Here is a 72,089-nt window from a genome sequence, read left to right on the forward strand (position 1 = left end):
AATCGTTCAATCCAAGTTATACAAAATCCAAAGATCTCAAAATCATAAATCCCGCGCGTGTGTACTGATCAAGCCGGCGCCTTCCCGCGGTCGTCACTAGTACTTGAAACAATTAACATCAAACACTGTAAGCACAAAGCTTAGTGAGTTCCCCAAAATACCACATAAAACACATATTAGCCACTCGAGGCTATAACTCTGTGGGTCCGTGCACCCAAACTCTGTGAACCCTCAGGTTCTAACTCTGTGAACCTTCCGGTTCTAACTCTGTAAACATGCACAACATAAATCACATAGAAATAATGCAGTACAACACATAACATACATAGCATACAAATACTCTGTCACATAACTCTGGTTACCTACTCAAGGTAAAGTATAGTGAGAAGACTCACCTCGCCGGAATCACTAGCGCTCGATCTCCCGAGCTATCGTCCTCCTACAACACAAGCATATCTATACTTAATACCACCTTGATCCTAGCTGACTAACACTACAAAGTCAAACTAGACAACTCTGGACAACGGTCAAAGTCAACCCCTGACTGACTCTACTCGCCGAGTCAACCCGATGACTCGCCGAGTCCCCAAGCTCAGAACTTCCCTCAATCTGCGACCTGACTCGCCGAGTCACCCCGAGACTCACCGAGTCCAACAACTCTGAGTCCACTCGCATCCAACTCACCGAGTCATCCCTTGACTCACCGATTCTCGACTCAACCAGAAAATATTGGGACTCTTCGACAAGACTCGCCGAGTCCAAGAACCGACTCGCCGAGTCTAAGGCTATCTTCAACCTACTCGCCGAGTTGTTCATCCAACTCGTCGAGTTCTAGCTCATCTTCAAGCAACTCGTCGAGTCCACCCTTGTGACTCGTCGAGTACCACCGGTCTGAATCCATACAGAAGCGTTCCAGGCCATGCAATTGATCCAAAACATAGATCTAGCCTCCTACAACCCATCCATCACGTAAAGTGGCAAACTTTACGTGAATCCAAAGAGATCTAGGCCTTATACACTTTAGAGCTAGGGTTTGGGACATGATGGATTCACTAAGCACTCAAACACAGGGACTTTAATGCACTCTAGACCTTCCCCCTTCCAGATCTGAGGTAGCAACCTCAGATCTAACCTCCAAACTCCAAAACATACCAAGATAAGCTCCCATAAACCCCAAAATGATGAATCCATATGAGTAACAGCCCAAGAACAAGATATTACCTCAAAAGGACGCCCCAACTGCAATGAAACTCGAATCCAAGCAAAGCCCCTTGCTCCAAGCCTCCAAACTCCTAAGATTTCTTCAACAAATACCCTTCAAGCTCCCAAATGCACTTTGATCCACACACACACAAATGCTAAGGGTTTCTGGACTTGAGGATGATTAAAGAGGCTAGGGAAATGGATGTTAAGTTCTTTATATAGGGCTCAACACCGATAATTAGGGTTTTCTCCACTCAGGACCTACTTGCCGAGTCCATCTTTGGACTCGCCGAGTAGGCTACTTGACACGCGACCAAAGTCGCGACCCTACTTGTCGAGTCCATCTATGGACTCGCCGAGTTGCCCTTCAAGATTTACACTTTTAGCCCTTCAAGTCTACTCTTGATATTTCGGGGTGTTACAATTCTCCCCCACTTAAATTAGGCTTCATCCTCGAAGCCTACGACAACTCATCTCCAAAAATACTCCCACCACACGCCACCTGGCCTTAACCAGACCGGATCCCTCAAGGCATACCCAACGAACTCGAACTCACTTTCTCTTTCCTTGCGGTGTCCTGACCACCGTCTCAACCCGGGCACCGGCTTTACCCTCTGATAACCACACACAACAACTGAGTACTTCCCATGATGCATCACTGCTCCAAATCTCAACAATCACTCGACCCATATGAGCTAGAAAACCATGAACCATCGGATCCCTGATCCGAATCCCACTCTATCCATTCCATGCTGACCGAAAGACCCATTCTTCAATCTCAGAGTAACTCCCACGAGTCCTCTTCTTGCATTCACACGCACATGCTGCACCAGTCCTCGCACTCTCGAGTTAGGAAGACCCGCCACACTGACGACATCTCCAACATCCCCAGGGGAGCCACCACTACACACATGACTCCCTGATCAGAATCAAGTTGGGAGTCCCAGACTCCATCCCTGCATCCATCCTGAGACTCTTGGCTCTACACCCGCGGAATCCCTTCTGCGTCCTCAGCAGTCACCCCAACATGATGTCATTCCATACCACCACCGTAATCACGCTGCTCAATGATTAGCGATCTAACGACACCTCCTCCCATAAAACAGCTCAAAGGGTGGCACACTGGTGCTCAACTGATGGTTGTTGTTGCAGGAAAGCTCTGCCAAGGGAAAATACGTGTCACAACCCTCTCCAAAATCTATTAAATATATACCCGAAGTATGTCCTCGAGTGTCTGAATCGTTCGCTTGCTCTGTAGTGTCCTTAGACATCACCAAGGTAAACTCTACCTCATTTCTCATATCCCTCTTCGATACTGAACGCCAGATCAGCTTTTGGCCCCACAACTGAACCTCCAAAGTTCACACATATCATGACCCAAGATATCACACCAACTTCCTCCCTTTGACCAATATTTCGGCCCAGTGACACGCAAGTCACTAAATTCCCTTCTCCTCATATGAAAAATACAATCCGATCGAAGATCGAATCAACTCTGACATCTGGAGCCTGTTACGCATATCTCCTGCACACTTTGCTGAATCTCTCGACAGAGGCGGAGGCCCCAACCTCGCCTCGGTTTAACCACTAGGCTCCGAAACTCAATATTAGGGCTACTCAAGCTTAAAACTCCCCTGCATTGTACACTGATCAGAGAACACTCCATCATCACACTCTCATGCTGTCTAGCGAGTTCTATGGTTTCTTGCAATATCACGACAACCTCTGACTAGTGAGTACTACGATTCCTCGTAGCACCACAATGCCAACCGACTAGTGAGTACTACGGCTCCCTGCCATACCACGACTCCCACTCTCTGACTTGTGAGTACTACAGCTCCCTGTAGCATCACAACACCCTCTAACTGGAAAATACTACAGCTCCCCATAGCATCACGACTCTCACTCTCTGACTTGTGAGTACTACAACTCCCTGTAGCATCACAACACCCCCCTGACTGGCGAATACTACAGCTCCCTGTAGTATCACGACTCTTTCTCTCTCTCTCTGGCTTGCGAGTACTACGACTCCGCGTAGCATCACAACACCCTCATTCTCATTACAACGCCATACTATGCTCACTAACTCATGCACCGGAGACTATCGTAGGTAGTTACACACTTACCCCAATATGCATTACAGACTCTAGCGGCAACCGCTATACGTAGAACCCATCTCTGCGGAGATCCACTTCCTTAAATAACTCCCTCTTGATGACAATACGCGAAGGGCTCCCACTGGAACCCTGGATACATGATACATCACTAGTCGCTTCAAACTCCAGACTCTAAATAACTCCGAAATCAAGACGCTATACGCGGAAACCACGGAACACCATCATCGAACATCACAATGTTCTGCCTCTACCACTGATTCTCCTACTCCCGGCACCATACATATACAACAATACATTCCTCTGAGCCTCATAATAATTCTTCATTGTACCCAATGCGCAACTTCAGTGTATCCAGACACTCACTTGGAATACAAATAAAGCGCTGATGCTTCATAACGCACTGATGATCCTCCGGAATCCTTTCCTCTACTGCTCAAAATCCACGCAAGAATACACATACCGACCCGGAAGTTGGCTGCTCGATGATCTTCTAACCATCCCAAAAAGGCATAAACAATCCATACTTCGACCCAGAAGTTCTCGACTGCCCATACTGTCATCACGAGCCTTCCACTTGAAACGACCCTGACCACCGCCAAATTCTTGTCCATTCACCACCTGTATTTTCTCGCCCTGCAACTTTCCCTGATCACATGAATTCAAGCCGCAGGTTCCTGTATTCAACCCCTAACCGCTCTTGCACATATCTCTGGTTCCGTCAATAAATACCCGGTTCTCCCCCACTAGGGTTCGAACCGTCCCTAATTGGCATAAAACCATCCTGCCAATTATTTTTACCAGCAGAATCGCACCTGCCCCTGGCAAGTGCTGTGCAACACCCGAAAATCCCTTTAAGGAAATCAATCGATCTCATGGACTCTAAACCTCAGATGAAATCCTCAAATACTTCTTGTCACAATGGCCTCTAGTCGTTCCAGGTCTCGTACCAATCCAATAGCAAACGACTCAACTGCCCAATAACATCACTGACTCATAGACTGAACCACGAATCATCATACTCCCCCACCTCGACTCATCAACCACTGTTTCAACACATGGATCGTCCCAAGAACAGGGACCTACTCCCATATTCAATACCCAACATAGATCGAAAACCACTGCACTGATAAAATCTACTGGACTCCCCACCGATACCACTACAATATGCCCTACTATACTCAAATAGGTGTAACGTGGTCCTCGACTATCTCAGTACTAACTGACTATCTGCTCATGATACTCACTACCTCGCGGCACACATGCTACCTGATACTCTGGAGGAAAAATCATCATCAATGACAACCTGCAGGGTTTACCCCCAAACCCAAAACTTAAACATCATGTCTCTCATGTTTCGCACACGAACATAAATAACACCACTCAGGTCATAGAAGGTGACATCTCCTCTATCGATTGATAGCTCAACTCAGACCGAAATTCTCCCATCCCTCTGACTCTTTACCAAAATACTCTGAAAGGCTCTCAACCTCCCTCTCAAAGGACACCTCTTCGAACTCAATCATGGCCCACAGGCCTAAAACCCATAGCATCCAATCACTACCTAATCAATTGAGACCGGATAACCGGAGAACCATAAGCATCATTCGCTTCGAACCATAGTACCCATCCCATGACATATCTTCTCAATATTCTCTGGTGTATGGTACCCGAACCATAGCATCAATCCTTCATCTGCTCCGATGTATGGTACTCGAACCATAACATCACTCCTCAATTTGCTTCGATGTATGGTACTCGAACCATAGCATCAATCCTTCATCTGCTCTGATGTATGGTACTCGAACCATAACATTACTCCTCCATCTGCTTCGATGTATGGTACTCGAACCATAGCATCAATCCTTCATCTGCTCCGATGTATGGTACTCGAACCATAACATTACTCCTCCATCTGTTCCGATGTATGGTACTCGAACCATAACATCAATCCTCCACCTGCTCCGATGCATGGTACTTGAACCATAACATCACTCCTCAATACGCTCATTAGAAACTTCAGAATACCCCCTGTATCAAGTATGGGTCCTCTGCTTTCAGTAGTACGGGCCCATACTACCTGCCACATCCACCCATACTTTCCACACGGACTATCCCAAAGCTCCTAAGTAGCTTGCTCGACCTTCTCGATCCCCAATTCTGTCGCATGCTTGCTCTCCAGTGAAATTCTCTACTCTGCCAACGCACTCATCTGGCTACAGATACTCCCTAGGCTCTTTCTAGATTCTCACACTTCTCTGCCATTAGCTGCTGAAGCGTTTCTAATGATGCCAGCCATCTACCTCCTGAATATCGTCATATTCGCTTGGTAGCTGACTCCCATCATCGAGAGTTCCACAAAGCACGAAGCAAGCAGCATTCGAGCATCGAAAGATATATATATCTTACTCTGGGTGATAACTCCGCTTGCTCAGCTCATCCCCGAAAGTACCACCGAACTCTACAACTCTTCCCCTCGCGGGTTTTAACTACTCCTTTGCTAAGTACCACGGTACTTATCTAGGTATCTCCCCTAGATTACTCTTCTACTCGAATCCCCTCAGGGATTCCAACTAAATATTCTCACTCATCACATACTCAAAAGCACATCGCATAAAACAACAATCCCTAGGCTAAGGCATCACAAATCAGGCCACTCTAGTCCTAAGATATGGAATACCTAGCCTGTCTCTAGCATGCAATAATATCTCATAAAGTGCATCATAAATATCTCATAACACAAAAGTAAGGGTATTTTGGGGATTCACCGTTCGGGCGCTGGCTGACCGTACACACCTTCCACGCTGCTTGTCTCCAAAACTTTTTTTTTCTTTTTAGAAAATCTGTAGTTTTGGTTGTAAAATTTCTCAAATCCTCGGTTTGAGTTCAAATACGCCTAAAGGTGCATCCGAATCCCTCAAACCAAGGCTCTGATACCAAATTGTAACACCGTAACTTTCAAAACAAAATTTTCAAATTTTTATCAAACATAATTTATTTAATATTCAGAAAACAACCATTTTCAATCGTTCAATCCAAGTAATACAAAATCCCAAGATCTCAAAATCATAAATCCCGCGCGTGTGTACTGATCAAGCCGACGCCTTCCCGCGGTCGTCACTAGTACCTGAAACAATTAACATCAAACACTGTAAGCACAAAGCTTAGTGAGTTCCCCAAAATACCACATAAAACACATATTAGCCACTCGAGGCTATCACTCTGTGGGTCCGTGCAACCAGACTCTGTGAACCCTCAGGTTCTAACTCTATGAACCTTCCGGTTCTAACTATGTAAACATGCACAACATAAATCACATAGAAATAATGCAGTACAACACATAACATACATAACATACAAATACTCTGTCACATAACTCTGGTTACCTACTCAAGGTAAAGTATAGTGAGAAGACTCACCTCGCGTATCTCGGAATCACTAGCGCTCGATCTCCCGAGCTATCATCCTCCTACAACACAAGCATATCTCTACTTAATACCACCTTAATCCTGGCTGACTAACACTACAAAGTCAAACTAGACAACTCTGGACAACGGTCAAAGTCAACCCCTGACTGACTCTACTCGCCGAGTCCCCAAGCTCAAAACTTCCCTTAATCCGCGACCTGACTCGCCGAGTCACCCCGAGACTCACCGAGTCCAACAACTCTGAGTCCACTCGCATCCAACTCACCGAGTCATCCCTTGACTCACCGATTCTCGACTCAACCAGAAAATATTGGGACTCTTCGACAAGACTCGTCGAGTCCAAGAACCGACTCGCCGAGTCTAAGGCTATCTTCAACCTACTCGCCGAGTTGTTCATCCAACTCGTCGAGTTCCAGCTCATCTTCAAGCAACTCGTCGAGTCCACCCTTGTGACTCGCCGAGTACCACCGGTCTGAATCCATACAGAAGCGTTCCAGTCCATGCAATTGATCCAAAACATAGATCTAGCCTCCTACAACCCATCCATCACGTAAAGTGGCAAACTTTACGTGAATCCAAAGAGATCTAGGCCTTATACACTTTAGAGCTAGGGTTTGGGACATGATGGATTCACTAAGCACTCAAACACAGGGACTTTAATGCACTCTAGACCTTCCCCCTTCCAGATCTGAGGTAGCAACCTCAGATCTAACCTCCAAACTCCAAAACATACCAAGATAAGCTCCCATAAACCCCAAAATGATGAATCCATATGAGTAACAGCCCAAGAACAAGATATTACCTCAAAAGGACGCCTCAACTGCAATGAAACTCGAATCCAAGCAAATCCCCTTGCTCCAAGCCTCCAAACTCCTAAGATTTCTTCAACAAATACCCTTTAAGCTCCCAAATGCACTTTGATCCACACACACACGAATGCTAAGGGTTTCTGGACTTGTGGATGAGTAAAGAGGCTAGGGAAATGGATGTTAAGTTCTTTATATAGGGCTCAACCCCGAGAATTAGGGTTTTCTCCACTCAGCACCTACTCGCCGAGTCCATCTTTGGACTCGCTGAGTAGGCCACTTGACACGCAACCAAAGTCGCGACCCTACTCGCTGAGTTGCCCTTCAAGATTTACACTTTTAGCCCTTCAACTCTACTCTTGATATTTCGGGGTGTTACATATTGAATAGAGAATTCGAATACAATACTGATTACAAAAATAAGCAGAAAAGACTCTCTCCTCTACTTTTATCCTCAGCTCCTATTTATAGGAAACATGAGTGTACAAAAAATACTATGTCTAGACATTAGGCTTCGATATAAAATGACTTAATAAATAAACATGTGAAATAGAATAGACAAAGCTTCGACTTTTACAACAAAATGACTCAACACTCCTCCTGCAGCAGTAGCTGCCGCGGCAGCCGTCTCCGTAAGAGCTGTATAGCGCTCATCAAAGTACTCAACCATGGCGGTCTTGATCGACCCAAAAAGTTCCGGCAACTCAGCCCGGAACATAGCAGCAACCTCATCATGCAGGATCTCAAGAATCTTGGTATCCAACTCGTCCGTACTCATCTGGCCAACGATCTCACTCTCTCCCGCTCCTGATCCCGAATCGGATCCTGCCCTGAAACGTCTCGTAATCTCCATTCTGCAATACACCATGAGATCCTCAGAAACCTCGCATAACCACCCAGAATGACTTTCTAATCAACCACCCAGGGGTTGTGACTTCCTTGATACGCGTATGAGTCCTGTGCTTTCAGTAGTACGGGCCCATACTACCTTCAACAGCTACCCATATTTGTCTCAAGTATCATCACAACGCCTCAAGCACTGATGAACATAGCAAGCACTCTATCCTCACTCCTAGAGCAACACTGAAACTCTCATAAAAGGAGACCCTAGTCTAGTAGGCATCACAATCAAGCAACTCTATCATGCACTTCCTGAAGATCCTTAGCCTAACATTAGCATGTTGTTCTAACATATCACATAAACAAATAACTTGTATGGTAATTTTGGGGTAACTTACTGGCTCCGGCTAATCGTACCCTCTGCGTCATCTTTTACTTATTTTTTTGAAAATCATCTTTAATTTCGCTTTGAAAACTCTCCTTGATTTGAGACTGGATTCACACAAATGTTCCTCCAATTCACTCAAACCAAGGCTCTGATACCAACTTTTAACATCCAAAAATTTTCAACCAATTTAAACTTTTCAAAAACAACCCATATTCATTAATTCATTACAAAAAGGTTTTCAATTCATTTATTATCAAAGTATTTCCCAGAACCACATCATAAATACATAAAACATGAGGAATGGTACGATCATGCATTCGCCTTGCCACGATCTCATGAAGTACCTGAAACAATACACTAAAAAATGTAAGCCCGAAAGCTTAGTGAGTCACCACCAAAATACCAACCACATATACCATACTCATAAAATATCATATCATAAACTAAACAACCATGCACTTCGGGTCTACTGCGTGACTGGTCCGTCACACCGGGCCTTCAGTCCACCTGGTCCACCCTCCGAGTCTAGCCATATACATCGAGTCTGCAGTATGGTTGGTTCGCCCGCACTGGGCCTTAAACCCACCTGGTCCACTCTCTGAGTCTATAGTATGACTAGTCTGCCGACACTGAGCCTTCAGTTGGCCTGGTCCACTCTCTGAGCCTCGACACCTCTGGTCCTCCCTCGTGGGGCCTACATCCTATCCGGACCGCTCGATGGGCCTTCGGGGTATCCGGTCCGCACTGGGTATATTGGCCTACAACACCAAGTAGGACCCGCCTCAACCCAACCCCAGTCAACCAACCATGTGCACATCAACATATAATCATATAGCAATTCATCACTAATCAACCGATCTAGCAGATCACATATATAACACACTCTAACTAGGATACCAACCTAACTGGTCACTAACATAGCATCATCCTATATACTAGGATTCCGACCTTAACCAGGTCTCTAACATATACCATCCTAACTACCAGGATGCAAACATATAGCAAAACAATAACATAACAACTACCCGGATTTCCATCCGATAAAGGGTCGATCTTGGTGCCTTAGACCCTGTCGATATAGTGAGGATAACTCACCTCGCAACTGCTGACTGAAGAGGTAAGATCACGCTGCTCCAACCTCCGACACGAACTTCACCACTGATCAGTACCAAAAGACTGAACTCAATAAATACCAATAATTACCAAAGTACCCTTGGAAGTCAACTGGTCAACTATTGGTCAAATTCAAAGTCCTCAGTCAAAGTCAGCCTTCCTGAGTGACCCTACTCGTCGAGTCCCTATACTCAGAACTCCCATGTCGTGACTCAACTCTCCGAGTCGCCCCAAGACTCGCCGAGTCCAACAATTCTGAGTCCCTTCTCGCTCAACTCACCAAGTCATCCCTCGACTCGCCGATTCACCGTTCAACCAAAAAAGTTTAGGACTCCACGACCAGACTCGCCGAGTCCAAGAATATGCTCACCGAGTCCAAAGCAATATTCAACAGACTCGCCGAGTTGTTCTTCCAACTCGTTGAGTCCATGCCCACCTTCATCCAACTCGCCGAGTTCACCCATGGAACTCACCGAGTCTCTTCAGTTCTCATTCCATACGGAGGCTTTCCAAGCCATGCAGGGGCTCCAATCCCTAGATCTACCCTTAGACAAGCCATTCCTCACGTAAAGTGGCAAACTTTACGTGAACTCCAGGAGCTATGAGCCCAAAATGCTATAGGGCTAGACTTTTAGGACAAAGGGCTTCACTAACAACTCAAGGACTGAAGCTTTATGACATTCTAGGCCATTATGAGTCTGGATATGGAGTAGCAACCCCATATACAACTTCGAATCCGAGATAGGTCTCAAAACTCCCAAAACAACCATCAAGGATGAACCACAAGGGAAATAGCTTAAGGTAAGAGCTCATTACCTCAGAGATGTGCACAATTCTGATGTAGATCCTAGATCTTTACAAGCCTCTTGATGCTAACTCCCAATTCTCAAGCTCCTTTCACAATTTCCTCTTCTAATCCCCAATCTTTCCAATAATGAAGCCTCACACGAAATTAGGATTTTCTGGAACTAAAAGGGAAGGTAAAGAGGCTGAGGGTGGCTATAATGTGCTTTATATATGGCACAACCCCCGGATTAGGGTTTTTCTCCCTTCAGCACCAACTCGCCTAGTCCAGCTGCCGACTCGCCGAGTTGGTCACTTAACATGCGTCCAAAATCGCAACCCGACTCGCCGAGTCTATCCATCGACTCGCCGAGTCGACCTTCCTTATTTACACTTAGAACCCTGAACTTGCACTTCTGAACTCGGGGTGTTACACCTGCATTATGTCTTTGTGATTTGTGATGTTTATTATGCTGAGCTACTAAGTTAGGACCGGAGGGTCCACCCGAGTTGTGGGACCAGAGGGTCCCACTGAGACACATTGACCGGATGGTCTTATTGAGTATAGCCTCGAGTGGCTAATGAGTTGTGTGTGGTATTTTGGAGAACTCACTGAGCTTCGTGCTTACTGTGTTATGTGTTATGTGTTTCAGGTACCTCTCAGAATCACAGGAAGGCACCGGCTTGATTGTACACACACCTGAGTTGGAGCTATGCTTTTGGAGGATCCTGGATTTGTGTCATAAACAATTTTGGAATATGTGTTGATACTTGTGGGAATTTGTTATTTTGAAAATCAGATAATTGTGTTTTTAAATGAAAAAAAGCTTGTTTGAAAATTTAACAGTGTTACACCTTACAACCAACAACGTTGTTGGTCAATTTTAAGGTTAATTATGGTGAAAGATTGTCATGACCTTTTACTTTTTTATTGATGTTAGACTTAGGTGGTGTCAGAAAGTAAGATTGAACACATAAAATTCCATGTTCAGTGTATATTTCTATAAGTGTGTTGTAATCAATATACTTAGACAAGTACATGATATAATCCTTACTATATAATGCCATTATGCCATAATCCAAATATTTTCATGGTATTAAGAAGAGACAATATAGATTATAGAAGGATATTATCATTGGTTCCTAACTTTTCCATTATGAGATCTAAATCATTTACTAAGAAGGCACCAATATCAACAAAATCTACAAAGTCAACGTATCCGCATCTATAGCTTTTTGTTAGAGATTTGGAGAAACTTACCCGATGATGCATGTTAATTGTGAACATGCTTGGTTTATCATCTGTTTAGTAGATCAACTCAAACAAACAATCTCAACTCAAGAAATAATACAAAACTAAAAACACTCATTATCAGAACCCATATTCGATTTACCATCATCGGTTGCAAGTTTAATTCATTAGCTTATGCTTTGATAATATTTTTCTATGTTTTGTTTTGATTACATACTATGATCATAGTATGTTTACCTTGTTTTTGAAATTGATGATGTTTTGGGATATGAGATTAGTAACTTTAAAAATGAAAATTTTGGATTGTATTTTTGGGATGTTACAAGTTTGTATCAGAGCTTTGCTTTGAAGGATTCAGATATATTTCCGGGTGTGTCTGAACTCAAATCGAGGGTTTGGTAGATTTTTATAAGAAAAATATTTCTTTTAAAACTAAGGATTTTTATAAAAGACAATGGGTGTGATGCATGAAATCGGCCGAACTCAAATAAGTTTTCTTCAAGATATCCATACATGTTATGTACTCTGATGTAAGTTTAATTCATTACCACCAACTCTAATGTTCCACATTGGCAACGCCTTTGACAAAATCACACATTTTGAAGTTCAAATAACATGATCTCAAGTAACCATTGTATTTTTTTTCAAGAATATCTATAATGTTTAATCCCAAACCTTGGGGATGATACTTGAAATTAACCCTTTCTTTTGGGTGAATAAGTAAATAATGTTAAGACGTATTTAAGGAAAAATAACGTCAATACCCTCATGCGACTTGAACAGACATATGGCAAATGGAGTAAATAAAGGATCAACCATTGATAATATAACTTCGATTAAGGACCATCTTTGCAACAAACAAAACCTTTGGACTAAAGGTATTATATTAGGTACAAATTCGGAAACCAAACATGCATGTAATTTACTCTAAATCTAATATCCGATATTTTTGGTACATAAAATTTATAATATGAGGTTTGAACACTACTAATATCTACAAGCAATTAACTAAAGAAAATTGAAATGAGTTGGTATTACAATTACATAAGTATTTGTTTATTATTATTATTATATACTGTGATTATCTCTCCATGATTCGTGTATCTAAAATTTAATTAGATAATATTTAATATTTAACAATACGTAAAAGTTTGAATTCAATTTAAATACAGATTGCAATTAGTTATTATATGGAAATCTTCCGTACATGTATATGTATATCTCCATAGGGCATTTTCGTCCAATGGGAAAAAAATATTTGTTATTAAATAACCGATATACATGGTATGTATTTAAATTTAACTTAAAATATAACATTCAATGAGATATATGTTAAGAAAGTTTAAATTAATTACTTATTTATTTCAAAATTGAGAATATTTTGCATGCATGAGGCTATATATACCCTTAACCCACACCACAATCTTTTCGCTTTAATGATATCTCGTTTAATTTTCTTCCCTTTCATAAACCCTTTCCTTTGATTCTCTTCCGTTTTCAGTTACAAATGGAGAACGGCTCAAGATCAAAAAGAGACGAAGAGTTTGACTGGTTGTTCATCAGTCAAAACCCTACAAATTCCTTTCAGCCGTCACCCGCCACCGTGAACGGCGGATCCGGATCATCCGCTATGGGCTCTACTTCTTCCATGCGGCCTGTAAACCACAACGATGGGTTTCTTGTTGATCACGGCGTTCTCTCTTTCCAAAACAAACAACAACAACATCAACAGCTGCCGGCGGCGATGGGAGTCAATCCAGTCCGTTCGATTTTGAACCATCGTGATCGGTATCCGCCGTTGTTGCCCGATTTTATTGAGTACAATCCCTACGAATACGATCACTCCTGCAACAGTTGCGATCAGTTGTACTGCGCCGGTGATATCATTCCCGGATTTCAAAGCTATGGCTACCGATCACCGCTCAGTGGTTTCCCCGAAACCCAATACGACCGGAATCTTGAAATCGATTTCAGCCGATTTAATATATCGTCACCAAACCACCACCAGATACCGCCGTACTTGCCGTCTCCTTCAACCCTTCCGGCCTCTGATCATATCAGAAACAACTCCTTCGTCTATACGCAACTGCGAGCTCCAGTAACCCGGAACAACACCGGCTGCAACGATATCTGCTGTAATCCCCACCGGAGAGATCAGAATCATAGCTTGGTGGTTGAAAACACTAATCGCACTAGAGATTGGATTAGCGCTTACGAGTTACAAAACCCTAATAACAACAACCCTTTTTCCCGGCAACAAGAAAGTCGGCGACCTAGGTTTCCGGCGAGTTTGAAGGATATGAGAGGGTTGATATATTTGGTGGCTAAAGATCAAGAAGGGTGTCAGTTCTTGCAGAATAAATGTGAAGAAGGAAAGCCCGAAGAAATTGAGATGATTTTTAATGAAATTAAAGATCATATTCGTGAATTAATGGTGGATGCTTCCATGAATTATCTTGCTCAGAAGCTTTTCAAAGCGATCAACGAGAGACAATTGACTCACATTGTTGTTACTCTTATCAGTGATAATGGAAATCTCACTTCTATCTGCCTCAATTCTCATGGGTATATATTAATGTATTAATTTGATTAATTATCAGTTTTTTTTAATAAAATTTATTATATTAATTGGTTTTCATTAATTTCAGGACTCGAGCTATGCAGAAATTGATTGAACTTCTAACCACTTCAGAACAGCGATCTTTAATAGTTTCAGCACTTAAAAGGATCACTGTCACTTTGTCTAAGAACACCAATGGTCATCATGTCATTCAAAATTGCTTGAAATTGTTCCATGTTAATGAATGTCAGGTATATATATCACATATATGCTTAATTATTTACTTTTTGCAATTATTTTTATGTCAAATTTCAGGGAATATAGCAATGTACTTTACCATGTACACTATATATTTAATCATAATAGCAACTGTTTGACATAATTTAGTAAAAAAAGAAAAAGAAAATTGAAGTTGCTATTATAAAAAAAAAGTACTCAATTTGCCATTATGGTTTATATTTTATGGGTAAAATACACGAGTATATATATTGTTATCAAGTGTAGATGTTGCTATTATGGCATTGTACCTTATACTTTTCTTTATAGATAATAGCAAGGTACATTATTTTTATCTACATGCATTCTATAGTAAAAAATGTTACTACCTTGGTATTATGAGTAAGGAATTGTAAGTACATATATATTGTTGTTATCTTTAAAAAAATGTAAAAAAAAAATGTAAGTATATAGGTTGCCATTATGGTTACTTATTGGTAGTATGAGTAAATAGTACAATTACCATTTCAATTATAAGTAAATATATGTAAAATATTCGTATATTGTATATACCTGTAAAAATAGTAAACCTAATTATTTCATTGCATGTAGCCAATTCTGGATGTGGTAGCTGATAACTGTATCGACATTGCCACCGATAAAAGTGGATGTTGCGTGTTACAACAATGTGTATCACTCGCGGTTGGGGTAACTAAAGATCGTCTGATTTCTCCAATTATAGAGAATTCACTTCATCTATCCGAACATCCTTATGGGTAATTTGTTTTACTCTTTATTTTTATTTTTTTTGGTATATTTTTGTTAATACTTTATTGTAATTGTTTATATATAAATATTATATATTGCTATAAATTTTCAGGAATTATGTAGTGCAACATATACTAGGCATGCAAATACCAGAAGCAACGGGTGAAATTTTAAGGAGGCTTTCTGGTAACTTTGTGTCATTGGGAATGAACAAGTTTGCGAGTAATGTTGTTGAGAAGTTTTTGAAGGATGCTTCTGATGATGTGGTGATTGCTATCAATAGGGAGTTTATAAACAGTCATAACTTTTTGTCGTTGATTACACATCCATTTGGGAACTATGTTGCACAATCGGCTTTACACACTGCCAAGGTGAGTTTTGTCTTTAAAGATTTAATTTCGAAACTTTATACTTCATATAATCCTATTGTCCCAATGTTGCTCCTTAAGTTTATATTTTGATGTGGATATGATCCCTAATGACTATGATATGCTATACTTGAACTTGTGATTTTGAATAAATGATAAATCACATGAACCATGTCATTGAAATACAAATATAAGAACTAACGTTGAAACAATTTTAAATGTTGAAGTGAAGTTGTGATTTTGAGTAAAGCACACAAAATTTTGAGTAAAGAACACACAAAATTACTAATATACTATTGATTTTTATATATATAATGAAGGATGGCATTTTGGAGACGATGATTAATAAAATTCAGAAAGAGTATGCGTCTTTACACAGTCATCCACATGGAAAGAGGGTTCTTGCATTGGCTAGGAGCAGTAGGCCGAAAGTGCCAGGTCATCAATGATGAAGATGTTTGTTGTGCCACGTCACCACTTGTTCATGGATGTTGTGGAGTACGTACTAGGAAGTGTTGAAGGGATTGAAGCTAGGGTTTATGGAGTTTGTTATATGATATATGTTGGTATTATAGGTATTATTATGATCTAGGTTGTTTTGTCGTATTATTATCTAGGTTGTTTTATCGTATTCTGCTCTTTGAACGTATATAGGGCAAATATGGATATATTAAGTATTAACGTACACAATAAGTGGTGCATGTTGGTGTTATGTGGTTTAGTATAATATATATAATATTCGTATTCATGGAGGTGTTATTATATATATAGTGTGCTATTATAGATTTTTATGCATGCTGTTTGATTCTGAGATCATGAAATATCATGAATGTTTACGTATGTGAACGTATAATTTTCAATTTCAAGTTTCATATAATTGTGATTAGTTATCTAGGAAAAGTTTGTTAAACCAAATATATCTAATAATCACATTATTGATTTGTTCGCAACCTTCGTTGAAATGGATAACATAAATTGTTAATTCAAATTTATAATATAATCACCAAAAACTATTAAATTTGACTACATTAATTCGTCATTCTAGTACTCTAATATAATAAAAATGTCAAAATTTCTCATTAGTCGTTTTTCATGTTTTTATCATTAAAAGTGTCAAATTTTATCATTATATATATATATATATATATATATATATATATATATATATATATATATATATATATATATATATAAAAGATGCGGATGACTAATTATTGTGTGGATGCGGGACACTAATCATATCTAAAAAAATTAATTAATATATAAAATTATATAAGGAATATTTTGTAACATTATGTGTAATCCTTTTTATATACAGAAAATGAATTAGAATATATATGGAGAATCCCTTAAATAATGGATCAGTTACCATTAAATATCTGCTACATCTCAAGAACCCTATGCCACCTAATCTTATATGCACCGATTCACACTTACCTCCATTTTTTCCGGCGTCGGCGACCTTCACCAAAAATGATGTAGATGATAGATCACCACACGATTCTAAAGGAAGATGAGATATTTTTGATTATATGCCTGCAAATAGAAGAGGCAGAAATGGGATCTTCGACTCTGGTGCGTGCCTCTCCATTGTATATACATATTCAGAATGAAATCAATTGAAGCGTATATACATATTCAGAATGAAATCAATACATTCCATCAGCATGAAATCAATACATTTTTATTTTGTGTTGTTTGACTTCTCATCTTGCTGTCACTGTGTTGTTTGATTTCTGGAAAAGCTACGGAATTTTCAAAGATAAGTCAACTTCTGCAGTTGAAGAACGCCATTGTTGACCATCATAATATGATCTCAACCTGGAAATCTACAAACCCAAATCACTGTTCTTGGTTTGGAATCACGTGCAATTCACATGGTAGGGTTTCTGAGTTGAGGATACCACGAGGTAATTGTGTTTATTCTGGTTCATGTTTGGGTAGTAAATATTCTGATCTTGCATTGCATGGTTCTGGGATTGTTAGGGATTGTTCTTCGTTAAAGAAAGGGAGATTTTTAGGTGGGAAATGTTGAATGTAATTGGGAAATTTTCAGAGCTTAGTGTTCTATCGTGTCACACCCCCGAACCAGACGGCAGAAACGTTCGGGGGCTTGCGTGTGACTTCATCCTTATAGTATCATCACATAGTATATAATTGAAACATAACATCATTATCATCACACATGTAATATAACAACGTACATTGTTTACATCGAGTATTGTGTTTAAATATTACATGCCAGAAATATAAAAGTACGATGGAACAAAATATAACAAAACATCCATTAAATTGTTCAGCTCAACCTGCTTCAGCGATTTCTTGAGAATACAAGTTAATTTGAAAATGTCAACATAAAAATGTTGGTGAGTTCATAAGAATGTTTTGAGAAAATGATTTGTATAACTTTGTAATCACAAGAAAATCCTGTATTTTCATAAAATAGTTTAGTGTGTTTGTGTCCGATCTAGTATTAATGCATGTGTGTTTTTGTTTAGTAGAATCCCAAAAGTAAGTGAAGAGAATGTCCCCAGACAACCCTATGTTGTCTGTAAAAGAGAATGCTGTCATACCAACCCCTAAAGTGGAGTACTAGTGTGAGTATGTTCCTGAGTAATCGAAAGAGAAAAGAGAATGGTCTCCCGTAAATTTCATAATGTTAATTCCTCTAAGTGAGTCGTTATAACCATACTTGATAATGACAATTCCGCCTATCATGGCGTCTTTCGGATGCTAATGGAATAAGGTACGGTTTGTTACCCTAGACTGGCCTAGTATAGATCTATACACAAACTCACGCTTTCCCTCCAAGAGACTCTGGTTATAACTACAAGCTACGATCGTACACAATAGGCAAGGCCGGTGGTAAGGAGGGGCAACAAGGGCCTGTGCACAGGGCCTTGTTTTTTAAGGGGCCCAAAAAAAAATTATTATATTCAATTGCAGGCAGCCCAAATTAAATATCTTGATAATTCCTTTCCTTAGTCCACACGCAGAGGCTCATTACTATTTACTCAATAAAGTTGTAGTGCATCGCAAATTACCAATTCGTGGCCGTCTAGAAGCATTGATCGTTCATCAATCAGTAGCCATTCAAGGTGATCAATTATTCATAACTCATAAGATAGAAGACAAGAAATCACAATTGCATTTAGCACCTTTGATTAATTGATTGTAATCGAAATCGTGAACTCCTAATGTGATTAAAAGAACTTCTTTGATTGTAAATTTGTAATCGTGATGTAACACCTGGTTCCTGGTACGTATTCCTTGTAATTAATATTTCTTAATTAATGCATTTTGTCTTGGACTCGACGAGTTGAAGGACCAACTCGCAGAGTAGAAGCGGGATGAGACGAGGGGTCTGAGCCTCGGACTCGGCGAGTTAGTTGCTGGACTCGGTGAGTAGACCCTGTTTGCGCAAAAACCCTAACACGGGTGTTTGCACCCTATTTAAACACTCTAACTCGGCCTCCCTTGTCCCTAACATTTCCAGAAGAACTGTAGAGCGAAACCCTAGCCCCTTTTTGTCATTGTGAGTGATTTTGGCCTTGTGAAGGAAGTTTGAAGCTTAAGAGAAGAAGAAGGAAGTGGAAGAGTGCAAGGAGGGGAAGTAGATCCGACATCTACCTTGCAAGAGGCTTCCATTTAGGTAGAAAAGTCCCTACCTTGATCACTAGTTCATTAGATTCCCCTTTTGTCCCTAATTGGTGGTTTTCAAGCCCTAAAACACCAAACTCCATGTGTTTGTCCTCTATGATCCAAAAGGACGTCAGATCTAGACCTTATGGACGTATTAGAAGTATAAAGTCTCTGTGGTTGAAGTGATTGAGGTCCCTATTGGGTGTATGACCTCATAAAGAGTCTTGGAGTTGCCTTGTGGAGCTTATAGGGCCATGTATGCACGTAAAGTTTGCAACTTTATGTGATAAGCATGCCCTAGGAACATAGATCTATGGTTTGGAAGCGTTGCATGTCTCAGATTCGGTCTATATGGGAAGTGGGTCGAAGGGACTCGACGAGTCCCAAAGTGGAACTCGACGAGTTCTATAAAGATGGTCTTAGACTCGGCGAGTTGGATGAACAACTAGGTGAGTCCTATGAAGATTGCCTGGAACTCGACGAGTTGTTCTTCAAACTCGGCAATTCATATGAACTGTTACTGAGTAAAGAGGGGCTTAAGTGCTGAAGGTCCAACCCCTCGTATCTGCATGTAGAATTAGCAATTTAACGTGTAGCAATAGTCCCAAAAACCCAAATCCTCATAAAGGATGCTCTGGTGAGGATTTGGAAGCGAGTAGGATTCCTGCTCGTGGGGACTCGGCGAGTTGTTCTTGGACTCGGCGAGTTGGATCCCAAGTCGGTTCTTTCATCCCAAGTAGTGAGTTAAGGGTGACTCAGTGAGTGAGAAGAGGGACTTGTCGAGTAGGACCGGGTTAGTAGGAGAAGGACTCGGCGAGTTTGTGCCATGACTCGGCGAGTCCAGTCAACTGGAAGTTGATTTTGACCAAGGAGTTGACCTTGAACCAGAGGTGGGTCAGTCATCTGACCTAAGGGTGTTTATGAGTGGCTAATCTATGTTTATGATTTATAGCCGGAGGATTACCGGTTCAGCAGTCAGGCGCTTAGCAAGTAGACTTTCAGCAGCTACTTTTCGAGGTGAGTTTCCTTCCAGTAGGAACGGGTCTAAGGCACCAAGGTCGGCCCGTATAGACGATATGATAGTATCGGAGTGTGGGCAGAGCCCGTATCTCTTAGTTGAGTCTGATGATATATGCTAGTGTGGTAGAATTGTTTATACTCATTGTCTGTGTGATACTTGTATGTTATGGTTTAGTAGCGGAGTGTAGGCGAGGCCCGTATCTCCCAGCTAGCGGAGTATGGGCGAGGCCCGTATCTCCATGAATGTGGGCGAGGCCCATATCTCCTAGCTGTTCAATATATGATTGTATGGTATGTGGTATTGTGGGGGAACTCACTAAGCTTCGTGCTTACGGTTTACACTTTTGTTTCCAGGTACCTCTTTGTCAAAAGGGAAGGAGCTGGCACGGTAGCGGTACATCATACACACACATTGTTCCGCACCATGAGTCATTCTGGGATTTAGTACTCTGATATTTGGTTGTTTTCATATTTCGGTTTTCAGACACGATGTATGTTATGAAATGGTTTGATCAAACAATGTTTTATTTACAAATGTTTCTAAACATTGATTTAAAAAGAAAATTTTTGGACGTGAAATTTGGGTCGTTACACGTGAACTAAGAATCGCAAGTGGACATGTAACACCAACTTAGAATAAGCCTTCCCCAATTTACATAAAGTAAGTAATCTCATTGGTCATATAGAGTTAGAGACAATCAAACCCCGACTTTGACCAATCCATTTTTTTTAATAATTATTAATTGTTCTTGTGTCAAGAATGTTAGGAGAGCTTTACAGATCATCGGTTAACTGTTACAATATTTAATTATTCATTAAATACTATGATTTTGATATGTTTATTGTTATAAAGTTATCGCCGTTTTAAAAAAAATATTAGTTTATATAATTTAATTTGTTACACGTTAAGGACTAAGTGCCTTTACTTTTTGGTTCGTCCTGGGCATTTGAATCTTTAGGGCCGGCCCTGACAATAGGTGTCAACCGACACGTCTCACTAGATCCTTAGTCGAATTTTACGCGGAGAGAAACATATAAAACTTATTCTGGGCCCAATGAACCATGTAAGCGGCCACTAAGTCTCACTAAACACGTAAGTCATTTTCATGCCCAAAGGGAACGAGATTATATAACATGGGCCCAAAATATATGTAAAAGGACAACTAAGACCCATTTCACATGTAAGGTATTTACATGCCCCAATAGCATGCAAATCGTTTCCAATGTCCATCGCGCATGTTAATGGGTCAATCAGATCGAATAAACAAATAAATAGTATTCAGGACCCATCAAACATATAAATGGGCCACTAAGGCCCAATAACGTTAGAATGACAAAATTAGCCCGTTTGTTATTATTTTGCTAGTATTAGCTCAATTATTTACTAAAATAGCATAAAAAAAAACAATTTTCGTAAAAATGACATCATTGGCCCATTAAGTCAAAAATTTACAATTAATGCCCAATTTTAGAAAAGAAAAAAAAATAACATTTTAGGCCCCATTTTGGACAACACTTGTATTTAAGACTAGTTTTTGTAAAAATAACATTTTTAACTCATTTTTGTCAAAAATATCATTTTTGGCTTGATTTTTGTGAAAATATACATTTTCGGCCCATATATAGAAAATTTCATCTTTTTGGCCCAAATGTTCATAATTTCGCAACTTCGACCCCTTTTTTTTTATCAAAAATTTACATTTTCGAAACAACTTTCTTGAAAATGACAATTTAACCCACAAAAGACCAAAATTTTCCATTTTTGGGCCCAAAACCGTGAGAAGCCCAAATAAGGCCCATTTATAAAAATAATTACATTTTTGGTCCCTATAAGGTCTCAAATGTTGAGTTTATCCATTTTTTAGCAAAAATTTCCTTTTGAACACATACTAGCCGAGAGTTACATAAACAACCTATAATTTGTCATTTTTGTCATTTTTAGCCCCTTTCATGAAGTTTTCTTAGATTCAAGTTTTCTTGATGTATTTTAAACCTTTTTCTTGTGAGATATGTTGAAAAGAGTGTTATGTTATACCAATATCTTCATATTTCTAGTATATCTTTTAGTTCATGAAGTTTACAACACATAAACACATATGTTGTAACACCGTGAAATTTCAAAACATTTTTTTTCATTTTAATTTAATAAAAATACTCCAATCACAATTCTCGAAAACATGTATCAATTGTTTTTACATAACATAAGTGCAAATCAAAATCCCCAGAATCTCAAAACATCTCCACCATAAGTGTGTACTGATCATGCTGGCGCCTTCCCGCGATCATCACTGGTACTTGAAATACATAACACGCAAACAGTAAGCAATAATGCTTAGTGAGTTCCCCAAAATACCACATACAACACATACGCCTTTCCAGGCCATAGCTCTATGGGATCTTCCGATCCAGGTGTCTTAGGGGATTTCCATCCCATGACTCTGTTGACCTTCTGGTCCATATCATCATACTCATATCATAACATATAACATATACAACATACATCACATTTACATCATACACATAAGACCTTCCGGTCACACATAATCACCCCATCGAGTAAGGCATAGTGAGAAGACTCACCTTAATGAAGTCGGATAAACTCTCGTGCTCAACGTCCCGACCTAGCCTCCTCCTATTATCCAAATAACATTCCAGATCAATAATCCCCCATGATCTCATCTCTACAGACTGGGTAGGCGGCCATTCTACCCTTCCATCAAGACCAAGTAAAAATAAAAAAATAGAGGGTATGAACTCACTTTTCTTTGATTTTTTTGGTTTTTGGTGATGAGATGAGGAGATCTCGACCCTAACAAGCTTCTTGAGAAGGATTTTCAAACTCTAGTATGTTCTAAGGGCATAGATCATGAAATGATGTAGGTTAAGAAGAGATTTTTGGTGTAACTTGAAGTTAAAACTATGGAGTCTAACCAAAAACTTATCAAATGTGAGGAACTTTGATGAAGAGTTCTTGGTGTGCTCTTGAACTTCTTGAAAACTAGGAGGATGGGAGGGGGGGGGGGAGTTTTTGAGCTAGAGAGGAAAATGAGAGAGAATTCTTGAGTTGGAAGATGAAAAGTGATGGTGGTGATGAAGACCCTATATCTGAGAGTGGGGAAGGATAAGAAAGAGAGAGAAAGAGAGAGAGAGAGAGAGAGAGGTTTGAAATTTGAAGAGGATGATGTGAGAGTTGCATGGTTACATGCACTCTTGCATGGGTGTCCAACATGTAATAGTGAGGTGTCATGCAATTAGCTAGTTAATCTTTTTTTGTATTATTGTTGGGCCGAGAATGGGGTAAGGAGAAAGGAAATGAGAAGATTTTGTCACTCTCTTGTCTTATTTCGAGTTTATGAGGCCCAAAATAAATATTTTTCAGCCTATTGGGCCTTTATGGGGTTTCACAGCCCAAAGAATCCCAATGATGTAGTTTACGGCCCATTAGGGTTTATGAAACTAGTTATGCCCCATTAGAAATAAGATGGATCATTCTAGGCCCATATGACCGAAAATACCCTAATTTCATGGATGTGGGTTCAGTTAGAGCCTAAATAGGGTTCCTAGGCCCAAAGTAGTCAAATTCAAAGTTTATTGGTCCATTAGGCCCAATAAGAGAATCCTAGTCCATAAAAACCTTGATTGAGATTTTTAGGGATTTCAATCCATAGTTGAACATATGAGATGTGTTGTATTAGGTTTTGAACTTCAATCAAGAGTTTGGATTCAAATGGATGATTTTAGGTTAACATATATCATGATATTCACTTAGAGTACAAGTTCTACAATAGTTGATGTTCACATGGGAATAGAATTTTCTAGCTAAAAATGCTGGTTGTGACATATCGTTTCCATTTATTGAATTTAGGGATGAATTACCTAATGGGGTCTAGGGGTTAACGAAACTTGAAGTGATTGACATCGAAGGGAATTCAATTACTGCAAATTTATCTACAATCAATTTCAACAACTTGAAGAATTTGCAAGTTTTTAATCTAGGTTTCAACAAATTATTTGGAGAAATCCCTAATTCTCTCTCAGAATATGAAGCTTTAAGCTTCTTAAATCTTGCTGGAAACCAAATCGAAGGGTATGTCCGTGATTTTCTTGGTAACTTTATGAAGTTAAAAGGGATTAATCTATCATCAAATCAATTTATCGGATCATTATCAGATGAATTATGGAATAATTATCATGTTCTTGAGATGAGACATTTTTATTTTGTGTTTCGATTGAAGCGTATATACATATTCAAAATGAATTCAATACATTTTATCAGCATTACATGCTTTTAGGTGTTGCAAAAGAAAGAAAAAAAAGACAAAGAAGAAGGATATTTTGATACTAAAAAAGAAAAAAAAACAATAAAGAAGAAGGATATGTTGATACTCATGATGAATATGGAAGATAAGAAACAAAAGATTATGGCTTTTGGAGATACTCCCACTTGCAACTTCATGGTTCCAGAGCCAAAACATATTAGAATTTGATTTTATGAAAGATATTTTCAAAGAATATCATTCTTACAAAATGTATTCTCATTCATTCTTAAAGAATTACTGAAGAATGTTTTTTAAGGTTTTCTTTTTGATGTAATACTTTTTACATGATTTCATGATTATTCTTAGAAGAATGATATTTTTTTTCGTCATTGTATTATGTTAGAATAGTTATTGTTATGCTATGTTGATACATGTATGTTCATTCTTTAATGTTGGTTCTTGAAGTCATGTATGTTCATTCTTGTAAGAATGTATAATCAGAAAAAGTTATGTACACGTATTCATGAGTAAAGTCATGTTATTGTATATTTATTCTGTCAGAATATGGATTATTATTATATTTTCATTCTTTAAGTTAGGTAAGTTAATTCTTGTAAGAATGCATGCATAATCAGAGAAAGTTTTGTATGGTTCTTTATCAACTCTTAACTACTGAATCTGGAGAATCAAATTCAAATCCTAAATTTATTGAAATCGGGTGTGATTTTTTGGTTAGTAGCAAGAATATCTCACATTCCTTATTTGATTGTTAACCAAATTAACATAATTACCCTTAAAACCATTTTGAGCTTATTAATTATATAGGATAACCACATTTTAAATTACTAAAAATGATTGGACCACAAATGATCCCTATATCCACACAATAGTTACAATCAACATTATAACCTAACCATATATATATATATATATATATATATATATATATATATATATATATATATATATATATATATATATATATATATATATATATAGGAGTAGGATCAAATGAGATCACTTAAAAGGTTGAGAATGCGAGAACAGATCACAACCTTGTAAATATTTAGATCTATGACTATTATTAATTGGACCATTTATAAATATTTATAAAACTAGTGTGCTAAATATATAACTTTGAAATGGGAAGAAGGGTACAATAGAAAATCCCTATAATTTAATTAAATAGAAATTCCTATAATTTCTCAATCCTTCTCTCTCTACTTAACTAGAAAACCCTAATCTAATTATTTTGAAAAAATCAGCCGCACACCCCCACCTTCTTCACCACTGTTTTCGTTCTTCATCTTCTATCATCTTCCATCGTCGACCATCGCACAGCCACCATCCAGACTCCTCCTTAGTTTAAACGTGGTCATTTACACGGTTGCTTCCCTCTTTGGATCTTCACGATTTCAACAACAATAGAGTTCATTTTCTGTTAAATGGGAAAACATAGGGGAGAACCAAAAAAAAACAGAGAATCATTCAATCTGAAGTAATTTGAAGTGCAGAAGTTTAAGTCCACAGAAGATCGTATACTGATATGTTGATCTTTATTCGGAGATGCTATATTGCAATCGGATGTTACTTGGTTATTTTTCACAAAATCTGTTTTCAAGTTAATCTCGTTTGACTCGTATTTATGGTTGTAGCCTTGTAGATGATGTCATCACCGGTAAACATTAAAAGGTTTGAAGTTAAGATGATGTTACCGTCGATCCCACTTGCCGGCAAAGTTCCTCCCTTTTATACCCCACCATATTACATTAGCACTCCATTAACAATTCTCACACGCGCGTTTTTGGAAGCATTGAACATATTTTTTCTAGCATCTTAAGTAGTCCAAGGAGCATATGCATCCTCCCACATATTCTCCCCGGTTTGCCACTTTCATTTTAATTAACTTTCTTTGTTCTTCATTTTTATTAGTGAATTGTAGACCACTGTTCTTCATTCACACACCAACCCTATATTTCTTGGTTCTAATTCATCTCATACCAACCCTTATAATTAATGGAAGAGATAGCCACACAAAGCTGTAATCAGATTCAAGGTAAAATGTTTGTGCATATAAGCTGTTTGATGAAATGCGTGAGAGATATTCATTTCTGAATAGCTGGGTATTCATTTGTTAATAACAATGTATTCATTTATAAATAGCAATGTAATAATGTGTGAATGAGTGTATTTATTTATGATTAGAGGTATTCTCATTTGTGAATACCAGGGTATTCATTTGTTAATAACAATGTATTCATTTGTTAATAACAATGTATTCATTTGTTAATAACAATGTATTCATTTGTGATTAAATGTATTCTTTTATGAAGAATGATAATTTTTACACCCTTTTTATTTTCGGTTGATTAAAAAAAAGGAATTGGATTACTTGTAAATTGATATGTATTCATTTGTGATTATAGTAGTATTAATTTTTTTTAAAAAAAAAACAAAATCGTTTATGAATAAAAATGTATTGATTTGGGATTGGATTTATATTAATTTTTTTGAATAAAAAACGTGAAAGACGAGAAAAAAATACTTTTTAAGAAAAAAAAGTTAAATTTTTTAGTTTTAATTTTTTTTTGATAAAAATGTTTTTTATATTTCGTTAATAAGAAAAAAAAAGTCAAATATTTCATTCTTTTTTGGTAACTGGTCATAAACAGGGATTTTGATTGATTTTAATTTATGTTAATTTAATTAAAATATACAATTTCTAATATGTCCTTACGTAGTGATTGGTCCTGAACTGTTCTCGCATTCTCAACCTTTTAGGTGTTCTCATTTGATCATTTCCCTATATATATATATATATAGGTTTTGGAATTTCCCTATATATATATATATATATATATATATATATATATATATATATATATATATAGGTTTTGGGGAATATTTTGCAGTACCTAATATTAGATATAAAACCATAAAAAACTATATAATTTTAACAAAATTCAATAAAATCTTTCTATTGTATTTCTTATGTCCTTTATTAAAGGTTATGTTAGGTTTTGTATATATTTTTTTATGGAGTTTTATAAGTTTAATTTTGTACCACAAACTGTGTATACAAATATTTTACCAACTATATGTAGTTCGGTATATTGAAACTTAATACATAAAACTATAGTGAAAGATTGAAATTGTTCATCAAAAACCCGGTAAACCTTTTCCCATAATCCATAAAAGAAAACAATGCAAGTATACATAAGGTAGGTGTCTGGAGGAAGTTATGAAGCTTCTATTAAAGGTTCAATAAAAACACATTCAAAATACATAAATATTGATGCCGAATTACTAAATAAAAAATAATATGAGTTCAAAAGCAATAGAAAGAATCCATCAATGAAAGAAGATTGTGTTTTTTTAATCAAAATGAAGTCAATTTAGATGGTTATGTATCTAATATTACATACATGATAGTCACATATTCACTTTAGACAATCATGATCGGGTGAGGATTCGAACAATAGTGAGGACTGTGAGAACAAATCTTTAACGTTTATTTGTAAAAATTGAAGGTTGATATTCAATGTAAAAAAATAACCGTTTAAAAGTCACGTTCATTTCAGACACAAACGATGCACCAGATGCGCCCCATCCAACATCTAAATCAAACATCCAAGACGCGTGTCACACTCGGTTTAACTGAGTTTTTTTTTTTTTTTTTTTTTTTCATTTAGTTATTTTGTATAACTCTTTCTTTTTTTCTTTGAAAAGAAATTCTGAAAAAACCAAAGTTCTTAATATTTAATTTCCTACCAAATGAGCACAATCATGAAACTTTGAAAAAACAATTATTATTATTATTATTATTATTATTATTATTATTATTATTATTTTATAACAAAAACTCAGAATTTTTTTTTCCAAAAATCATAAAAATTTAAGCGATACTTCTACTCAATATACTAGTGATTTTGTAAACAAAATTTTTCAAAAATAAGTTTTTAAAGTATTTATTTTTAATTTTAAGAAATATTAATTTTTTAAAAATATATTGAACATAATATGATCCAAAATGTGATGATTTAAAATATCTATGAATTAAAAAAAAAACATTTTGATTCAACTTGTTTATGGTCCTTAATTTGTTATGATCTAAAAATATTTAAACTCAAATATTTTATAATCCTTAATTATATCTTTTATGATTCAAAATTAAATGATTTGAAATACATATTGATCTATAATTTTTTTTTGAACAAAAACTATATTTAATTGAATATATTATTGATCCAAAATCATATGATTAAAAAATGATATGATTCAAAATACTACGATTCAAAATAATTTGATTCAAAATTTTATGATCCAAAAATGATATGATTAAAAAAAAAGTATGAAAAGAAAATAGTATGATCATTAATATTCTTCTTATTCAAAATCTTATAATTGTTAAACATCAAAAACTCAAACCGATATTTAATTTAAAAAATCAAAAAATAAAAAAAATAAAAAAATAAAAGCAAACACTAAGACCTTCAAGTATGCAGTAAATATATTAAAAAAATGAAAAAAGCATCAAAACGTTAAAACTGAACATATATTTATTAATTTTTTTTGTTTTTTAACGAAAAATAAAACAAACGAAAATAAATAAATAAACTCACTTAAATGACGTTCCATTGACATTCGTCGCACGTTATTAAATAATTGAATCCGTATTAGTTACCATGGACGTGGGTCGCATGCGAACGCATCACCACAAAATATTTGAGTTTGATGTTTGTGCCCTTGACGAAATGGGAGTTGGAGAATTGTCTTAAGTCCTCACCATTTTTTATGTCATCACTGGAACCAAACCCAATATACATACATATACATATATATATATATATATATATATATATATATATATATATATATATATATATATATTGATGATCAATAGAGAACCATTATTAACAATAAACTAATAATGAGAGTCGAAAATCGTAATGATCGATGCCGAACGAAATGGATGTACACTTGTACATTGGACGCACATAGATTGAATTATACAAAATATCTCACTTATTTTTTCGTTTAAATTTCTTTTATGCCAAGTTTTTTATTGAAAAAAACCTAATATCGTTGTTCACAATTTTCCATCCTCTTTCTATAATGATCTATGTTGAAATATAAAAACGATTTTTTTTTTCGAAAAAAACTCACTTCGTTTTGATGTATTTTTTTTAATGTTTAAGTTTATTTTTATCTAAAAAAGCGTATTACAAAATAAATCTTAATTTTTTGTCCTCTATTAATACAATCAAAATCTGACTTACTATTTCAACTCTTTTATCATTCACAAATTAATTTAGTGAAATTTTGTAACATCCCCAAAATTATGACTCGAAAATTTCATTTTTAGTTTATCAAAACATGACAAGAACTACAATGTTTTCAAAACCATGAGGACACGAAATAGTTTTAGTTATACAATCAAGACAATACATAGAAAATCATCATCTGAGTATAAATCCCAAGATCTCAAATACGGAATCATAGTATTATGCGATGCGATAAAGCTGACCCTTTCCCCTTCGAGCTGGAGGTACCTGAAACATAAATTGAACTGGTAAGCATAAAGCTTAGTGAGTTTCCACCCAACATACCACATACAACATAACATACTGTCAGGCATATCTGGGTGCCCGACCTACCCTGCTGAACATATCTAGGTGCTCAAGATACCATACCAGACATATATGGGTGCCCGACCTCCCCATTGTCAGGCATATCTGGGTGCCTGACCTACTATTATCAGGCATATCTTAGGGCCCGACCTACCCTTCGGTTTTATTCCAATCGATTATAGGGTCTATCTCACCCCTACCACTACTATATAAAATCATGCATATCTCACATAAACAAAAAACAGTACATACCACTTTAATAATTATCACAAAGATAACTATCAAGCTATAGCAATACTAGTGGGATGGCATTGGTGCCTTCGACCCACAAATTCTACGAAGGGAGACTCACCTTAGCTATGAATGCTGAGTCGTACTCCACGGATGACTCGGGGTTCTTCTCCCTAAAGCATAACAACTTCCTAATTAGCTATTGGATCTAAATATAACTCCAAAGGTCCAATTCTTCCACATAAAGCAAAGGTTCCCTAATCTTTGTCCTATTGGGCCCTTTCCGCCCAAGGCCTATCTTTCATAATAAAATGTCCAAGTCCAAGTAATTAGGCTTTAAGGCCTAATATAATAATCCCAATCGTAGGCCCAAGGGTTTCAGTCCACCTGTGGGTTTGAGGCCTACAAATTATAAGCCCAACACTCACGATCCAAAACAGCCTACTAAACGAGTACGCACGACATACACAACAGGTATGCCCGGCATACTCCGACTTTGACCAGAGGTGGGAAACTGACCTGATACACACAACGTACCTGGGGGTACGCCCATCATTCCTGCCAGCCACCATAAGTTCTATCTTTTGACTTAATCCATTAATTCCTAACGTCCAGAACGCAGATCTAGGCTCCTAATAATGTCCTAAACCATAAAGTTATGAGCTTTATGCTTTTGCATGCATGTGTGGGGATTATGACACACATTAAGTCCCTAATTCGCTTAGTAGCCATCTAGCACTTACATGGTTGAGGCTAAACCACCAAGGTCTAATTTTTATTGTTCTTAACACCTCCAAGAACCAAAAAGGACATCTCATTCGGACATAAACATCTCAAACTCAAAGGACCTCAAGCATGGGACCAAAAAGTGACATAAAACACCCCACAACTAAATCTAAGCATGTAATGACCAAGTTTAAAGCTTTATACCTCCAATGGGCCAGAAATGATGCTAAACTTCTAGATCTACAAGCTCTTGCTCCTTTTTCAAGCTCATTCTTCTTCAAAACCACCAAAACAACACAAAAATGCTCAAAGTAAGCTCAAGATACATGCATGGGGGTTAGGGTTTGAGTTGGACACTTTGGGGACACTGGAGGCTGAGGGGATGAGGATTTGGAGGGTTATAAGTTGTTTATATAGGGTGCAAACCCTAAAATTTAAGGTTTACATCTGATCAACCTACGCCCAACGTACGCTTGCGTACGCCCAGCGTACGCATGGGGACTTCGTCCTCCACGCCTCACTTACGTATGCCGAGTGTACACCTTGTACGCCTAGCGTACGCCCCAACCCTCAAAATCCAATATATGCACAATGTAACTTGAATAAATAGCAAAAATATTACCTGACAAATCTCGGGCATTACAAATTTATATATGAATTAAAAAATATTTTTCATGTAATTTTATAATATTTTAACGTTTTGATTACTTATAAATTAGTTCTATAAAATCAACAAACGAGTTTATTGACATTATGAATATGAAATGTATAGCTATATATATATATATATATATATATATATATATATATATATATATATATATATATATATATATATATATATATATATAAGTTTTTGAAATTCATAATGTGAATCTGACTTATTATTATCCACATTGTGCATCTGAACAGAGTCACAATATGAATCTGAAATGATTCACAATGTGAATATGAGTTAATACACAATATGAATATGAACTGAAACTTCATCTTTTTTAACATTAATATGAATTTATGTTTAAAAAGTACCAATAAATATGAATTTTAATATAATAATTATTTTTTTTGATAAAAAATAGATCTTGACTTTTCAAAATACAAAGAAAACGAAGTGCATTTTCTTGAAAAACAACTTTCATTTTTTATATATCGATATGAATCTCTATGGAAAAATGATAAAAAATCGTAAACAGTAGTATATTCGTTTTTTTTCAATAAAGAACATGGTCTAAAAAATTACACTAAAATGGTTTTGATATAATTCGATTCATGTGCGTCCATTGTAAAAGTCTACAACATTTATTTTGCGTTGATCGCTTTAAATTCCGACGTTTTAGATTGGTTCATTTATTAAAAAAGATTAAGTATTGTACTTTTTTTTTTTTCTCTCTCTCTCTCTCTCTCTATATATATATATATATATATATATATATATATATATATATATATATATATATATATATATTGAACCTATATTTTCTCGCGAACCACTTTTAAGATGCAATTTTTTTTTGTGTGATTTTTTTTTCAAAAAAAAAAAAAAAAAAATACTTAAAGCATCAAATCGGTCATATAGAAGAATAGTAGCAAAAAAAATATATATGCATATAAGATCCATTTTTTTTTCACTTTGTCACTTTTTAAAATAAAACACATCACATAAAAAAATTCACCCTTTAAGAGTGGTTCGTAGGAAAATATGAGTTTCCAAAAGATGTGACTATATATATATATATATATATATATATATGTGTGTATGTGTGTCCTAATGAGTCTTTCACATTATCAACAATATTAGAAAAACAAGATGCTTACTTGCCGTAAAATAAAAATTATATAGTTATAATTTTAACAAATATATATTTTTTTAAAATTCATACTACATGATATTTGATATTATCTATGAAATAAAAACTTTTACATTTATAAATAAAATGTTAATTATTCTAAATCTGTACTATCAATATAAAAATTAAAAAAACGTCTCAAAGTTACAATTGAATTAGTTTTTAGATCAGAAGTTTTTAGTTTAAATTATAAGATTTAAATAGTTATTCAATAACAAAGTTTTTTTACGTTTTTATTTTTTTATGTCAATATTAAAAAAGAAAAAAATAACTTAAAAAACCAAAAAATTTTAAAAACTTGTTAACAAACATACCCTAGATTTTCCATTAGTTATACATGACCAATACTATGGAGTCATTTGATATGGTCTCTAACTGGGTCCAAAGAAGGATTGGATCCATAAAATACCAATTGACATGTTTGATAGCAATTATAGAAGTGAGGACTTGGTCCAACATGTGGACTCGGTCCAAAAAAAATAAAGGATTCGGTCCTTGATTTCTACTTGATGGACCGAGAAAAGAAAAACAAAAACACGTCGCCCTACATATTGCCGTGTTGTGGGGCTGTTTCATCCCCTCCCTCGTTATCTGCCATCAAAGAAGCAAGGATCGTGATCAACAACAATAGTACCATGATCAATCTTCATCAAAACATCAACAATATCGTGATCAAGAGCAACAAAATCAACAGGTTTTTTCTTCGTTTTTTTCGTTATTATTTCTGTATTCAGGACCAAAATTGTCCTGTACTTGATAATAATACACACACAACACCAAAAATATTTCGGTGTTCTTGTGTTCCATTCAAAACTGCTGTACACAATATTTTGGCACCTTTTTGCTGTTGTTAGACAAGCTTCCACGGAAGCATGAATGGTTTTTCTGTCAATACCCAATAATCAGGGGCAAAATTGTCAACAATTGTCCTTATATATTTGTGGTAGTGTATCTCTTTAAAGTTGTCAATGTTCTATCTTAAAGACATGAATTGTATTTAAGGGTAATATGCGACAACCCGAAAATTTTTATCCTATACGGTCAAACACTTCATTAAAAGTCAAACTCATTGCTGTTATCTTTTAGCACAATTAGGAGTTTATTTGAGCGTTCTGAGCCTTGTACACTTAAGGGATAAGTGTCGGGGTTTACCTGCTGAAGTTATAGCTCAAAGAAATGACCTTAAACACCTTTACAAGGAGTTCACGGCCACCACATGGGAGTTTACGGCCATAAACTCCATGTGGTCCGTAAACTCCATCTTATATAATGAAAAGGTGGTTATTTTTCCATTCCTACCTTTCCTTTGGCTGAAATCCTCTCAACTATCATCCCGATCTTCGTCCCCGATCTTCAAATCTCGTAAGTTTATTGTCCTAAATAGTTGATATCTTACATGAACTAGTAATCTTACATGATTTCATCCGTGAAATCATTCCATTTTGTAGATCTTCAAGTTTCACCATGAACACCAAGAACACACTAGTGTTCTTGACCAAAATCGACCATTCAAGCTCCTAGATCGTAAGTACTCTTGTTCTAACTCATTGTACACTAGGTTTAGCATGTTTAGGGCTTAGAAAACATAAAAAATCACATGATTCAAGGAGTTTACGGCCAAGACATGTTCTTGGGCCGTAAACCCCTTTTTGTGGTGCAAATGGCACCCTAACACCTTAGTAAGCCTTGGAACTTAGCATATAACCTTACACCATTGAACTAGGGACTTCAAGACACGAATTGGTACTTCATACCTTGAGTTTACGAACGTAAAATCATGGGGAAGTGGTCCCAGGCCGTAAACACCTATAAGGGCCATTCTTGGACCTTAAACCCACATAGCCTCTTGTTTAAGCCTTGGAACACTTAATCACTTAAGACACAATAGCCTTAAGCCTCATTTGGAGACCCATTTGAGAGTTTACGGCCAGGAGTAAACTCCTCTGGGCCGTAAACTCCAATAAGAATGGTCCATTGACCATAAACTCCCTTACAAGGCCTTGTACTCCTTTGTTGCAACCTAATGGCCTCCTAACACTTTGACCAAAGTGTTTTCCTCACATTAGGATGTTTATACATGTCTAATTAGTGTTATAATCACTATATATATATATATATATATATATATACACACACACACACACATATGTCTTCATATGTTATTAGGATCATTGTGTGTGTCAAAGTCTTCACTTGACACCGAACACTTGTCCAATACTTCCATCCGATCCACTCACTGCAGGTGAGTTCATACCCCTTAGTTAACCTTTTAAATGTTTATAAATGCTTTATAGGGGGTGGGGGAATACAAGTTGAATTATGCTAGTTATTATATCAATCACATGTGATTAATAACTAACATACAAATGGATGAATTACACGTTTTAGTTGTTTTACCAAACTTATTACTTCAAATGACTTTCTCAACCGTTTTTACATATTTAAAACTCTTTATCAAACTGTCTTACATATTGTATGTTTCTTTTCAAACTTTGTTACTAATGTGTTTCAAACAAAGGTTTTCCTGATATTTAAAACCGTCTTATCAAACAAACTACTTTCAAATCGTTTTATAAACTGACATCAAGTCATGTGTTCTTAGTTATTAAACTTTTCAAAGGTTTTACAAAACTTCTTTTATACTTTATATTGTTAAATACATGCCCATATATGTATAGTTATATAAGTAATGTTTAAAGGACTTAGGACAGCTAGCTCGCTTTATTTCCTTTTCCTCGTTGGGATGTGGCGTTAGGGCATCGGTTACTCGTCTGAATGTCATCTAAATATTAGTTATATATAATGTATACATATATAGACATAAAGGTTCCATTAGTCTGTTCAGTACCTTTGGGTAGCAAAGGCATACTTCTAGTTATACTCGTACATTACTAGTAACTATAATAGGTATAGTTAGGAGATATTACTTACCATTCCAAGTACAAGGAATCACACAAGAGTCAGTTCATTCATGAGTCTATACTAATACAATATATACTGTATTAAGAGATATGATTACAGGAATACAATTACAATACACGATAATAGAACATACATAACAAGGTGCTATAGCATGGAACAATTTCAGGATCTAACTATACCAATGAATCACTAATACATTGTGATAGTTATATTGGGTATACATGATCATAATAATGTGGATGTTCACGGCTTGCAACCATGTAGGGGTCGCGTTTGGTTCCCAGAATCCCTTGAGAGGGGAGCGTTTAGTATGAGATCTAGCCATCACATTATGCCTTAATACTCAATTAAGGAAATTAGTACAAAAGTAGTCACTTATTACAAATACTACAATACTTACACTGGATATATGACAGCTGAAAAAGGATAAAACTCCTGTTAATATATGATTAATACCTTTACTATGTGTCATATTCACATAATCGATGATGTAGATTAAATTTGAATAATAATAGTCGTACAGTCGGGTCTTGGTAGAAGGCTAGTTTCAAAACAATCGGGTCTTGGTAGAAGGCTACTTTCAAAACAGTTAGGTCTTGGTAGAAGACTACTTTTTATACTAGTAGGAAATATGAAATTTTCTAGGGTTTTTCAAACGTTTACAATTACTTACAAACATTTTCATAGTTATACAAACTTTTCTTCAAACATTTACAAGTCTTTCCTTTACAGTTTTTACAAGTCAAAGGCACATAAATACTTATGAATTCACCAGCTTTATTGCTGATACTCGCTTTCAAACTAACTTGTATTCTCAGGTCACAAATAGACAGGTACGACGACCAGGTTTTGTGAAGACGGAGCAGTCAAGACTCGTCTTTTATTTTGAACTTTCATTATGCTATTTAAGAACACACTTGTAATTAAAATTATACTATTAATGAAATGGATGATGTTGTTTCTTGTTTACTACTTTACATTGTTGTGATACTTTACATGACATCCTCCGCCCCAGAACGTTTCCATTGTTCTCGGTTTTGGGGTGTGACAGATTGGTATCAAAGTATTGTTTATAGTGAATTAAGTATATCAACACATAAACGATATACAGACTATAAATACAATGGGATTAAAAATACTCTGACCAAGTGTTTATACTTTAAATAATAAAATATTTAACAAAGTATACATATATGCATTCATGCTAAAATCCATGTCACAATGACAAGAACAAAAGTATTACGATTGTTGAATATCACTGGTAAGCTCGGGGATGTATGGTCAGTCCTGGGAGTGGCATAGCCTAATCAATTATGCTAGTCTGAGGAGTGATTAGCACATGCCCAAGAATGGTTGTGATGTGTCAACAAGTCTAAAAACTTACCAACACTACCACAATGAGAACATTATAACAGAACCTAAGTCTAAAATACTATAGGAGTATTTTGTGTTACTATAATTACTTAATTGAGAACTTAAAAAGGATCTTCATTACCAAGTTGATAGTTGCTAAGTGGATACACTAAGGTTATATGAAACCAAGATGTCGTAGACTTAGAATCTGTGAAATTTTTGCTTTACCCCGGTTCCTTGTGAATTTGGAGTTAAGGTCACTTATTCGAAGGCCTATCCTATTTTGATTACATATAACTGGTATGCACTTTACAAATAGTGATGTAACTAATGAAGATTATCTAATAATTATCTAGATAGTTTGTCTAATAATTATTTTCTTACCCAAATTATCGCTTATATAACATGGCTGGACTCCATCCCCACAGCAACCCGTACCTTCTGAACGAAGGCAATGTTGGATGGTTTGGAGAAGAACCAGAGAATGATCATCAAATCCCTTTGAATGATCACCATGCTGAAGACCTTTCGGATGATGCTAACTCCTTGGGTGGAATGCTTGGAAACATGGAGTGAAGAGCAAGATCAACCTATGCCGTTTAATGGAGACCGAAGCTTCTACAAAGTAAACGGAGGGAGCTCAGCAGATAGCGTTCTACCAATCCTAGTCCATAGAGTTTCCCGAAATGAAATTCAGGGCACGACGGCTCTCCAACGTATCGAAGAGGTTAATGCCAATGCAAGAATGCATACCATTCGCACCAATCACCTTGAACACACTCATGAGAGATCTGAGAGAAACCATGAGACCCTGCTACAAGCCCTAGTTGAAACTCGATCCGAAGTCATAGAGCTCCGAGTATGCCAGAGGGTGTACGAAAGATACCTGCTTGATATGGAATGTCAACTAGCCGAACTAAGGGTTCACCATAGGGGTGACCGTCATCAGTAGAAGATGCTTTACTTTCCTTCTTTGTTTTAAGGGACCATATACATGTCTGTGTTATGTGTAGCACTTTTATATGTGACTACTTTGTACTGTAAGTACGTTTAGTTAGGCCTTTATGTTGTGAAGGACTTTTCTACTCCGAATGTGATGTAAGACCTACTACAAGGTTAATTTTCCCTGAACTTATTACATCATAAACATCAATGATATTGACAGTCGGCTAACTTCTGTGTCACTCTTTGTTCAAGTACTTTCAACATACTTTCATAAGAGTCTACCTGAAACTCACGCTAGTCAAGTCATTGGACTAGGGTAATTTAACTCAGGAATCATTCCCGATTCTCTTTCAAAGGTTGGATCATGTTATCCACCAACCAATGGTACCCCGTGTTAGATCACAAACGTCTTGAGACCATTATATGAACATACTCCTACTCCGTACTAGGACTGCATCATAGGCATGTAGGTTACACCTTCATGAACATACTCCTACTCCGTACTAGGACTGCATCATAAGGATGTAGGTCACACCTTCGTGAACATACTTCTATTCCGTACTAGGACTGCATCATAGGGATGTAGATCAAACCTTCGAGAGCATACTCTTACTCTTTAATTGAACGATCGAAGCACATCTAGGGTCAATGGTAGCCTTTACTAGGAATTCTAGTTCATTAAAAAAGGATTAGTAAGAAGGTTATTATTATGACTTTCCTCGTTTATACATTCCCGAGTTATATATAACAAAGACCTGGTAGAAAATATTTCTAACTTAGTTTCTTTTCCTCGTTGGGATGTGAAACTAGAGTAGAATCACACATTCTACTATCCGCCTAGTCTTGATTATATCATAACATGTATAAGCTAAGTTTTCATGTATAATAACTCATCTCTTGTAAGAATCAAATAATATAGGTTCAACCGTAATAGCTCACGAACTCCTTTTCTTTCATGTTACAAAATCATATCGTCATCCAGAAATAGCCCACCGAGCAACGAAACCCCTATCTTTCAGATTGACGCCGCTACGTTACAAGCCGCAGTAATAGTTGTTGTGACAGCTATCCTTGCACACTTCAACTCTGGGAACACGAACAAGACTGAAAAAGGGGTTGACAATTCCGATCGTTGTAACGATTCGAACCAAAGCCACAACTCAGAGTTCAAGAATGAAAGCGTCAAGCCCAAAAGGAACGCAAGCGATTTCAAAGGCTTTCCATGTGACAGCAACTAGTGACGACCCCCGCCACCTCAACACCGGCCAAGCGTTATGAGGGAACACTCCCGAAGTGTAACAAGTGTAACTATCATCATAACAGAGCATACCCAGTATTGCAATGTACCAATTGCAATAGACTGGGGCACATTGCCCATTTCTGTAGAACCACCTCCACCACCGGAGCCATCCAGGCTTGCTATAGCTGTGGTGAGATAGGACACTATCAAAGGAATTGTCCAAAAGGAAAGAACAACGAAAGCACCCACGTCCATATAACTCCAACCCGACACATCACTTCCACCACCAATGCTAGTACAAGTCAGACATGCCAACAATGTGGTGAGACTAGACACCTCAAAAAGGATTGTCCGATAACAAAGAACTCCGACGCAGACGGGAAGATACTAAGGATCACTACCGCATGAGAAACTACCCCAGACCCACGTTAAAGTAATTAAGGCATTCGTTATAACAGACTCATAAATTGTTTAAAACTAGTTCAACTCTAGTCTTATCTTTTGCGAGATCCCGTCAGTAAAGGGACCCTCGTGCTACGTATACTTGTCTTTGGTAGTATTTTGTTCGCAATAGTATTCCTATAGTTACTCTAAAGTACAGTAACTCTGTTAAAAGTTGCACTGTTGTGTTTTGTCTGTAACGCTTGTATGTTCAAATCTAATCTCTTTACTTCCAAGTAAGTCCGATATTATCATACAATTTGAGTCGATTCGATCCATACAATACCAGTTCGTGCATCTCTTTCTCCGAAATCGCTTTTCTAATAAAGTCGTCATTCTAGAACTCCAAAGTACTCATGCATAGAGTACCTCGTGTTTCATAACCTTCTCGAAGAAACCTCAGCAAACCTCCCAAACTACCACTCGGACAGTACATCAAGTTCAATCCAAAGACCCATACGGTTGATCTAAGAATGTATACATAGGAGTCATATATAATCAAGGTTCTACATGTTTAGAATTGGTGATTTCACTTTAACTTCTTTTCCTCGTTGGGATGTGATCTTAAAGAAGAATCATTTATTCGACTACCTTTTCAATCTTAATTATATACGACTCGTATACATGAGACGGTGATTGATGAACCATGTATGACTTCTAATATGAACTTCAGGACGGAAACTGCCCAAGACTACGAGTAATCACATCGTCATACGAACAAACTTAGAACCCAATGCGACTCCTATAACCTGAGCACCCTATAGTCTCCCACCAACGGAGATACAAGAACCGTTCGAACAGCTTAATGACTACTCAAAATAGAATAAGAAGACCAAGCTCCTCACCTTGGAGAGCTCCGGTCTTATTCTTCAAGAAGATAGGCTTCAACGGGTGCGATCATACCAGCACTAATGCACCGAATCCCATCAGAACTCCACAGTTATGCGTGCTTGGGCGAGAGAAGTACTAGGATGGGTAACACCTTGGTAAGTCCTCGTGGTGCAGACCTCAACAAGATTTCCATTAGAAATCATTACCCTCTGCCTCGCATAGGTGAATTGGTTGACCAACCGCAAGGAACGATGTACCTTTCAGAAATGGACCTAAGACCCGAATATCACCAGTTACGAGTGTTAGTGAAGGATGTCCCGACGCAAATCTTCCAAACTCGATGCGGACGCTACGAGTCCATGGTGATACCCCTCGGATAGGACCCATACGCCCATAGTATTCATGAACTTAATAAATAGGGTACGCTATTTTTACTTGGATCAGTTCGTCATTGTCCTTGTAAATGACTTAGTTATCTATTCTCGTAGTAATAAGGAAATCATAAAGAGCATCTACAACAAACCATGGAAACATTACAATCAGATAAGCTTTATGCGAAGTTCTCTAAATACATGTTTTGGAATTGAAGAGTCGAATTCCTAAGACACACTATTAGTGATGTGGGAATTCTTGAGATCCCTTCCAAAAATCAAAACCATTGAGAATTAGTCAGCATCGAAGACGCCTACGAGAATTCGCTAAATTCTAGGTCTTGCTGACCTACTGTCGAAAGTTCATTCAGAACTTCTCACGAATTATAGAACCTCTTACGACTTTGACCTAGAAGGGAGTAGCCCTTGACTGGGAAGAGAAGCTAGAAGAAGAAACCTTTGGAATTCCAAGTGAGAGACCAAATTCTTTTGGAAATTCTCACCGTGGGAAAGCTTGATACGCTTTGGAAAGCGTGGAAAGCTAAATCCAAGATAGTTAGGACCTCTGAGATTCTTGCTAGAATCGGCCCTGTAACACACAAACCAAACCTACACCGCGAACTCAGTAACGTACATTTTACCCTTCACGTCTCGGACTTGGAAACGTACCTTTCTGTCAAGACCCTCGTAATCCCACTCGACGAGATCGAGATCAACAAGAACCTCACCTTCATGAAAGAAACGTAGTGACCATAGACCTAGAGGTCAAGCGGACAAAGCAACGCCGCATCCCATCAATGAAGATTTTCTGAGATATTAGCCGGGGAACCAAATTCACTTGAGAGCGTGAGAACCAATCGATTAGGAAGTATCCCTACCTCCTTGCTCGATTATTCATGCCTAATCCTTTACCTAAATTCTAATTTCGGGACGAAATTCTCTCTAATGGGGGGATGATGTGACAACCCGAAATTTTTTATCCTGTACAGTCAAACACTTTATTAAAAGTTAAACTTATTTTTTTTATCTTTTAGCATAATTAGGAGTTTATTTGAGCATTCTGAGCCTTGTACACTTAAGAGATAAGTGTCGGGGTTCACCTGCTGAAGTTATAGCTCAAAGAAATGACCTTAAACACCTTTAAAAAGGAGTTCACAGCCACCACATGGGAGTTTACGGCCGTAAACTCCATCTTATATGATGAAAAGGTGGTCATTTTTCCATTCCTCCCTTTCCTTTGGCTGAAATCCTCTTAACTATCATCCCGATCTTCGTCCCCGATCTTCAAATCTCGTAAGTTTATTGTCCTAACTAGTTGATATCTTACATGAACTAGTAATCATACATGATTTTATCCGGGAAGTCATTCCATTTTGTAGATCTTCAAGTTTCACCAAGAACACCAAGAACACACACTAGTGTTCTTGACCAAAATCGACCATTCAAGCTCCTAGATCGTAAGTACTCTTGTTCTAACTCATTGTACACTAGGTTTAACATGTTTAAGGCTTATAAAACATAAATAATCACATGATTCAAGGAGTTTACGGCCAAGACATGTTCTTGGGCCGTAAACCCCTTTTTGTGGTGCAAATGGCACCCTAACACCTTAGTAAGCCTTGGAACTTAGCATATAACCTTACACCATTGAACTAGGGACTTCAAGACACGAAGTGGTACTTCATACCATGAGTTTACGAATGTAAACTCATGGGGAAGTGGTCCCCAGGCCGTAAACACCTATAAGGGCCATTCTTGGACCTTAAACCCACCTAGCCTCTTGTTTAAGCCTTGGAACACTTAACCACATAATACATAATAGCCTTAAGCCTCATTTGGAGACCCATTGGAGAGTTTACGGCCAGGAGTAAACTCCTCTGGGCCGTAAACTCCAATAAGAATGGTCCATTGACCATAAACTCCCTTACAAGGCCTTGCACTCCTTTGTTGCAACCCAATGGCCTCCGAACACTTTGACCAAAGTGTTTTCCTCACATTAGGATGTTTATACATGTCTAATTAGTATTACAATCACTGCATATATATATATATACACACACACACACACACACACACACATGTCTTCATATGTTATTAGGATCATTGTGTGTATCAAAGTCTTCACTTGACACCGAACACTTCCATCCGATCCACTCACTGCAGGTGAGTTCATACCCCTTAATTAACCTTTTAAATGTTTTTAAATGTTTACAAATGATTTAGTGGGGGGGGGGGTTGGAATACAAGTTGAATTATGCTAGTTATTATATCAATCACATGTGATTAATAACTAGCATAAAAATGGATTTATTACACGTTTTAGCTATTTTACCAAACTTATTACTTCAAATGACTTTCTCAACTATTTTTACATATTTAAAACTATTTATCAAACTGTCTTACATACTGTATGTTTCTTTTCAAACTTTGTTTTCCTGATATTTAAAACCGTCTTATCAAACAAACTACTTTCAAATCGTTTTATAAACTGACATCAAGTCATGTGTTCTTAGTTACTAAACTTTTCTAAGGTTTTACAAAACTTCTTTTATACTTTTATATTGTTAAATACATTCCCATATATGTATAGTTATATAAGTAATGTTTAAAGGACTTAGGACGGCTAGCTCGCTTTATTTCCTTTTCCTCGTTGGGATGTGGCTTTAGGGCATCGGTTACTCGTCTGAATGTCATCTAAATATTAGTTATATAATGTATACATATATAGACATAAAGGTTCCATTAGTCTGTTCAGTACCTTTGGGTAGCAAAGGCATACTTTTAGTTATACTCGTACATTACTAGTAACTATAATAGGTATAGTTAGGAGATATTACTTACCATTCCAAGTACAAGGAATCACACAAGAGTCAGTTCATTCATGAGTCTATACTAATACAATATATACTATATTAAGAGATATGATTACAGGAATACAATTACAATACACGATAATAGAACATACATAACAAGGTGGTATAGCATGGAACAATTTCAGGATCTAGCTATACCAATGAATCACTAATACATTGTGATAGTTATATTTGGTATACATGATCATAATAATGTGGATGTTTACGGCTTGCAACCATGCAGGGGTCGCGTTTGGTTCCCAGAATCCCTTGAGAGGGGAGCGTTTAGTATGGGATCTAGCCATCACATTATGCCTTAATACTCAATTAAGGAAATTAGTACAAAAGTAGTCACTTATTACATGTACTATAGTACTTCCACTGTATATACGACAATTGCAACAGGATAAAACTCCAGTTAATATATTATTAATACCTTTAGTATGTGTCATATTCACAATCGATGAGGTAGATTAAATTTGAATAATAATAGTCGTACAGTAGGGTCTAGGTACAAGACTACTTTCAAAACAGTCGGGTCTTGGTAGAAGGCTACTTTCAAAACAGTCGGGTCTTGGTAAAAGGCTACTTTCAAAACAGGTAGGTCTTGGTAGAAGACTACTTTTTATACTAGTAGGAAATATGAAATTTTCTAGGGTTTTTCAAATGTTTACAATTACTTACAAACATTTTCATAGTTATACAAACTTTTCTTCAAACGTTTACAAGTCTTTCCTTTACAGTTTTTACAAGTCAAAGGCACATAAATACTTATGAATTCACCAGCTTTATTGCTGATACTCGCTTTCAAAATAACTTGTATTCTCTATTCAAAAATAGACAGGTACGACGACCAGGTTTTGTGAAGACGCAACAGTCAAGACTCCTCTTTTATTTTGAACTTTCATTATGTTATTTAAGAACACACTTGTAATTAAAATTATAGTATTAATGAAATGGATGATGTTGTTGCTTGTTTACTACTTTACATTGTTGTGATACTTTGCATGACGTCCTCCTCCCCAGAACGTTTCCGCCATTCTTGGTTTTGGGGCGTCATATAATATTTTCCTGCATTTGATAGGAATACACACACAACACCAAAAATATTTCGGTGTTCTTCTGTTCCTTTCAAAACTGTCGTGCACAATATTTCTGTATCTTTTTGCTGTTGTTAGACAAGCTTCCATGGAAGCATGAATATTTTTTCTGTCAATACCCCATAATCAAGTGCAAAATTGTCCACAATTGTCCATATATTTTTGTGGTAGTGTATCTCTTTAAAGCTGTCAATGTTCTATCTCAAAGACATGAATTTCTTGAAGCTTTGTGAATGCCAACTAGTCAGGAATTCTTGAAGATGTGTGGCTGTCATCATTTTTATGTCATTTGATTGAATAATAATGTTTCTTTTTCTTTTGTTTATCTTTTTCTGTAGTCATAGACTTGTTTAATAAACAATATAGTAGTACAAAAGCTTTACCATACTTGGGATGAGAAAGCAATTTTAAGTTACAAATTCCAACAATAAACATGGATTTTACTCTTATATTTGTATAATTTATTTTAATTATATTGAAGACACTAGAGTGTGGTATTTTTGTTACTTGGGATGAGAAAGCAATTTTTGTGACTATTTTTGTACATGTGTGTGTGTGTGTGTGTATATATATATATACACACTTGTGTATATGTGTGCAAATTTATGTGTTTACAGGTGTATGCATTTGTGTAACATTTTTTTTGTATATGTATGTATGTATATATATATGTATATACTTGTGTTTATGTGTGAAAATATGTGTATATACTTGCATAATATGCTAAACATTTATTTATTCCTTAGACATGGCAGAAAAGAGAAGTAGAGCTAGTTGGTCTTTGGATTTTGTGAACAAAACTTTTCTTAATGCATGTATCAAAGAACTAACAAGTAACGGTTGGGAGGGTAGTGGTCTCAAAAGTACCTCATGGAATATAATAGTTGAAAAACTAAAAAAAGAACACGACTTTGTTGTTGACAAAAAACAAATGAAATATCGTTATGACTACTTGAAAAGCAAGTATGTTGTTTGGTTGAAATTAAAAAACAAAACTGAGAATCTCTATAATCCTGTCACAAACATGTTTCAAATGACGGATGTAGAGTGGAAAGCGGAGGCGAAGGTAAACTTTTAATTTAAAACACATTATTATTTTTTAAGAAGTTTAATAATAAAATCATTTTTTCAAACAGTTGAACAAGATGGTTGAGAAATTAAGAAATACACCCCTCCTTTACCCTGATCTATGCACCCGGTTGTTTGACGGTGCGACCTCGACCGATGCTGCTAGTTGGTGACCATCTTCGACACTCCCTCATCCTGCAGAAGTCTTTACTACACAAGATTATGAGGATATCGAGATGGTAGATACTACACCTCAAATGGATATCCCAGTCTCAGCTTCAACAGTACCCCCACCTACAAGTGCATCACATGCAAGTGGAGATTTGTCTGCTCGGTCTAAAAATAAAAGACGAAAACGAAATGCACCCGCGGACACACTGGATGATGACATAAAAAAGGTTGTCAAGGAAATTATGAAGGCGGCTCAGGCGTTCGCGCAAACTAATAATCTTGACAAGGAGATGGATGAATGGATTGAAAAATTCAAAGGCTTGGAGTGGGATAATTCTGATCCGAAATACATCACTACTCTTACGTTGTTCGCTGAAAATGCTGGTAACAGGAAAATTTGCTTACGCCTTGAGTCTTCGACTTGTGAGTTGTGGGTGAAAAGTGTGGGAAAGAATTTTGGATTACTTGGTTAAATTAGTATGACTTTAGGATGTTTTTGTCTTTATGTTTTATGGATTTATATTATGGTACAAGTTATGGATTTTTATGTGTAGGGTTGTTATTTGTTATGTTTAGGATTTTTAAGTTTAGGTTGTTTATGTGTTATGTTTAGGATTGTTATTTGGTATTGAATTTTATGTTATGGATTTTTATTTGATGGATTTTTATGTTATGGAATTATATGTCATCCATTTTAATGTTATTGATTAATTTTATGGTTTATGTTATAAAATTTATGGGATTTAACAGGTTACATATGGATAAGGAAGGTGAGTTTATAGGTTTCCTTATACTCTCATGCTATTGGTTGGTGTTGGTTCGAAAAAGAAAAAACAGAATTGGAAGAATAAAAGCTAACGAATCTGAAGAAACCGGGCATGCATATACACAAGATTTGATACACGGATGTCCTATACAATGTTTTGATATGATGTGTCTTTCACAAGATGCATTTGTATTATTATGCAATCACTTTAATCAAAGAAATTGGTTGCAACATAGTAGGACAATAAGCGTTGAAGAGAAGATGGCTATATTTTTATATGTTATGGGACATAATGAACGTTTTTGAACTGCTAAAGAAAGGTTTCACCACTCCATACAAACGATTCATCAATGTTTTCATGAAGTGCTAAAAGCAATGATGTGTTTTGCAAGAGAAATTACCGTACCAATATCTTCTAATACAACAAGAAATACCTTGAAACGACATAGACGACTAAAAAACATATTTCCTGGAGCATTAGGTGCACTAGATGGAACACTTGTACAAGCAGTTGTGCCCGTTGATGAACAAACTCGCTATAGGGGAAGAGGAAAAGGTGAATGTTATCAAAATGTAATAGGAGTTTGTGATGTTGATATGATATTCACCTTTGTATGGACTGGATGGGAGGGCATAACACATAATTCTAAAGTTTTGAAAGAAGTTGCATTTAATCCAACTTCTAGATTTCCATTCCCTCCACCAGGTTTGTCATTTTTGTATAAGTTTTATTATCTATAGTATTTATATGATTAATTTGTCACCCATCTACAGATAAATATTATATTTGGGATGCCGCATTCACGAACACCCATGAATTTATGGCTCCTTACCGCAATACTAGGTATTGGTTAGCCGATTTTCGAAGAAAAAGAGCTTTAGCTAAGGAAGAAAGGTTCAATCATGCTCATGCACAACTTAGAAATATCATTGAACATGCTTATGGTGTATTGAAGGTGCGATTTCTAATTTTAAAACATATGACTCCTTATCCTTTTCCAGTGCAAAGAGACATAGTCATTGTCTGTGTCGCGGTCCATAATTTTATAAAGAAATACGATATTCAAGATGACCTTTTTTATAAACTTTGAACAAAACACTATGGTTACTCCTAATGTGGGGGGTGGAGGAAGTGAGGGCCAAAACATATAAGGAATATAATGGGGTTCAGAAGTCATTGAGTATATGACTACTTTGTATGACCAGATTGTTAATCAGTTACTTTCAAATGGTTCACGTTAAATGATATACCTTTTTATTATCAATGACAGTGTGTATTTGAGTTTTGTATTACACTTTGTATTTGGAGTTTAAATTATGTATGTTTAATTTGGATTTTATGTGATCATTTTTATTTTTATAATTATTTTATCAAGCACAAAAGGACAACATAAGAATAATATGGTCATTTTTTCATTCAGCACAATCAGTTAGATAAATAATCAAACAACATGAATTTAGTCAGATGTGAACTCAGTCAGCATTTGTAACTCAGTTAGCTTCTAACTTAGTCAGCTCTAACCAAATCAGCAACTATCAAACGACCACTAAGTCGGTATCTCAAATGTGAATTTTCTTAAGATATCTTAAAGACTTGCCTATTGATTTAAACTTTTAAAAGTTCATACTTGTTTGAATAGTTCAAAGATAGAATCTTCAAAAAAAATTGTTTCTTAATTATTGAGCAATAAACCACACATCCCATATGAAAGTGTAAATATAACCTTATGATCTTAACAACTAGAAAATGTTATCCATTTATTATGCTCATAACAAAAGAGACACTAAATTCCAGTACATAGAAGATCATGTGATGGTTGGGATGCAATAATTTGAAAATTTAAGGGCATTTGGTGTTGTCTTTTGATGTTTGTCTCGTCTCTACCTATAACAATGAAATAAATTTAAGGGCATTTGGGTTTGCCTTTGTTGTTCTTCTTGTCTTTGTAGCAAGGGCATTCGTGTTTGTTACCGAACATATTCGTAGGCACACATTTGCATTCTTCACAACATATCTCACAGTACTTCATGCACTTCTCCAGAAAACCCGATTTTAAGCATTTTCCCTTACATTTGCTTTTACAATACGCTTTTAGCAACGCTAAGAAACAAAAATATTCCCATTAGAACAAGAAATCGTCTCAATATATATCAAAACGTATAAACTATTCTTGTATTAAAAGAATATAATGATCTAAAATGAATATGTCTTAAAGCATAATAATATAGATCTATGAACACGTTCCTGACATCCAGCTCCATGTAAATGCTATCTCAAAAGTTTCATGAAAATAGATACTGCCATATGGTACACATTAAGCATCACTTAAATTTTAGTTAGTGATTGTTTATAGTTTGCAATACTATATCTTGCATGATTATATTTTACTCGCGGTTAAATGGTCATGATACCAAGGAACCACTAGAACTAATGATGAAAAGTACGATATTTCTCCTTCTGGAAGTATGATAAACAACTATGAAATGTAAGTTTTTGGCATAAAGTTAGAATTATTTAATGGGTGGCTTCATCATTTTTCATTATTTATATGATTTTTTGGTTGTATGCTGTTTTATTGTTTTGTAGGTATTATTCAGTATTTGATTAACAATCTTAATAGTTATAAAAAATATATGTACCAGACTAAATGTAACTAAACCATCGTGAATAATGTGAATCTAAAGGAGTCTACAAGTGATATGACAAAAAAGAGACTTAAATCACACGTAGCATTCTAAAATTTCTAATAAATAACTACATATCAACAAGAAACTGTAACTATCCATAGTATTATAAAACTTTGGTCATTAATTAATTATTTAAGCCATCATATATACTTCTTATTTGATGACAAGATAAAAAAGAAAAAAAACATTCGTAAGTCTCGAGAAAGCATGTTTACGATCTAAATAAAACACAAACAAAACATTTATAAGAATTGATTGAAAAACGTATCACAAATCAACTGTTCAAAAAGAAAAAAAATGATTGAAAAGCATATGAACTATTATTGTATAAAAACACACAAGTATATATATATATATATATATATATATATATATATATATATATATATATATATATATATATATATACACACACACACTATGTAATACCACTTTAGACTATAATACTAATAACTTATGATAATTAAAGCATTATAAAAAAGTAAAAAAAATATGAAAATACCTGGATTTCCCATAGAGGGTTGAAGGAAAGAGGTGACAAGAAGGGAAATGAGAAGTCCAAGCAAGAAAAATTTCCTCATTTGGTTTTTGGCCTAAGGGTAGAAAATCAAAACTCTAACAAAAATTACCAAATAGCTAAAGAAAAGTCGATGGAGGGAGTTTATTGCTAAATTTGACAAAATTAGAGGGTTTATTTTGGAAATAGAGAAGTAGATGGGTGGTTCTTGGTAGTTGCAGAGTGAAGTAGAGAGTGTGTTTTATAGGGGGGAGGGAGGGGTGACAAAAGAAATGAATAAAGGGTAGGTGAGTGTTGCTTATGGAGTGAGTTGTGTTTAGAGATGTACGTTGAGGCTAAGGTTGCACATGAAGTTTAGGTGGATCCCCCATTTTAACATGGTCTTGTCATCGTTAAACGCAAGGATGCATGTATGGACCGGTCCTATCGGGCTTATTTTGGATCCTATCGCTTCGATTTTAAGTAGGGCGATCCTCAAACCAAATTTTACTTTCTTTTTTAGAATGTCCGGCGGCACACAGTCTTTAAATCCTACTCTCAAACTATACATATGTCTATCATGAAAATTGAAACATCAACCCCTTAGGATAGATAAACCTTTTTAAACATCTAAAACCACTAAGCCAATTACCATTTGGTAATCGAGTTTTATCTAGATTTTTGTTTTGGTTGTCTAACATATTAGTAGACGTTGTAGGTTTTTAAAATGGACAAAATGAGACTAGGTAACATGTCCAAACTGGGTCAAGCCATGTTGGCTGACTGATGAGTAATATTACTTTTATGAATGATGAACATATTAGATTGTGATTAAAAAATACTCAAATAAAAGAAACTAAGTTTTAGTTAACTAATGTAAACTATTATAAACATTTGAATATTGATTAGGCATCTTTCAATTCAACATAAAATACATATATGCAACTATGTTAAGTTTCCGATCATTCATTTTTCAGTTCAACATAAAATACATATATGCAATTACTTTAACTTTCCGAACATATGACATTAGGATCGCATGACTTCAAGATCCCAACATCCTATTTAGTTCCCAATATCGATAACACATATTTTGAAATAACATCTATACCTCGATCTTAGGATTTTACAACAATAAGTATCACTAAACCTTAGTACATGGAAATTAGATTTGATAAATTCTGATGCCATACATTACACAAAAACTCAAAGAGCCTCCAACCTAAAATTGGCATAAGATTACACCAAGCCTCGCAACATTTACCTAAGCTATCACAACTTCGTAATTTATTATTTTGTAACGCCCCATTTTTTACAATAAATTTTCATTAAAATAATATAAACAATCATTATCATAGAATAATAGTTAATGTAAAATAATTTGTCCGTTAAACCAAAATCCATAATCGGAGTTATAATGAAAAACATCGTGGAATCTCAAATAACAAAATATCCAATATATGTGTACAATCATGTTTTCACCTTCCCACGAAATGATAAGTAATTGAAAAACATTTAATTCAAAACTGTAAGCATAAAGCTTAGTGGGTTCCCCAAAATACCACATGCAATATATAATCAATGGGCTCACCCGACTAACATATAAATGCGCCTCACCCAATAGGTATCACCCAACAAACATATAAACGAAGATTGCCCAAGAAACATATAATCAGACCTCGCCCAACAAACATTGATGCAAAAGTCACAAAGACAACAAGCATTCTAAGGAGCATAATATTCTATAGAGTAGAGTAAGAAGATGTAACATCCAAAAAATACTATTATTTTTTATTTTTATTTATTTATTATTATTATTATTTTTTGAAAATCAAACATGTCATTTACATAATAAGAGTTTCAAACAACGGAAAACACAATCAAATTATCATAGAGATCATAAAAATGTGGAAGCTGAGTTTTAGTTTGAAACCTCCTACTATAAAGTAAATAACATAGATAGGTGTCACCCTTGAGAATGCCCATATCCCTCAAATCAGGCCAGCTCCTTGCCCTTTGTACCCGAAGGACTTGCAACTAAACAAAAGTAGCAACTGTAAGCCTATGACTTATTGAGTAATCACAACACTTATCTACTACATTAAAGATATGTAATCTGAACCTTTCACATACCACATAATCGAACACATAGAAAATAATAATTGTAAAAAAAATCTAATTCAAATGCTAACATAACTGACCACAATCACCAGATTCTTTTTAGGTGGGCTATCTCTGGTGGCTGCCTAATGAACACTTTCCTCCATGAGGTCTATAATGATCATGAATACACTAGGTTCCCTACAAGAGGCATATCACTATTCTATTTGGCACACAACATATAATGTACATAATAAGTAAGTTTGTGAGAACTCACCTTAAAGACTGATACAACAAATTCTTATAGAAAGCTAAGCGGTACCAATGTTATATCGAACCATTACACATATAATTAACCCTAATTCAATAATTAAGGTATGAAACCTAACTAACATGTCTAGTGTGTTTCCTAATTTAACTTCTTTCTTAATGTAAAAGACCCTTTTTCCCTCAACTGGGTGGTCTAAGATGTCGTTTTACTAAAAGTTAATAGAAGTAAAAATTGGTCAAAAGTCAATCGTTAATGGTCGGTGCCTACGACGATATGGCAAGACATTGGTCGTGTCGTGGTCCGACTAGACCATGACCATCGCGATGAACATGCTCACCATACAGTGGTCGCTTACTGATCGTGTTGTGGGCTGCCTGGCAGATTCAAAGTCTTATTATATTCTTAATCCATTAAGACAACCCCTAATACTTTCTAAAAATCTTTTTTGCATCCCAAAGAACCATAAAAATCATAAATTTATGGACATGCATGTCGTCCTCCAAAATTAGGTAAAAATGGTGAAAAATGGAGTCAAACCCCATGCATGGCATTAAACAAATGAACCACTTCAGATATAAAACATATGATGCTCTAGGGACCTCAAAGAGCGATAAAGTTGTAAACTTTATAAATTCTAAGCTTTCGAGAGTTACATAACACTAGGGAACTATCTCATTTTCTAGATCCAAAAGGAATGAAACGTAAAAATAGAGACTTGAATGCTTACAAAAGTCTAGGAAGAGCTCTAGTGTAACTACCGATTCCCAGGTAAATTCATTAAGTTTTAAGCATTTAATTATTTTTTCATGAAGGCCATTATGCTGGTCGTAATTGAGTGTTACGTGGGGTGTAACTCATTAAACTTGATCCTGTGTTCCTTTTCAGTACACCGGATGTACTCGTGGCAGAGGCAAACCCTAAATTTTGGGTCTTGGACCCTATAAAACCAAATTATCTCCCTTGATCCTGACCTTATCTTCAACCTCCATCCTCTAAAGCATCCCCCTAAAAACCCTATCCCCATTTGTGAGGCTCTTGAGCCTTTGAGTGATTTGATGTGTTTTTGGTGCATATTGAAAAAGAAGGAACTCAGTGGAGAAGTGTTGATTGGCTTGGAGCTTGTAGATCTAGACTTTATTCATCTTGATCATCTATTTGCAGGTATAAAGTCTTAACCTTTATGGTTTATTGTTTAGATCTAGTTTGGCTTAGGGTTTTAGCGGATTTTGGTCCCATGAGTTGATTCTTATGAGTAATAGCAACTTCATAAGTTTAAGTTAAAATTCCTTGATGTTTCTGAGGTCCCTAGTGCATAAAAATCATATCATGATGACTTTCGTTCATCCATTCATGGGTTGTTTTTTCTTAATATGAATTTAGAAGGTTAGAATTTGATTTTGGGCTTTTATGAGCCATGCAAAGGCATCAAGTTGTCAACTTTATCAATTAAGAATTTCCCAAGAGCTAGATTTGTGAATTGGACGTTTAGGCTTTAGGTATTAAGTGCTTAATATGGATTTTAGGCGTACCCTCCAGGTACGCTCAATGTAACATGTGGAACCTCAACTTCCCTTCTCTGTTAGACTAGTACAGTGGACAAAATGGGGTAGTATGGTTGGCGTACTCACCAAAATACCATTTTGGGCCTTGGGGCATATTGGGTTTTGGGCATTAGGTCATAGTGGGTTTTGGGCCAAAGTTTTAGGCCAGGTATGTGGAGGGTAAAATGGTCTTTTAACCTTAGTATGATAGATTATGATTTGGATCTTTAATTATTGGCTATTACCCTATTTAATAATTAGGGTTGGTTTGGATGTGATCGATGTAAGGAGTTGTTGTAGCAGCAGTTCGAGTGTGTGTGATTTGTTTATTATAGGATTGAGGTGAGTCTCTTCACTCTACTCGTGGGTCGAAGTTACCAATGTCGACCCAATGTATTATGTTTGTGGAATGCTAGTTGTCTATGTGATACTTGCATGGTTTGTATAATTGGGTGAGGCCCGTTATGTGAGTTAGGGCGAGGCTTGTTATGCTCATTTGGGTGGTGCCCGTTATGCAAGTTAGGGTGAGACCCATTATATTCATTGCGGCGGGGTCTATTTCTTGTATGGTATGTGGTATTTTGGGGAACTCATTAAGCTTTGTGTTTACGGTTTAAATTTATGTTTTAGGTACTTCCGGTTCGAAGGGGAAGGGCCCGACCTAATCGCAGTGTATCTACCCGTGTCCATATTTTTATGATTTTGAGATTTTACTCTGATAACTATTTTCTATTTGATACATTTTGAGGATTTGAGATGAATGATTGATGATTTTGGTTGATTTAAAACAAATATATTTACTTAGTATTTTTGGGATGTTACAAGTTAGTATTAGAGTTTTGGTTCGAGGGATCCGGACACACTCTCGGGTGTGCCTGAACTTAAATTTAGGATTTGGTAAGTTTTTCGTAAAAGAATTGGCTTTCTAAAAAGATTTATACTAGAATGAAGGAATGTGATGCATGCAATTGGCTGAGCTCAAGTAAGTGTTCAAAAAATATACATACATGTTTTTTTGAGTTAGTCTGTGAATATGTGAATAACATACAAGATTAAGGCTGAGGATTTGCTCAGAATTGTATGTTAGGAGAGATGCCTTTGTATGCTTACTATATGAGCCTCTAGAACTGAATTCTAGTATGAATTACAGACGATTTGATAGGATGCCCTATTAGGCAGTGCTCCAGTTAGAACTAAATGCTTGAATGTTGCTTGTTTTGTGCTTTTAGGAGCCACTCCTCATACTAGTTAACTATCAAGAGAATATGTTAGGTTACATATTATAGAAATTAGATAATTTTAGAAGGTTAGGTTTAAATCTATTCCGCAACTCTTGTTTGAGTTTAACCATTGTAGTGTGAGACCTAGTAGTCAAAGAATTATCTACTGTCCATTGCATTTAATTATATTTGTAAGGTAGTTAACGGGTATTAGTGGGGGTTTCTTCTACAGCTGATGGCGGAAATTTGCAGGTAAGGAATCCTAGGAGAACCTAGGAAGGACATTAGAATTAGCAGATGTGTTTTTTAGTGGGATTATGGAATGTTGGAATTTAGGGAGTCACTTATAGAAACTGGGACGACTCTTGAGGAAAGTACGAATAGTCGTGGAAATTAGTAATGGGCCCATACCATTGAAAGCACATGATTCGTACTCAACTCAAGGAAGTCATCAGGGTACTAAGAGGCCCGTAGGGTGTGAGATTCTTCAAGTGTATTATGATCGTTTGCATTGTTTTTTTTTCAGTATGGAGGTCAATCAAAGTGGTTCAAGTCCTGGTGAGGGACCGAGTTCGGGATCTAGAGCTGTACCCTTGGATGATCATATTTGGGAGTTCATTTCATCTAAGATTACCCACAGTATTCTAGAGCAGACTCCTGTGATCGTTAGTTCGATCAACAAGGGCATTATAAAGTTGTTGGGTAAGCGTTTGGGCACGTTTCGTACTCAGATAGTGGCTATGGTGGGTGCACGTTCTCTGACCTTTCAAGAGTTTGGTGCATGTGTGGTTCCTGAGTTCTTCATAAAAAACAAATCCATTGTTAGAAGCTGGTGGTTGGCGGACAACTCGAAAGCTTTCTAGACTAGCATGTGTCCCGAGGAGGTGAAGGTCAGACTTGCATCCTGTCTTTTGAAAGACAAAGCCCGAGATTTGTGCGAAGAGGTACGATATGATTTGAGAGACGATGTTGTTGATATAATGTATTAAGATGACTTTGTTATATGTTTCAATGTTTAGTTTGCGCATGGGATTAAGGTTCAGCAGCTGGCGGGGAGTGTCAAGACCTTCGCCAGATTAGTGAGACTATGGCGGATGTGACATCCCCATTTTCACGGCCAGAAAAGACCGATTTTGTTTATGCTTTATAAAAATCAGAGTTCTTCTTTTAATAAAAATGTTGCGGAATTTGTTCCCAGAAAAACATGATAAATACGTTATTAAAACATTTTCGAAGAAACATATTTATTCGTTTCAAAACGTTTGGGATGTCATCGTTAATACAGAAACATAAGCATAAAAAGAACTTACATTTATTTACACTAGTGATCTACATCTCTTTAAATCTCTCAGTGTAATGCGACTGTATATCAACACCTGTGATATAAATAAAATGAGTGGGTCAGGTTGGGAAACCTGGTGAGTACATAGGGTTTTCAACCCACAATAATATAATTATTGTGTTTAAACAATCAAACAATCAACCCAATTACCCATCCCCATTATCTTCTTTATTCTTAAGGATCTATCCCAAGAATCAGCTATTTCTCATTCATTCATTCATTCCTAAGGATCATCCAAGGGAAATAACATGAAGTCCATTGTTGCCAATGACACTGCTAATCTTGTCACTTAGGTGTAGCTGCCAGAATTGGGACATTTTCTATGAGGCGCTTCTGCCGGTATTGACCTTTAAACGTTACTGTCATGGTCATAAGGCTCCTTATTAGGCGCAACTGCCGATACTGTCCTTACAGCGCAGCTGCTAGGACGTTTACCGTAGATCTGAAACATCTACGGGTTGTGGCGCAGCTGCCAGTGCTCATCTATAGGGTACTAGGTCCACTGCTGCCAATGTATACCTATAGGGCACTAGGTCCATGCTACTAATTTTCCTCTATTTCAACTTTTATCCCTCATCATTCATCTAACCATGTTTTACCCAACATATTTTATAGATATAAAATACTTTATACAATGTACATCATTTAAAACATGTATAAAAATCTTTCACCAGCATAGACATCAAGTATTCAGACAATATGCGCACATAGCACGTAATTTATAATAAAATACGTCATATCTATGTGTAAGATGAAAGGGACCATGCACTCACTTGAAAGGTGGTGACTCTGCACTCGCACAGCGCTTCAATACTCTCAAAACGATATTCCTTCGATAAAACCTAGTATCGATACCACTAGGGTTTAGTCTAACGATAACCACGACAAATTAATTGTCTGACTATTATTATTATATAAGCGTTAATAACACTCAATATAACTCATAATAATAGCCTAAATAATTATTTTAAGGACCTAATAACATTCCTATAATTATTTGAAAGCTATATAAAAAATTTCGTAAGCGTAGCATACTTACAGCGAATTTTATCGAAAACCGGAACTTAATTGGAGCAGCGTTTCGAAACCGAAAGACTCCTTTTTCTCGGGACTCCAGGAGCTTTGGGGCTTCCTTCGGGTGCTAGGGGATCACCTAGGCTTAGGGGAGGGTTAGGGGGTAATGAGAGAAAGTAGAGAGAGAAACTTGGAGTGAATTTGTGAGAAAATATGGCAGCCCTCGCAGCCCTTTTATAGGCTGGTCCTCGGATGTACGCTGGGCGTACAGGTCCTTGGATGCGGGGCGTAACTTCGGATAAGGGTGCCAGATGGCGAGACCTCGGTGGGGCGACGTGGCTTCTTCTCGGACCAAGCAGATTGACTACGCGCGGCGTTCCCTCTTCGCACGCTAGGTGTACCTCGTACGCGAGGCGCTCCTTGGCTACGCTGGGCGTAACCCTCGCACCAGGTGTCATCATCCGAAGCGAGGCTTTGTTCAGCGATGGACGGTCTAGATCGTTGCACGTCATCGCATCTAGCAACAGCTTCGCAAATTCAAGTTTAAATCTTTAAAAATTCGTAACTTTCGCATACGAGCTCCGTTTTTGACGTTCTTTATATCCACGCGAAGGTGGGAACGTACTCCACAACTTTCATTTAGACTCCATCAGCTAATCTTGATTCTATTTTAAATTTTATATTATTAACAGGCCGGGACAAGATTGGTCCGTTAAATCCTCATAACTTCTTCATCCAACGTCCGTTTTCGCCCATCTTTTTCTCGTTACACTCCTCTTAACGAGATCTTCGATTCTCCTTTAGGTTGTGTTGGCTAAAAACCGCTCGATCTAACATTCAAATTTCAAGTTGTACACTGCTAATCCGAAACTTCGAAAAATCATAACTTCTTCATACGAAGTCGGATTTAGGCGTTCTTTTTATCGATGTTCTTAGTTTAACGTATTCTACATATTTTTTTTTATATCGCTAAGGCTAAATCTAGCTCTATCGTAAATTCACTATTTACGCTTCTCGGTGCTGTGTCGGTTCCGACGCGAAACTTCGACGGGTCATAACTTTTTCGTTATAACTCGGATTTCGGCGTTCTTTATATGTAGGGAAACCTTGTGACATATTCTACAACTTGGTTAAGATTATTTATTCTAAATAATATTTTGTCGAAAAGTTGTTTTCGACCCCTATTGCCTCTAAATTGACTAGCCCGGATCTACGGGCGTTACAACGGAGATCACCACCATGTTTTGTGAGAGTTCCTTGTTGGTTTTGTAGTATGTGGCAGATGTGGAGATGCAGAAGGCCTGTTATCATGATATGTTGAAGGATGAGATACAGGAGTTTGTGAGTATGTCTAGCTGCAAGACATTAGATGACATGATAGCTCGAGCTCGCGAGCGAAAGATAGAACTGGAATCAGTATGGAAAAGGAATTTGGTTCAGTCCCATATATCTAATGGATCAGGGAAGAAGCCCAAGGTTGTAGATTCGAGATTGAGGGGATAATAGGGTCAGGGTCTATGTGGCCGATGTGGTCAAACGCACGAGCAAGCTAGTAGGGCAGAGGGTTCTGGCTTCTACAATTACGGCAAGACTAGTCATTTCAGCATGGATCATATTGTCACTACCACCATACAAGGATCGATTATGATTTTCTTCCATCGAAATCAAAGAGGACACAAGAAGCCTGATTGTCCGAGTTTGACAGAAAGGGGAGCAGCTGCAGCACCCACTCTGGCGACATTAAGGATCATCGACGACTACTGGGGCAAGGCAGAGGTGTCGTTCGTGTGGGGTTGAGCTTTCTAGTTATCTGGAAAGGAGGCTCGCACAATGCCGAATGTAGTTATGGGTATATATTTTCTCCTTATTACAGTTATTGCTTTGATATTTATTGTTATTACATGTTTGATGTTATATAGGGACGTTTCTAGTGAATGGTGTTCAAACTTTAGTTCTATTTTATTCGGGTGCTACTTGATCGTTTGTATCAATTTCATGTAATAAGAGATTCTATGATTCACAAGGGGAGTTTAATTATCCATTATAGATAGAGATTGTTGATGATTGTCCATCCTGGGTATCGAAGGTTCATCGGGGTTGTATTCTAGAGTTATTTAGCGAGTGATATCTGATTGATTTGGTTCCTATTCCTTTGCGTGAGAGCAAGGTTATCGTGAGGATGGATTGGTTAAGCCCTAATGGAGCAATGATTTATTGCGGGCACTAGCTAGTTCAGGTTTGAACCCCAAGTGGTTTGTAGAACTAGTTATTCACGGTGTGGGTGCTCAGCGTGGACTGACTCTTAGTTCAGCAGCGAGAGCTAGGAGATACCTTCAGCAGGGTTGTTTTGGTTTTGTGGCTTATGTATTGGATAATAGGGATCAAAAAAAGAGAATGATTGATGATGTGCCAATTGTTCAAGAGTATTTAGATGTGTTTATGGAGGAATTTCCTAGAGTGCCTCCGAAGAGGCAGTTGGAGTTCCATATAGATCTGGTTCCAAGTGCGGCTCTGATAGCCAAGACAACTTTTCGGTTAGCACCAATAGAGATGCAGGAGTTGTCTACATAGATGCATGATTTGTTAGACAAGGGGTTTATCATACTAAGTAGTTCACCCAGGGGAGTGTCGATTCTATTTGTGAAGAAGAAAGATACCTCCCACAGGATGTGCATCGATTATTGGAAGCTGAACTAGCTAACAGTGAAGAACCATTATCCACTTCCGAGGATTGATGATTTGTTCAATGAGTTGTAGGGTAATTTTTGGTTCTCCAAGATTGATTTACGTTTGGGCTATCATCAAATGAGGGTTCAAGATGAGGACGTTCAGAAGATGGTCTTCAGGACTTGTTATGGTCAATACAAGTTGTGATGATGCATTTTGGGCTTACCAAAGCTCCATTAGTGTTCATGGATCTCATGAACCGAGTTTGCATATCGATGCTAGATTTGTTAGTCATTGTGTTTATTAATGATATCTTGGTCTATTCTATGATCAAAGAGCAACATGAGGATCATTTGCGAGGGGTTCTAGAGACTCTGAGTAGGGAGAAGCAGTATGCCAAATTCTCCAAGTGTGAGTTTTGGTTGTGCGAGGTCCAGTTTCTGGGGCACCTTGTCATCCAGAAAAGAATATTGGTCGATCCAGTGTAGACAGAGGCTGTGATGCAGTGGGAGGCTCCCAGGTCTCCATCCCAGATTTCGAATTTCCTTGGTTTAGATGGGTATTAACAGAGGTTTATCAAGAATTTCTCCAGGATATTGACCAAGTTGACGAAGAAGTCTTCTACTTTCCGTTGGGGGCCTGAGCAGCAGGCGACATGTGAGACATGTTGGATTAGTGTCTAATCCCGTAACCATATTTGGTAAGTACTTGACTCGGTTGTGCATGGTCCTTTTGGGTTGCCTTAACCAAAGCAACTTGATTGGAGAAATAATAGAGAAAGAGATTATTATGATTTATTAATATATTATAGGAATAATATATTAATAGGAGAAATCATATTTGTTTAATTAATATTGGTCAATAATTAATTAAGGATTAATTTTGTGATCAAATGTAATTAATTAAACTACATGGGCTAAATTGTAATTATGTGATAGTTGAAAATTAGGTCAATGGATGCCCTATGGGAGAGGTGGACGAATTCAAGGGGATAAGGCCCTTGAAATTGTCCAAGGATAAGGGCTTTCAAGGCTTATCTTATGGTTACTTGGTGGGTAAGCAACTAGATAAGGATAAGGACTGAAACCCTAATCTATACCCTATATAAAGACCCCTAAGCCTAAGGAAATTGGCCACTTGATTCCCTAGGGTTCCTAGAGCCGATTTCTAACCTCTCTCCTCTCTCTCTATCTCTTGCCTCTCCATTTGTTTGTGGTGTTTGTGAGCCATTAGAGGTACTACACTTGTGGTACTTGCTTTCAAGATTAAGAGATTGAAGATTAGTGTTGTTATTACAATATAACAACAAGAGGTATGTGATCTACTCATCTATACAAATTTTGAAATATATACCTGCTAGCTAGGGTTCTTATTGTGTTCATAAAGTTGTGTATCTAATAGAGAAAACATAGATCCAAATCTAGGGTTGCATGCACACATAGGATTGTTTGTACAAAACCCATCAGTGGTATCAGAGCCTTTAGGTGAATTATTTTCAGTTAGTATTGTACAATTGTATGAATTTGACACTTTAGGGTTTATGGCCAATAAACCCTAGGAGGCTAGGATTTCGATTTTCGGGTTCTTGAACCCTTGTGTTCGAAATTTTGAAGGGTTTTTCAAACCCTTTCCTTGTTGCCCAAGATTTCGAGATCTAGGGTTTGCAAACCCTAGATTTTCGAGATTTGCCTCCTCCCTAAGATAAGTCCCTAAAATCTAGAGATTTGGATAATTTCATATCTTGTAATTACCTTTTAATTGTTAAATATGGTAATTAAAGAATTTGAATTATCCCCTCCCTAATTTTCGAAATTTAGAGGGATATTAGGGATTAGGATAAAATTAATTAATTTATAATAATCCTTTATGATTTATTAATTAAAATTAATTGGTTAATTTAGATAATTATTAAATCAAGAGTTTTAATATTTGAAATTTTAATTTAAAAGTTATAAATTTTGAAAATTTTAAATTGAGATTAAAACCCTTACCGTTAGTAGGCCTCATTCACGAAGACGATCTATAAGGGGGGTATAAGGTTATGGCCTATATAATGGTTGTTTAATGGGTATCCACACTTACCCACCGCTTCCTTGATTAGTGGAGGGTCGTTAGCCGAACGGATAGGATAGGGAAATCTTCTCTTCATTAATAAGTATAATGAAACTATATAAAGTAACTAAACGTTTTTACAAAATTCTCAATCCTAGTTACTTTAGGCAAAAGTGAATTGATGCAATCCCATGAAATTACATTTTGCGCCCTTGCTAAGAAGTTAGTGGACCATGTGTGGTTAACCGGCACACTAATTGGTTCTAAGCAAAGGTGATAAAGGGTGACTCATTGTTTGTCATAGTTCGATGGAGCGTGTGTGGCTAACCGGCAAATCGAATAGGTGACTGTAACAATGAGGGCACCATGTATTTTTGCATGGTTATTCACACCCGCTTTGTGATCCTCGACATCTCAGTCACAAACAAGGGGGGCATATCGAGATTTAAACATGCCATTGAAAAGTTCAATGAATCTCAAGAAATCTAGGAATTCTCAATACATTTAAAACCTAAGCCTTATGTTGTTCATGGTGAAGAATTAGTGAATCGTCATTCACTTACCTCCAAATTATTTGCATGTTGGATTACGCCATCCCTTTTCTAATGTGTAAATAATGTTGTTGGATCCTATCCCTAATTTCTCATTTTGGGTGTTTAATTAGGGATTCAATTATAATCAAACTTTTTTCCTTTCTATTTGCAGATGTCTAATGCAAACGCAAACAACACTGTTGCTGGTTCATTCTCGCTAATGAGCCTATGTCAAAAGGTGACATTCGACGGATCGAATTTTAACGAATGGATAAGATACATTGGCATGATTGCCCGCTACGAGGACAAAGAATATGTCCTCGATGAGAAGCTTGAAAAGATCAATCTGGAAATCGCTATTCTTGAAGAAATGGCCGTCTTTGAGACCCATGACCGTGATGCAACGAAAGTCCATTGCGTTATGTTGGCCACTATGAATTTTGAACTCCAAAAGTCCTATGAGGACATGTATCCCTATGAAATGCACCAAGATTTGCTGGAGAGGTACCACCAAAGCGCAAGACAAGAGCGCTACGAGATCATCACCAACATGATCACCGCTAAGATGGGAAGTGGAGAATCCCTAACCTCGCATTTGCAAAAGAATCAAAGGTATGTTGATCGCATTCGCAAGTTAAATGTTAACTTTGTGGAAGACTTGGCTATCGACATCATTCTCCACTCCTTGCCCTCCTGCTACAACCAATTTAGGATGACCTACCACATGAACAAAGAAGAAGTCACGCTAAGCAAACTCCAAGGACTCCTAAGGACTGCTGAGAGCAACCTCAAGGACAAATCTGTTGCACCAACTCCAACTCCACCCGTTGCTCCTGTTTTGGCCATTGGGCAAGGGAAGGGCAAAAATAGGAAGGCTCCTTCAAAGAGCCACCACAAGGGAAAGCCCCAAGATGGTTCCTCTACTAGTGGAACGAAAGTCGGCCCCGCTAAGCCCAACTCAAACCCTAAGGAGGCAGAATGTCACCATTGCCACAAAATAGGACAATGGAAGAGAAGCTGCCCGGAATATCTGCAAGCCATCAAGGATGGGAAGATCAAGCCGTCTTTCGCAGGTATTTACACAATTAAATCTAATGATTCATCACGTACTATTTCTTGGGTTCTTGATACAGGATGTGGTTTTCACATATGTTTTGATTTGCAGGGACTAAGAAGAAATAGAGATGTGGAGTGTGGAAGAATAAATCTAATCATGGGAAATAGAAGATCGTCGCCTGTCACCAAGATTGGAGTGTATTCTTTAGCGCTTAGTAATGGATTAGGTTTAGATTTAGATAATTGTTGCTATTCGCCAGATATGGCAAGAAACATCATTTCATTTCATGGTTTGTTTAGACAAGGATTTAGATATTCGTTTGCTAATGAGAAAGGTTCAATTTATGCTTATCTAAATGGTGTCTTATATATTGAATCATTGCCTTGGAATGGAATTTATGAAACTGTTATGATTGTAGATAACCTAGGAAATGATGTTTTATGCATGGATTTTTCCAATGGTTTGGATAAACCATCCTTGTGGCATTGTCGTCTTGGACATGTCAACAAGAAACGCACAGCCCAACTCCAAAAGGATGGAGTGTTGGAGTCATTCGAACTTAGGGACGATGATGTGTGCAAGTCTTGTTTACTTGGAAAGATGACCAAGTCACCCTTCACTGGCACTTGTGAAAGGGGCAAGGGTTTATTGGATCTCATATATAACGATGTATGTGGACCCTTTAGATCCACCACAAGGGACACGGACCGCTTCTATGTGACCTTCACCGATGATTATAGTAGATATGGGTATATTTACTTAATCAAGCACAAGTCGGAAGCCTTCGAAAAGTTCAAAGAGTTTAAACAAGAAGTGGAGAATAAATTGGGCAGGAAAATCAAGATGCTTCGGTCCAATCGAGGAGGAGAGTACCTAAGTCTTGAATTCCACAGCTATCTTAAGGAATGCGGAATAGTTTCACAATTGACGCCGCCTAGGACACCACAGTTGAATGGTGTGGCTGAGAGGCGTAATCGAACCTTGTTGGACATGGTTCGTTCCATGATGAGTCGTGCTTCACTACCTATCTCATTCTGGGGGTATGACTTAGAGACTATCACCCATATCCTTAACTTAGTCCCTAAAAAGAAGGTTACTAAAACACCTCACGAGATGTGGATAGGGAAAGCTCCCTCGTTGGCACATATCAAGGTTTGGGGTTGTGAGGATTTCCTAAGACAAGAGACTCACGATAAGCTTGAACCTCGTAGTGAGCGATGTATTTTCATCGGCTACCCGCAGAAATCCTTTGGGTATCTCTTCTATAGATCGAGTGACAATGTTGTATTCGTTGCGAGGAGAGGGGTTTTCCGAGAGCGAGAACTCATAGACCAAGGAGACAGTAGGAGGCAAATCGATCTTGAAGAGATTCAAGAGTCGAGCGATGAAGGAACCTTTAACGTTGGCGCTCAACCCGAGGAGGAAACTCTGGTTGAACCGATTGACGAATCCTTACCTCTTAGACGTTCCGAAAGGGTTAGAGCTCAACCCCAGTTGTATGGTTTTCATATTACTACCGAAAGGGACATGTATATTAGTGATAGTACACTAGTAAATCCATATGAACCTAACAGCTATAAGGAAGCCATGCTAGGACCAGAGTCTGCAAAATGGAAAGAGGCGATGGACAGCGAGATTCAGTCCATCTATGACAACCAATTTTGGAATTTGGTTAACAATGTGCCCGGACATAAGATGATTGGGTGTAAGTGGATCTTCAAGAAGAAGACGGACATAGATGGGAATGTCCATACGTATAAGGCGCGATTGGTTGCGAAGGGCTTTACTCAAACTCCCGGAGTTGACTATGATGAGACCTTCTCACCAGTTGCTAAAATTAAGTATATTAGGGTGATGCTAGCCATTGCTGCATTTCATGAGTATGAAATATGGAAAATGGATGTCAAGATCGTTTTCCTTAATGGGAAGTTGATTGAGGATGTTTACATGGCTCAGCTAGAGGGTTTTGTCAACGCGAAGCATCCCAATAGAGTGTGCAAGCTTGAGAAGTCCATTTATGGACTTAAACAAGCATCTCACAGATGGAATCTTTTCTTTGATGAGAAAGTCAAAGAGTTTGGATTTGTACGAAGCGAAGATGAATCATGTGTATATGTCAAAGCTGGTGGGAGTATAGTTAGCTTTCTTGTGTTATATGTTGATGACATATTACTCATAGGAAACGACATCCCGACACTGCAGGAAGTGAAGTCCTGGCTCGGAGAGGGTGCAAGCTGTGAAGGACCTCGGAGAGGCTTCCTATATTTTGGGAATAAGGATAGAGAGAGACCAAAGTAAGAGACTAATAGGACTTAGTCAGAATACTTACTTGGACAAGGTACTAAAACGTTTTAGTATGGAGAAACCGAAGAAGGGAGAATTACTGATCCAAAGTAATGCCAAGTTTAGTAAGACTCAAAGTCCGAGTACCGAAGCCGAGATAGCAGAGATGAGCCGAGTACCTTACGCTTCCGCAGCTAGCTCAATCATGTATTCTATGACTTGTACTCGGCTTGATGTGGCCTTCTCTTTGAGCATGGTTAGTAGATATCAAGGGAACCCCGGCAGAGCACATTAGACCGCAGTCAAGAATATCCTTAAGTACCTTCGGAGGACTAAGGAATGGTTTCTGGTTCTCGGAGGGAGTGATGACTTAAAGGTGCGAGGGTATAGTGACGCCAGTTTCTAGACCGACAGGGAAAACTACCGTTCGCAGTCGCGCTGGGTCTTTACCCTTAATGGAGGAACAGTGACTTGGAAAAGTTCCAAGCAAGAAACCATAGCTGATTCAACGTTCGAATCAAAGTACATTGTAGTGAGTGAAGCATCAAAGGATGCAATATGGCTGAAGAACTTCATTGGAGACCTTGGAGTTGTACCTGCCATAACGGAGCCTATGGAAATTTTCTGTGATAATGAAGGAGAGGTTGCCTTGACCAATGAACCGAGGGATCATGGTAGATCTCGACATATCGATAGAAAATATCACTTTATTAGACATTGGGTAGAAGAAGGAATCCTTGTAGTTAAGAGGATATCATCAGAGGAGAACTCGCAGATCCGCTTACGAAGGGACTGAGTAGGGTTAAGCATTTACCGCACACTAGGAGCATTTGGCTGAAGGACGATGTTAGTTTAGATTAGATAGTTTAGAATTGAGTAATAGATAATTGTAATTGACATTTGATGATTAAATAAAGGAGTGTTATTTAATAGTATAGCTACTGTCTTATGTTAATTGGTTGACTTTTATTTTGCTTTGCATGTTTTGACTTCCTGAATAATTGAGTTAATTAAGAATAATCGAATTATTCAAATGATCCACAGTTGTTCATATATTGGAAGTAGGTATGAATGAAGATTGTCATGAATTGTTGTGTAGATTGTCTGAATGGTATTAGACATGATAAAGGTTTCTTACAACATTCATGAGTGCTTATAAATAAGTTTTGAGCATTGGAATAAACACGCACTTGCTGGAATCACTTCATGGAATCTATCACGAGTGATCGCAAGATCATAATATCATATGGTCTTAAAACCAAGATAAATGGTTTATTGGTTGCTAATTGATTGTACAATGATAATGCGAAACCGCATCAGTAAAGTGATGTCATAAAACACATTGTTGTGTATAATGGATTAGTGAGTAGTAAATGCTAGAGATGCACAAATCCAGGATCCGATCCGGTCAATAATCCGATTCGGACAAATCCGATCCGAATCCGGTTAAAATCCGATCCAAATCAGGTCAACAATCCGAATCCGATTTGAAACCGGTTTGATCCAGATTTTTTTAGTTTTTACCAGATTTTTCGATGGTTTAAGAACCGGTTTTGGTAGAATCCGGTTTATGATCCGGGGGTAAATCCGATTTCGAGTCCAAAAAGTCAAACCGGTTTAAATTCGGTTACCGGTTTAATCCGATCCGGTTTGGTCAAAACCGGTTTTGACCGAAACCGGTTTCGGATCAGATCGGTTTCATTTCAAGGATCCGGTTTTTGTGTGCACCTCTAGTAAATGCATATAAGTCGAAATTTATCTGTTATCCTTAGAGGATAAAAGCGATATCAGGGCCCCTCGATGATTTTGATTTTACTTATGTGTCGGGCCCGGTTAGGACTGAATTGATGTGTTCGATTAAGTTCTATGTCAAATGAATTTGAGATCGAGAAACTAGCTGCTCGACAATAAGTATAATTATATTCCATAAGATTGTCCGCACGATATCTAAAACAGAGGACTATACGATCCCTTATCTAAAGGACAGGTTACTAATAAGATCAGAGTTCGGCAGCGTCTTTGAGAGCTACGATTGCTAATAGAGTTATACTTACATTTTTGGTTACTAGAATTATCCAAGTGGAAGACTGTTGGATTAGTGTCTAAGCCCGTAACCATATTTGGTAAGTACTTGACCCGGTTGTGCATGGTCCTTTTGGGTTGCCTTCACCAAAGCAACTTGATTGGAGAAATAATAAAGAAAGAGGTTATTATGATTTATTAATATATTATAGGAATAATATATTAATAGGAGAAATCATATTTGTTTAATTAATATTGGTCAATAATTAATTAAGAATTAATTTTGTGATCAAATGTAATTAATTAAACTGCAGGGGCTAAATTGTAATTATGTGATAGTTGCAAATTAGGGAAATGGATGCCCTATGGAAGAGGTGGATGAATTCAAGAGGATAAGTCCCTTGAAATCGTCCAAGGATAAGGGCTTTCAAGGCTTATCTTATGGTTACTTGGTGGGCAAGCAACTAGATAAGGAGAATGACTGAAACCCTAATCTATACCCTATATAAAGACCCCTAAGCCTAAGGAAATCGGCCACTTGATTCCCTAGGGTTCCTAAAGCCGATTTCTAACCTCTCTCCTCTCTCTCTCTCTCTCTTGCCTCTCCATTTGCTTGTGGTGTTTGTGAGCCATTAGAGGTACTACACTTATGGTACTTGCTTTCAAGACTAAGAGATTGAAGATTAGTGTTGTTATTGCAATATAACAACAAGAGGTATGTGATCCACTCATCTATACAAATTTTGAAATATATACCTGCTAGCTAGGGTTCTTATTATGTTCATAAAGTCGTGTATCTAATAGAGAAAACATAGATCCAAATCTAGGGTTGCATGCACACATAGGATTGTTTGTACAAAACCCTTTAGAAGATCCTAGCAGATAAGAATATGAAGTCATTGAGTTTAGGTTGAAATTCTCCATTGATATATGAATGATTTTTTCTAAGAAATCAAAGAGAATTTGAAAGCAAATTGTTGAATTGAACAGAAAAATGAAGTAGAACACTCGATTCAACAAATCAGTTGCAGAATCGAATCACAACTGAAGATCAAGAACACTTTTTCACTTCAAAAGGTGCAGAAACTTTTTGAACAATAATTTGATTCAAAAAATTTATGAATCAGAGTGAAAATCGGATCACAGATTATGATTCCTGCTCTGATATCAACTGATGATGTGATGAATTGAGAATATATCAGAGTAATCGAGTAAATGAACACAGGAAGTAAATAGAATCTGGTTTCAGCTCATATTATGCTTTCAATGTTTACAAAGAGAAAGTAGACAAGAAGAATACTGATGCTTATCTAACTCTAAGTAAAGTCCCTATTTATAGGAGACGTGAAAGCATACAAAATATTACAAGGACTAAACATTTAGTTTCGACATAAATTTCCTTGTAAAATAACATTACAGATTTCGACATATTAAAACCAAAACTTCGACCCTTACAGAGGTTCCAAAGTCTCCATCCGAGATTCGGAGCTTCCTGGGTTTGGCAGGGTATTACAGCAGATTCATTCCGGATTTCTCCAAGATAGCAGTTCCACTGACCCGATTGACCAAAAAGTCGGTGGAGTTCCGCTGGGGTCCTGAGCAGTAAACAGACATTGAGACGCTCAGGCAACGACTGTGCGATGCACCAATTCTTACCCTTCCAGAGGGAGTAGATGACTTTGTAGTCTACTGTGATGCTTCGATCATAGGCTTGGGAGCAGTACTGGTGTAGAGGGGGCACGTGATAGCTTATGCCTCGAGACAGTTGAAGCCTCACGAGGCTAATTACCCGACGCATGATTTAGAGTTAGGGGCGGTGGTGTTTACCCTCAAGATTTGGTGACACTACCTCTACGGGGTCGAGTGTACTATCTACATGGACCACAAGAGTTTGAGGTACCTTATGGATCAGCCGAATCTGAATATGAGGCAGCGTCGGTGGTTAGATGTGGTTAAGGATTACGACTATGAGATCATGTACCACCCGGGCAAGGCCAACATAGTGGCAGACGCCCTGAGCCGCAAGGCAATAGCGGCTCTGATCCGAGATATATGTATGAGGATGACAGTGATTACTCCACTGCTAGAGCAGATCAGGGAGGCGCAGGCTGAAGGCCTGAAGGAGGAGCGCCAGAAGTGCGAGAGGATAGTGGGCCGAGTAGCTTCATTTGATTATGATAGTCGAGGATTGTTGACCCTGCATGGGAGGGTCTGGGTACCTTACTGGGGCGGAGCATAGTAGGTGTTGATGGATGAGGCCCATAAGTCTCGGTTCTCCATCCACTCAGGGGAGACGAAGATGTACAGAGATCATCGACCTGATTACTGGTGGCCCTACATGAAGCGGGGCGTAGCTTGGTATGTGGAGAGGTTCCTGACCTGCAGAAAGGTCAGGGAAAAGCACCAGAGGCCCCATAGGAAGATGAAGTCGTTAGACATTCCCATGTGGAAATGGGAGGATATCACTATGGACTTCATCACTAAGCTTTCCAGGACTGCACGTGGGGTTGATTCGATATTGGTCATCGTGGATCGATTGACCAAGAGCACCCATTTTATACCGATACATGAGAGCATCTCGGCCGAGAAGTTGGCTGAGATTTATGTATGGGAGGTAGTATCACATCATGGAGTGCTTGTCTCGATGGTGTCAGACCGAGATGTCCGATTTACTTCAAGATTTTGGAAGCGGTTCCACAACGAGATGGGTACTCGTCTCCATTTCAGCACACCGCTTTCCACCCTCAGACGGACAGTTAAAGCGAGAGGACGATTCAGAATCTCGAGGACATGCTTCGGGCATGTATGTTAGATTTCGGTGGAATTTGGGATACATATCTTTCGTTAACGGAATTTTCGTATAACAACAGCTACCACTCCAGTATAGATTGGCCTCCCTTCGAGATGCTCTACGGGAGGAAGTGTAGGACCCTAATCTGTTGGGTTCACGTCAATCAGAGGGTTATGGGGAGTACAGAGGTAGTACTCAAGACGAAGGAGTAGATTCAGGAAGTCCGGAGCAGACTTCGGACTGCTCAGAGCTAGCAGAAGAGCTACACCGACAAACAATGTTCGGACTTAGAGTTCCAGGTGGGCGATATGGTCCTCCTAAAAGTGTCGCGCTGGAAGGGTGTCATCAGATTTCGGAAGCGGGGCAAGCTGGGCCCCAGGTTCATTGGCCCATTTATGGTTTTGGCCCGAGTAGGTCGGGTTTCTTATCGATTAGATCTTCCAACAGAGCTCAGTCAGATCCACAGCACGTTCCATGTTTCTCAACTTTGGGAGTGCCTATTAGATGAGTCAGTGGTAATACCTTTGGAAGACATTCAGGTGGAAGATAGCCTGAATTACACCGAGAAGCCAGTGGCGATTCTAGATGGCAAGACTGATATGTGCATAATTAGCCATATGTTTAGCATAGATTTTTATTCATTTTTAACTAATTATGTGCATAATGTGGACAAAAGGTACTTAATAATGCTTAAATTGTGTTTTCAGTCTAGAAGACATGCTTGGAAGTGAAAAGGAATAAGGAGAAGTAATTAGAGA

At 37.3% G+C, this 72,089-nt stretch overlaps 2 protein-coding genes and 1 pseudogene across 2 annotated transcripts; all 3 read left to right on the top strand.

The window, feature by feature from the left end:
- The first annotated feature begins 13,394 nt into the window (after positions 1-13,394).
- On the top strand, positions 13,395-16,584 carry LOC145018173 (pumilio homolog 12-like). Its single transcript, XM_078976080.1, has 5 exons — positions 13,395-14,492; positions 14,576-14,738; positions 15,316-15,479; positions 15,584-15,842; positions 16,160-16,584. Exons 1-5 carry the CDS (start codon positions 13,435-13,437, stop codon positions 16,286-16,288), a joined length of 1,773 nt encoding a protein of 590 aa, XP_078832206.1. The 5' UTR covers positions 13,395-13,434; the 3' UTR covers positions 16,289-16,584.
- Positions 16,585-40,984: 24,400 nt separating this feature from the next.
- On the top strand, positions 40,985-41,103 carry LOC145018923 (5S ribosomal RNA; annotated as a pseudogene).
- A 4,894-nt stretch (positions 41,104-45,997) lies between these two features.
- LOC145017000 (L10-interacting MYB domain-containing protein-like) lies at positions 45,998-46,490 on the top strand. Its single transcript, XM_078975120.1, has 2 exons — positions 45,998-46,315; positions 46,386-46,490. Exons 1-2 carry the CDS (start codon positions 45,998-46,000, stop codon positions 46,488-46,490), a joined length of 423 nt encoding a protein of 140 aa, XP_078831246.1.
- Positions 46,491-72,089: the final 25,599 nt, after the last annotated feature.

Source organism: Lactuca saligna, chromosome 9, assembly GCF_052625555.1.
Source record: "Lactuca saligna cultivar CGN05327 chromosome 9, ASM5262555v1, whole genome shotgun sequence".
Taxonomy (NCBI): Eukaryota; Viridiplantae; Streptophyta; class Magnoliopsida; order Asterales; family Asteraceae; genus Lactuca; species Lactuca saligna.

Coding starts and splice junctions, on each gene's coding strand:
- LOC145018173 (XM_078976080.1), top strand. CDS start 13,435: ATGGAGAACGGCTCAAGATCAAAAAGAGACGAAGAGTTTGACTGGTTG. Junction 14,493..14,575: donor ATCTGCCTCAATTCTCATGG/GTATATATTAAT, acceptor CATTAATTTCAG/GACTCGAGCTATGCAGAAAT. Junction 15,843..16,159: donor CGGCTTTACACACTGCCAAG/GTGAGTTTTGTC, acceptor TATATAATGAAG/GATGGCATTTTGGAGACGAT.
- LOC145017000 (XM_078975120.1), top strand. CDS start 45,998: ATGGCAGAAAAGAGAAGTAGAGCTAGTTGGTCTTTGGATTTTGTGAAC. Junction 46,316..46,385: donor AGTGGAAAGCGGAGGCGAAG/GTAAACTTTTAA, acceptor TTTTTCAAACAG/TTGAACAAGATGGTTGAGAA.